At 42.0% G+C, this 71,842-nt stretch overlaps 3 protein-coding genes across 3 annotated transcripts; all 3 read right to left on the bottom strand.

Annotated features, from left to right (window-relative positions):
- Positions 1 to 6,806: 6,806 nt before the first annotated feature.
- LOC133060455 (gamma-crystallin B) lies at positions 6,807 to 8,823 on the bottom strand. The gene is made up of 3 exons (XM_061147935.1): positions 8,815 to 8,823; positions 8,477 to 8,719; positions 6,807 to 7,082 (listed from the first exon to the last, which is right to left on the bottom strand). The coding sequence occupies exons 1-3, from the start codon at positions 8,821 to 8,823 to the stop codon at positions 6,807 to 6,809; spliced, it is 528 nt and encodes a 175-aa protein (XP_061003918.1).
- A 12,074-nt stretch (positions 8,824 to 20,897) lies between these two features.
- LOC133060454 (gamma-crystallin A) lies at positions 20,898 to 22,994 on the bottom strand. The gene is made up of 3 exons (XM_061147934.1): positions 22,986 to 22,994; positions 22,623 to 22,865; positions 20,898 to 21,170 (listed from the first exon to the last, which is right to left on the bottom strand). Exons 1-3 carry the CDS (start codon positions 22,992 to 22,994, stop codon positions 20,898 to 20,900), a joined length of 525 nt encoding a protein of 174 aa, XP_061003917.1.
- Positions 22,995 to 25,040: 2,046 nt separating this feature from the next.
- C8H2orf80 (chromosome 8 C2orf80 homolog) lies at positions 25,041 to 47,028 on the bottom strand. Its single transcript, XM_061147933.1, has 8 exons — positions 46,938 to 47,028; positions 45,067 to 45,148; positions 43,174 to 43,256; positions 41,607 to 41,694; positions 41,161 to 41,232; positions 29,682 to 29,769; positions 29,269 to 29,390; positions 25,041 to 25,394 (listed from the first exon to the last, which is right to left on the bottom strand). The coding sequence occupies exons 1-8, from the start codon at positions 46,976 to 46,978 to the stop codon at positions 25,386 to 25,388; spliced, it is 585 nt and encodes a 194-aa protein (XP_061003916.1). The 5' UTR covers positions 46,979 to 47,028; the 3' UTR covers positions 25,041 to 25,385.
- Positions 47,029 to 71,842: the final 24,814 nt, after the last annotated feature.

The raw sequence follows: 71,842 nt of genomic DNA, 5'->3' as shown, positions 1-71,842 counted from the left end.
GAGAGTTCCAGAAAAACATCTATTTCTGCTTTATTGACTATGCCAAAACCGTTGACTGTGTGGATCACAATAAACTGTGGAAAATTCTTCAAGAGATAGGAATACCAGACCACCTGACCTGCCTCTTGAGAAACCTATGTGGAGGTCAGGAAGCAACAGTTAGAACTGGACATGGAACAACAGACTGGTTCCAAATAGGAAAAGGAGTACATCAAGGCTGTATATTGTCACCCTGCTTGTTTAACTTATATGCAGAGTACATCATGAGAAACGCTGGGCTGGAAGAAGCACAAGCTGGAATCAAGATTGCCGGGAGAAATATCAATGACCTCAGCTATGCAGATGACACCACCCTTACAGCAGAAAGTGAAGAAGAAGTAAAGAGCCTCTTGATGAAAGTGAAAGAGGAGACTGAAAAAGTTGGCTTAAAGCTCAACATTCAGAAAACTAAAATCATGGCATCCGGTCCTGTTACTTCATGGGAAATAGATGGGGAAATAGTGGAAACAGTGTCAGACTTTATGCTTTGGGCTCCAAAATCACTGCAGATGGTGATTGCAGCCATGAAATTAAAAGACGCTTACTCCTTGGAAGGAAAGTTATGACCAACCTAGATAGCATATTAAAAAGCAGAGACATTAAATTGCCAACAAAGGTCCGTCTGGTCAAGGCTATGGTTTTTCCAGTGGTCATGAATGGATGTGAGAGTTGGACTATAAAGAAAGCTGGGCTCTGAAGAATTGATGCTTTTGAACTGTGGTGTTGGAGAAGATCCCTTGGACTGCAAGGAGATCCAACCAGTCCACCCTAAAGGAGATCAGTCCTGGGTGTTCATTGGAAGGACTGATGCTAAAGCTGAAACTCCAATACTTTGGCCACCTCATGCGAAGAGCTGACTCACTGGAAAAGACCCTGATGCTGGGAGGGATTGGGGGCAGTAGGAGAAGGGGACGACAGAGGATGAGATGGCTGGATGGCATCAGCTATTCGATGGACATGAGTTTGAGTAAACTCCGAGAGTTTGTGATGGACAGGGAGGCCTGGAGTGCTGCGATTCATGGGGTCGCAAAGAGTCGGACACGACTGAGCAACTGAACTGCACTGAACTGAACTGAGTGTTCCCTTTGCCTCCATCTCAGGAAGGGAAGCAACTTACAGACTTGATCAATGAGAACCAAGGTCTCTAAGTTTTTTCTTGTTTTTTCTTTTTTTGAGCAGAGAAAGGTTTATTGCAGGGCCATGCAGGGAGACAAGTGACTCATGCCCCCACCAAGCCCCAAAGTCCCTGAAGGGTTTCAGTGAAGCATTTTTATTTTATTTTTTTATAGAGCCATTTCCATTTATTATACCTCATTTGATTATTACATTTATTCACACAGCACTCAATTAACATTTGATTGCACTCAGACAATGGGTACGCAGCTGGTCACAGGTATTTTACATTCTAGTAAGGAAGAGAAACACTAAGGAAGTAAAAGAGAACATTTCAGATAGTATTGAGGAACACTAAACAAGTAAAAGATAAAATTTCAGGTAAATCACTTCAGATGGAGCGAGTTGGGTGTAATCCACTTCAGATGGAGCGAGAGTTGTAATCAACAGATAGAATGGTCATATGGCATCTCCAGAGAAGTTGATATTTGTACGGAGACCTATTGTCCAAAAGAAGCCAGCCCGTGGAGATCATGTAGAAGTCATTATAAGCCAAAAGGAACTTCATATGCAAAGGTCCTGAGGTAGGAATTAGCACTGTCTCTAATTTTATGTGCTTTCAGTTCCAGTGTTTCAGGGTAACTTCCATATGTGAAGTTTGTGATTTTATTTCCATTAAACAAATAACATAAAGCTCAGCACTCCAAGAAGCTTTTGGTTTTCTAATTCATGTTTATTGTATTATTATTGGCAAACAGAGGATCCTGGCTAATATCTCCAGGAAGTCAACAAAAGTCTTAAGAGTTTAAAGAGTCAGACACGACTGAGTGACTGAACTGAACTGAACTGAAGTCCAGTCCACAATTGGCCTTACCACGCACCTGCTTTCTTCCTAGTAATTAATGTGGCATTTGTATCGTATACATGCTTGGTTAAATGAGAAGATGTTATAAGAACTGGAATTTAGGAACAATTAATATCAAATAATACAGCAACCTCCAGGGAAGGAAACTTTATAAAAAGCCTAACCTTGTGCCCCAGTTTGCCTGAAACAGTCCTTGTTAATGCCTCTTGCCCCAGTGCAATCCTTAATAAGAAACAATTTCACCCTCAAAAATGACAGGTTAAGTAACAAATTCTGTGCTTGCTCTGGTAATAAGCCACTAGGGCAGTGGATATGGAGCCCTTGAAGGTGTGGGATGGGAGGACTCTCTATAAAAAGTGAACAATCATGTGGGTATATCTAAGAACAGAGAAGGAGAGGAGCAGGGATGGGAAAGACCAGGCCACCCAAAAACAGGTTGGAGCTTGCAGACCAGAGCAGGACCTCTTAATATTAAACTTGATATTGCTGTGTTGTTATGATTTAAACTTGCATCTCACCCTCACAACCTCTATAACAAAGCTGGCTGCACCATTATTGCTTTATGTGAGAAATGGTTCAGGAGTTAAAGGAAAAGGCAGTATGTCACCAGTTTAGGTCAGGGTGAATCCACTCACTGACAAGGCAGGAGTTCAGAGCTGAGGGTAACTCAGTTCAGTTCAGTCACTCAGTAGTGTCCGACTCTTTGCGACCCCATGAACCGCAGCACGCCAGGCCTCCCCGTCCATCACCAACTCCTGGAGTTTACCCAAACTCATTTCCATTGAGTCGGTGATGCCATCGAACCATCTCATCCTCTGTCATCCCCTTCTCCGCCTGCCTTCAATCTTTCCCAGCATCAGGGTCTTTTCAAATGAGTCAGCTCTTCCCATGAGGTGGCCAAAGTATTGGAGTTTCAGCTTCAACATCAGTCTTTCCAATGAACATCCAGGACTGATCTCCTTTAGGATGGACTGGTAGGATCTCCTTGGAGTCCAGGGACTCTCAAGAGTCTTCTCCAACACCACAGTTCAAAAGCATCAATTCTTTGGAGACCAGCTTTCTATATAGTCCAACTCTCACATCCATACATGACCACTGGAAAAACCATAGCCTTGACTAGATGGACCTTTATTGACAAAGTGATGTCTCTGCTTTTTAATATGCTGTCTAGATTGGCCATAACTTTCCTTCCAAGGAGTAAGCGTCTTTTAATTTCATGGTTGCAATCACAATCTGCAGTGATTTTGGAGCCCAAAGCATAAAGTCTGACACTGTTTCCACTATTTCCCCATCTACTTCCCATGAAGTAACAGGACCGGATGCCATGATTTTAGTTTTCTGAATGTTGAGCTTTAAGCCAACTTTTTCACTCTTCTCTTTCACTTTCATCAAGAGGCCCTTTAGTTCTTCTTCACTTTCTGCTGTAAGGGTGGTGTCATCTGCATAGCTGAGGTCATTGGTATTTCTCCCGGCAATCTTGATTCCAGCTTGTGCTTCTTCCAGCCCAGCGTTTCTCATGATGTACTCTGCATAAAAGTTAAACAAGCAGGGTGACAATATACAGTGTTGATGTACTCCTTTTCCTATTTGGGACCAGTCTGTTGTCCCATGCCCAGTTCTAACTGTTGCTTCCTGACCTCCACATAGGTTTCTCAAGAGGCAGGTCAGGTGGTCTGGTATTCCTATCTCTTGAAGAATTTTCCACAGTTTATTGTGATCCACACAGTCAACGGCTTTGGCATAGTCAATAAAGCAGAAATAGATGTTTTTCTGGAACTCTCTTGCTTTTTTGATGATCCAGCAGATGTTGGCAATTTGATCTCTGGTTCCTCTGCTTTTTCTAAAACCAGCTTGAACATCATGGTTCACGTATTGCTGAAGCCTGGCTTGGAGAATTTTGAGCATTACTTTACTAGCGTGTGAGATGAGTGCAATTGTGTGGTGGTTTGAGCAGTTTTTGGCATTGCCTTCCTTTGGGATTGGAATGAAAACTGACCTTTTCCAGTCCTGTAGCCACCGCTGAGTTTTCCAAATTTGCTGGCATATTGAGTGCAGTACTTTCACAGCATCATCTTTTAGGATTTGAAATAGCTCAATTGGAATTCCATCACCTCCACTAGCTTTGTTCGTTGTGATGCTTCCTCAGGCCCACTTGACTTCACATTACAGCGTGTCTGGCTCTAGGTGAGTGATCACACCATCGTGATTATCTGGGTCATGAAGATCTTTTTTGTACAGTCCTTCCGTATATTCTTGCCACCTCTTCTTAATATCTTCTGCTTCTGTTAGGTCCATACAATTTCTATCCTTTATTGAGCCCATCTTTGCATGAAATGTTCCCTTGGTATCTCTAATTTTCTTGAAGAGATCGCTAGTCTTTCCCATTCTATTGTTTTCCTCTATTTCTTTGCATTGATTGCTGAGGAAGGCTTTCTTATCTCTCCTTGCTATTCTTTGGAACTCTGCATTCAAGTGGGTGTATCTTTCCTTTTCTCCTTTGCTTTTGGCTTCTCTTCTTTTCACAGCTATTGTAAGGCCTCCTCAGACAGCCATTTTGCTCTTTTGCATTTCTTTTTCTTGGGGATGGTCTTGCTCCCTGTCTCATGTACAATGTCACGAACCTCCGTCCGTAATTCATCAGGCTCTCTGTCTATCAGATCTAGTCCCTTAAGTCTATTTCTCACTTCCATTGTATAATCATAAGGGATTTGATTTAGGTCATACCTGAATGGTCTACTGATTTTCCCAACTTTCTTCAATTTAAGTCTGAATTTGTCAATAAGGAGTTCATGATCTGAGCCACAGTCAGCTCCCTAACTGGGGAAACCGTAAACAACTCATTCCCTCTCCAGAATGACAAGATACGCTGGGTATATATGTGTGTTGGAAGAAGTGGTACATACCCGCTGTGAGATGAGATTGAGCCGTTTATTAGAATCTCAAAGGATGGGATACTTCAGATGAATTTTGACTTGAAGCTGACAGTTTCATTGAGGAACTTTATTTATTTATTTTTAATATTTACTTATTAACTGCATCAGGCCTTAGTTGTGGTGTACAGGTTTAGCTGTCTCACAGCATGTGGGATCCTAGTTCCCTGACCGGGGATCAAACCCACGTCCCCTGCATTGCAGGGTGGATTCTTAACCACTGGACCACTAAGGAAGTCCTGAGGAACTTTAAAAGAGTCCTGAGACCTGTGTTTAATTATCATAGGATGTTGTTTACTCAATATCCTCTTTACTAGGACCCACAAGAAAATCTTCTTTTAGGTTTCATTATTGGGCATGGTTAGGCTAGTTTTGAATAATTAATTTATTTGCTTTATAGACTCAGTCAGTCATGGAGGTGATCTTACTTCCCTCTGCATCTTGGTTGCTGGGTCCAAATCTGGCTCTATCTTCAGCCAGCAAAGTGCCTTATCATACCCAGTTTGGGCTTAAGCTTCACTCTTAGCTCCATCTCTCTTTCTCTCTCTTATTTTTCTTATGGCCCAATTTCCTCATTCATCTATTTTTACTTTCTTTAATGTATTATGTTTTAATTTTTTATTAGTGAGATTAATTCATTTTTTAGTAAATTTATTTATTTTTTAATTAAAAAATAATTGCTTTACAGAATGTTGTTTTTTGTCAAACATAAACATGAATCAGCTGTAAGTACATATATGTCCCCTCCAATTAATCATACTTCTGCAGAAAATTTCAAGTTTCTATTTTTTTCATCTTTTCTTTCTTTCTTTCTTTTTAGCTTTACTGAGTGGCATGTGAGATCTTAGTTCACCCACCAGAGATTGAACCCATGACCCTGGCAGTGGAAACATAGAGTCCCAACCACTGGACTGCCAGGGAAGTTCCCAGTGCTTTATTTTTGATTTAATATTATTTTTCATATGTCATAATACTTTACTCCTATTAAAGTGATAGGAGGCAGAATTTTCCTATGTGTTGGTGTTTTTGGTAAAAATCCTGAAAAATTTCTGCAAAGCACATACTGCAAAGAGACAGTGAGTTCTAGTTCCATGAAAATCTCATGGAGGTATGAGATGTTGGACATGGAATTGGGAGAAATGGTTGGAAGCTGTTAGAAAGATAAGGAGGGCATTAGGTAAAATGACCTGTTTGTTTGTTTGTTTGTTTATGGAGCTAAAGTAGGAGTCAAGATGCTAAGGATGATCTTGATTAGGTAAAATGGATTAAATAGGGAAGATGGTGGGATAAGCTGGAGGGATAACTTGAGGTGTTTCAACAAGTACTTATTAATATTATTATAATTATAAATATATCCTTGTAAGATTAACCACAAGTGGGTTGACCCAGTTGAGTTGAACTTTGAGCCTGCAGGGTCTAGATATAGGGCTTCCCTGGTGGCTCAGATGGTAAAGAATCTGCCTGCAATGCGGAAGGCCCGGATTCAATCCCTGGGTTGGGAAGATCCCCTGAAGAAGGGAAAGGCAACCCACTCCAGTATTCTTGCCTGGGGAATCCCATGGACAGAGGAGCCTGGTTGGCTACAGTCCATGGGGTTACAAAGAGTTGGACATGACTTAGCGACTACACTTTCACATGGTCTAGACTTTAAAAGAATGCTGGCAGTAATATCCTCTACTTAATTCCCCTTACGAGATGTTGTTCCCCATCTTGAAAACATGTCATCATGTCTGGCCAAATGCCATTATTGCTTATGAAGACCCCATACGTGAAAAGAAAGGCAGGACTCTACTCGTGCCAGAAACACAAGCTAAATCTTTTATTAGATTCTAAAGGAGAAAAGTGGAGAATTTAAAACTTCAATAAAAATCTATCACCCGTCTTAAAGAACCAACTTTGGCATTCATTGCCCCCCAGTCAAGATATCTCCTGTACTCCCCTGGCCTCAGCAGGTACTGCCTTCCCCTGTAGTTTGGCATCTCGTAGAGGACCCAGGAACCCTCCAGCACGTTGAGGGAGTGAATCTCATTGAGATGGAAGCGGTCTTGAAGAGAGGGACAATCGTCTGTGATCTCTGACATCTGTCCTCTGAAGTCATCTCTCTCATAGATTCTCATTCTGAAAGTGCCGGTGTGCTGAGCGACAGACAGAACAGAAAAAGGAAATGGATACAAATAGAGAGAAATTAAAGTTCTAGCCGCTGCACTCCCTGGTCACACCTGCCCCAAAGCTCTCTTAGTCCAAGTCTACATAGCCCTTAAGTTGCTATGTACCACGCTCTCTCCTTGAGAAGTAAGGTTGGTCTAAAAGAAGATTGATTATTTTAGGACTTCTTATCAGAGAAAGTTCCTCTCCAAGTAGAAAAGTGAGCATTATTGGAAAGTGAAGCCTCATTTGATCTATTACTCTTGTTAAAAAGGAACCAAAATTTAGCTATTTTCTGTAAGGCCAATGTTTTGGTTTTCATGTTTACTTTGGAACAAAGGATTATGAAGCTCTTGTTAAAAAAAAAAAAAAAAAGATGGCACATTTTCTCTACCTCTGTCTTTGTAACCTCATTTTCAGTTCAAATTTCAACCTATGTGACAATCAAGCTTCCTTTCTGACCTCCTACCCTCCCCTTCCTCACTCCCCCAGCAGCAGGAATCATCTTCATGAAACTTGGATGTTTCATGAAGTTTGGGTGACACTTATCCCACCCCCGACCCCCCAACTCCCACACATTCTTCTAAGAACTCTGCAATCACTCTCTGGGAAATACTGGATCTCAAACTTTAGTTTGGATGAGGCCTTTCCTCTGATTCCTATCCCTAAGCAAGCTAATAGGTACCAATTACAAAATTAGAATAGAAATCAGAGGGCCTGTCTTCTCTAGGAGGATAATCGAATAGAAAAGTAAGTCAAAGCAAGCAAAGGTATTTTTATCAATTAAACAGACCCAGATTGTATTTATAAATTTGGATATACTGGGTCTCTGAGTTGACACGGCTTGTAATGACCACTTAAAAAAAATCTTATACCTTGGAGTACGAGTTTGGGGTTAGCAGATGCAAATTTTTGTATATAGAATGGAGGCCCTACTATACAGCACAGGGAACTATATTCAATATCCTGTGATAAACCAAAATGGTAAAGAATATAAAAATGTATGTATAACTGAATCTTTGCTGTACTGCAGAAATTAACACATTTTAAATCACCTATACTTAAATTAAAAAAAAGAAACATCTTGAACAGAGGATAACTTTAGTCTCTTCTATGACATGCTTTCTCTTAATGCGTCTTTTTATCTTTGACTACACTTAAAACATAAAACACTGGGAATCTGTGATTTAAAAAAAAAAAACAAAACACCACAAAGTTCATGAAGAATGGCTTCCCATCTGAGACATCCCTCTAGAATGGACTGCATGCCCTGGGCTCACTCCCACTTCCTGCTGTCTAGTCAGAACGGTTTGGTTGAAGAATGCTATTTCTTAATGGCTTTGATTTCCAAAGAAACGGAAGACAAAGACGGAACCAGGCTCACTGGCGGGATGAGGCGGCAGGAGCGGACCGAGTCGCTGAGGCCCATCCACTGCTGGTAGTCGGGGTAGTCTCCGCGCCGCAGGAAGTACTGGTGGCCCTGGTAGTTGGGGCGCTCATACAGCATCCAGCAGCCGCTGTCCACGCGGACGGAGTTGCAGCGGCTGAAGTAGGGCTGCAGGTTGGGGCAGTCGCTGCTGCACTCGTAGCAGTGACCCTGGAAGCCCCGGTCCTCGTAGAAGGTGATCTGCAAAATGAAGATGTGGGAGCATGAAGCGATTTGCAGCCCCGCTGGAGATGCCGCGACGGGGCAAAGGTGGCGCAAAGGTTCCCCGCACTTACCTTTCCCATGCTGGCGATAAGGGAGCAGGTGGTGTTCGCTGGGCGCTGTGTGGGACTAGGGGGAGGGCCGCTGTATATATAGCAGCCCTGAATGCTGCCTCCGCAGGAAATCACACAAAAGGGGCCTATTTCGGTGAGTAAGGGGATTTGCAAGCTCTCCGCTCCCCCTCCCCCTGGTCATTGGGGTTAGCTGAATGTTTACTCTCATTCTTTCTGGTACGTTCGGGTTTTTCTAATTCACAAAAGCTGTTGTTGCCACCAAAATGAAAAGTCTTTCCTCTTTAGAAGGACGAGCAAAATTCTATCCCCATGCTTTTAGTTTATAGCCTACTCTGCTTAACTGACTCCTTAAAGGTAATTAAACACTGTGTTCTGCTTAGGGACTGGTGTTTAAAAAAATTTCTTGAAAATGAGAACTTTAATATCTTAAGGAAGAGGGAATCAAATGAAGTTTTTTTGAAAATGCTTTGAAGAGCATAAAGTTAGTTCAAATTCAAGATTCTGTGATTATCAATGTTGTTGTTTGGGGGCCTATCTCGAGTGAAATTGACACTTGGCTGAAAATTTGTGGGCTCCCTGAGGCTGGGAATGATCCTTGTTCTTTTCTGTCCCTGGGCCCTAGAGCAGGGGATGGGCACAGAGTAGGCCCTCAGTCCTTGGCTTTGACCTGAATGAAAGCAGATGGTTGTGGCCTTCCTCTCTTCATGTCTCCCTGGGAGCCTGCACCCTTCCTTCTGCTGGTGCTGCCCAGAGATTGCTCGCTTTTTGGGGGGTCCCTGGCCTCCTTCAAATGTCCTAAGATCTGTCTTTCCTCTTCACCTTGGTAAACTCCTGCTTCCTTGAGAAGGGTGATTTGAGTTAGTATAAGGATTAATGTAGGGGCTTCCCTGGTGGTTCAGTGGTGAGGAATCTGCCTGTAGTGCAGGAAGTGTGGGTTTGATCCCTGGGTCAAGAAGATCCCCTGGAGAAGGAAATGGCAACCCGCTCCAGTATTCTTGCCTGGGAAATCCCATGGACAGAAAAGCCTGGTGGGCTACAGTCCCTGGGGTCGCAAAAAAGTCAGACATAACCTTTTGACTGAAAAACAGCAAGGAGTAATGTAGAAAACCTCAAGGTGCCATATCCCCTACTTTCTCAGACTTTTGAGATGCTAGACGCCACCCAGGCTAGACAACAGAGCACCTTCATAGTATGGACTTCACAGTGTGGTACGGGGACCCCTAAAGTCCCCAAGACACTTCCAAGGGGTTCATATGGTCAGAACAGTTTTCATAACGATGTGTGTATGTGAGCTCAGTCGCTTCAGTCATGTCAGACTCTTTGCAACCCTAGGGACTGTAGTCCACCAGGCTCCTCTGTCTGTGGGATTTTCCAGGCGAGAATCCTGGAGTGGATTAATCTTCCAGGGAATCTTCCTGGCCCAGGGCCTGAACCCGTGTCTCCTGTAGCTCCTGCATTGCAGGTGGATTTTTTTTTTTTTTTTTACTGCTGAGACACTGGGGAAGCCCCCAAGATGTTATTTGCCCTTTTCACTCTTCTTCCTTTACAAGTGTGCAGTGGAGTTTTTCCAGAGGCTGTATGACATGAAAGAGATTTGGCAAAATGGAAAGCAATTTCAGTCTTTTCATTACTTGTTTTTTGCTTTGGAAAACATGGTTATTATTTATAACATGTTATTTATGTTAACATGTAATAGATTTACTACCTAAAGGTCTTCCTATAAAAAGAGAAACCCACCATGGATAGGGGGTCCCTCTATTGGAATAGAACCACACAGTATCCAGCAGATACTGGCCCTGGCATGACCCTCTATGGAATGACAGAGATTAGGTGGTTACCATTTCCCCAGTGGCTCAGCTGGTAAAGAATCTGGCTGCAATGCAGCAGACATAGGAGACCTGGGTTCTATCCCTAGGTCAGAAAGATCCCCTGGAGAAGGAAATGGCAACCCACTCCAGTATTTCTTGTCTGAAAAATCCCATGGACAGAGGAGACTGGTGGGCTCCAGTCCACCCCAAAGAGTCGGAGATAACTGAGCATGCACACGTGCACTGCAGTCTTAGAAGCTATACACAAATCAGTGACTCAGGGATTAAAGAACCCTTTACAGTCAGCTAATGCTGAGATCCTAGAGCCAGGTTGAAGAAATGAGTCTGGCAACAATGTCAATTGAAAAAGAGTGGCTCAGAGCTAAAGAATTCGCCTGCCAATGCAGGAGACATGGGTTCGATCCCTGGGTCTGAAAGATCTCTCGGAGAAGGAAATGGCAACCCACTCCAGTATTTTTGCCTGGGAAATCCCATGGATGAAGGGGCCTGGTGGGAAGTACATGGGGTTGCAAAGAGTTGAGCACAACTTAGCAACTAGAACAACTATAATTTACCAGAATTCCTGTTAAAGCCAAAGATTCTCAAGGTTGATAGGGACAGAGCTTTACAAATTTAAAAAAAAAAAAAAAGGATGACATTAAACCTACTATGTCAAGTGTATAAGATATATATATCTAGAAAGATAACTTCTAAAACAAGCCATGTTTTATGCAGAAACAGTTTATAGGCCTTCAAGGCTGACAAGCCTGAGCTCAGGTCCCAGTTCCTCTACCTCCTAGCTGTGTGTATTTTTTTATTTTATTTTTTTTTGCTTTTTAAAAAAAATTAATTTGTTTATTTTAATTGGAGGCTAATTACTTTACAATATTGTGGTGGTTTTTGCCATACATTTACATGAATCAGTCATAGGTATACATGTGTCCCTCATCCTGAAACCCCCCCACCCCCGCCCCATCTCCCTTCCCATCCCATCCCTTAGGGTCATCCAAGTGCACCAGCCCCGAGCACTTGTCTCATGCATCCAACCTGGACTGGCGATCTCTTTCACATATGATAATATACATGTTTCAATGCTATTCTCTCAAATCATCCCACCCTTGCCTTCTCCCACAGAGCCCAAAAGACTGTTCTTTACATCTGTGTCTCTTTTGCTGTCTCGCATATAGGGTCATCATTACCATCTTTCTAAATTCCATATATATGTGTTAGTATACTGTATAGGTGTTTTTCTTTCTGATTTATTTCACTCTGTATAATAGGCTCCAGTTTCATCCACATCATTAGAACTGATTCAAATGCATTCTTTTTCATGGCTGAGTAATATTCCGTTGTGTATATGTACCATGGCTTTCTTATCCATTCATCTGCCGATGGACATCTAGGTTGCTTCCATGTTCTGCCTATTGTAAACAGTGCTGTGATGAACACTGAGGTTGTGTGTACCTTTTTAGATTTGGTTCTCACAGTGATCGGCATGTGATTAGACTTGGTCATTCGGGAACCTTGGCCTGGACTGGGTGTTCAGAGAACCTCCTCTGGCTTCCCCATAGGACAGGAATGTGTGGTGGCAATGGGGACATGCCCACACTTCTTAGAGACCACATTCCTTGTACTTGGAGCTCCAGAATTTCCTCTATTTACATTCTTGCTTCCAAAACCTAGAAGAGAATCTTTACCCACCCACCCAAGGACACTGTTCATAAAAGGGAGCCTGTTTGGGGGATGTGATCGGGGGTGGGGGAGGTGGAACATGTGGATGGAGCTTGGGCATGTGAAGGAGTGAGAAGGGAGGAGGGTGGGCCGTGGAGTGGTGATGGGGCTCTGTTTATGCTCTTGTCCCAGATCCCCCCTCTTGATAATAATTGTGCTCTGTTAGCTACATGATGCACTCTAAGATTTCTGGTATGATGTCTGGAACATGCACAACACTCTTCATAAGGCAGGCTTTCATTATTAGCTATTACTGTTTCATCATCATGAGCCAAATAAGTGATGCTGGAAGATCAGTCATACCCACTCCAGTGAGAGCAGGCCCGGCTTCCTTCAGCAGGGTCGTGTCAATGATGTGCCAGTGAGCTCAAGAGGTTTCATCTGGGAGACATGCCAGTGGCTACCAGAGAAAGAAGTCTGCAAGTGCTTCAAGAAAACCCAGCTGACAAACTAAAACATTTGTATGAGACTGGGTGGCAGGGAGGGTAACGCACTATTTCCACTGAGACTTCTCACAGGCCTCAGGTAACTTTTGTTGTTACTCAGTTGCTCAGTCGTGTCCAGCTCTTTTGCGACCCCAGTGACTGCAGCCCACCAGACTCCTTTGTCCATGGGATTTCCCAGGCAAGAATGCTGGAAGGGGTTGCCATTTCACTCTCCAGGGGATCTTCTCCACCCAGGGATCGAACCTGAGTCTCCTGCTTGGCAGGTGGATTCTTTACTCCTGAGCCACCTGGGAAGCCTCCAGGTAACTTTGGCCTGTGCTTCGTTGCCCAGTCGTGTCTGACTCTCCGGGACACCATGGACTATAGCCTGCCAGGCTCCTCTGTCCAGAGGGATTCTCCAGGCCAGTATACTGGAGCGGTTGCCATGCCCTCCTGCAGGGGATCTTCCCAACCCAGGGATTGAACCCAGGTCCCCCACATTGCAGGCAGATTCTTTACCATCTGAGCCACCAGGAAAGCCCAAGAATTCTGGAGTGGATAGCCTATCCCTTCACCAGGGGATCTTCCCAACCCAGGGATTGAACTCAGGTCTCCTGCATTGCAGGCAGATTGTTTACCTTCAGAACCACCAGGGAAGCACCAGGGAAGGTAACTTCAATGGCTCTTAAATGAACAATTTCATTTTTGGGAGAAAAAAAACAGGGTTATGTTAGATCCATTCATGTGTTTTGACATTTGAGTCTATGTATTTTGATATATAAGTTTGTTCAACTATGATATCCTAAAGAACTTTAAAGAGTTTTATAAATGGTTTTTCTGATTTAAATGACACCTGTGTTTTTAAAAATGAGTTTTGCAGTTCTTTTTAAAGAAAAGAAAAAAACACCTTACATACAGCTGTGAACTTGGTATTCAAATATTTGTGCTAAAAGTCTCATCGACTCAGTCCCTCCCTTAATCTCCCATATATTTTAGACTAGGGTGTTGGCTGATCCTACAAAGAGATGTAACAAAGCATGTCTTGCCACATCCAGGACCGAATGTCTCATTCCATTGACCCATCCATCTTCTAAAGTGCAAGGAAGAGGCGGGGAATCTATTATTTTTCTTCACAAAAAAATGTTGCTTTTCACCTTTTCTTTCATTTTTGTTCTCTTTCTCAGGCTGTCTCCCCTGTCTCTTTCCATTAGCTGTTAGAGGTAAGCTCTGAAACCTTCATAGGGTGGTGCTCTAACTCTGACCCTCCCCTCACGAAGGTCTCCCTGTTGTCAGCCTACACCAGCCTGCCGATCTCTGGGCCATTTTTTTTTACCTCCCTGCAAATTTTCCCAGGTAACCAAGAACCAGCCAGGACTGGAGGCTGTCAGAACCAGGTAGAGGACTGAGTGTGAGAGACTGCCGTCTATGTCTCTGAACATCCGCATTGGTGACCTTGTGTGAGAGAGTCATTGCTTTCCAAAATAAACTGGAATCGTTTGCAATAAAGTCAGAATCCCTTGCTGTTTTTCACACTTCCAGGGCTCTATTTATGCATATCAGTTCAGTTCAGTCGCTCAGTCATGTCTGACTCTTTGCGTCCCCATGGACTGCAGCACACCAGGCCTCCCTATCCATCACCTACTCCCGGAGCGTCCTCAAACTCATGTGCATTGAGTCGGTGACGCCATCCAACCAGCTCATCTTCTGTCATCCCCTTCTCCTCCTGCCTTCAATCTTTCCCAACATCAGAGTCTTTTCCAATCAGCTCTTTGCGTCATGTGACCAAAGTATTGAAGCTTCAGCTTCAGCATCAGTCCTTCCAATGAATATTCAGGACTGATTTCCTTTAGGATTAACTGGTTGGACCTCCTTGCAGTCCAAGGAACTCTCAAGAGTCTTCTCCAACACCACAGTTCAAAAGCATCAATTCTTCGGTGGTCAGCTTTCTTTATCGTCCAACTCTCACATCCATACATTACTACTATTTATCCATATAATTAATTAGTAATTAATCATGAGGATTAGAGAAGCATGACATGGTCCTTATCCTTATGTCTTGTTGAAGACACTAAACCAAGACAAGAAGACATTATGTGAGAAAGGCAGTGCTTCAGTGCTAAGTTGGGTGGTCATGAAGTGGATATAGATGTTCAGAGAAGGAAAAGACAAGTAAAAACTGGTTGTATGTGGAGCCATCCTGGAAAGAGGGACCTAGACTGCCTTGAAGATTAGGTGGGATTTGATAAGCTTCCAAGAAGGGACGGCATTCTAGTATCGGGAACAGATTCCTTCCATTGGCCCAGATCATCAGACATGTTAAATTTAGATGAAAAGATGGGGGGGGGGGGGGGGAACCTACCTTCTGCACTTCCAAGTTTTAAAACAAATTTCAGTGTGAATTGTGTCTATTCTTACTATTTCTTTACTTAGCCCAAAAATAGTTCAATAAAATAATGAGAGTGAGGATACTTCTTTTGATTTGTTCTTTGCATATCAACTTTCCTTTTCCAAACCACTTCAAAGACCTCCAGAACACTTTAAGAGAAAGGATACAGTTATAATGTAGTGAAGACTAAAAAGTTAACCAAAAAAACTTCATTGGTGATACAGAAATGAGAAAAGGAGGAAAATTCTACTTTTAGCCAAATCAGGCCTAAATCACCTGCTAGATCTGAAATGCACATGCACAGTAGCACATACACCCTTAAATCTTGTCACAGGTGATGACGCCCTTGGCTTCTGCAGTCTACCAACCGCACTGAGGTGGGTTTAGAACGGGGGCCAGTCAAGGAACTCACAGTAACGTGTTCTTGGGAGGATTTCCCTGACTGTTGGCCTGTTCCACTGCAGATTCCCTCCTGTGAGTGCAGCTACGACCCCTCACTCATACCTGCGGTCTTGCTTCAGTATTAAGCATTGGTGCTTCAGTTTCAGCATTAGTCCTTCCGATGACCATTCAGGGCTGATTTCCTTTAGGATTGATTTGTTTGATCTCCTTGCTGTTCCAAAAATTACACAAGCAATAAATGCAGGAGTATGAATGGGTAGATGAAGTCACTGCTTCCTGAACGTGTTCTTCAGAAATAGTGACTATTCAAGAATTTCATGTGTTTGTAAGTACTGTGAAAGAAAAAAATGCTTTAGAAGAAGCAATGTGAAAGCAAGGCCTGGGCTAGACAAGGAGGTGGTCACTGGTAGTTTCGTTTGCAAGGGCTTGCTCCTCCACCAACCAATGATGCAGGCCCTGAAAGAGCCACTCACCCCCTCCCTGACTCAGTCCAGGTCCCTGATGCTCTAAAATCAGAAGCTGACTATACAAGTAAAAGGGCTTGTGTGCAGTCTCTGACTCAATCTTTCCCGTGACGTTGGAATCAGTGGGTAAGGCTGAGTCTCTCAGCAATCTCCTGAACCAATGTAGTTGTTGGTTCTCTGTATCCGAGAATTCTACATCCATGAATTCAAGCAACCACAGAAAGTAACCGGAAAAAAAAAATTCCAGAAAGTTTCAAAAACCAAAACTTGAATTTGCCAGGCTGGAAACTACTTACATATCGTTTACATACTAATACTGTGTAAATACAATGTAAATGATATGTAAATTTTCAAACTTCCTTGATGGCCTCTTGGGTAAAGAATCTGCCTGCAATGCTGGAGACACAGATGTGGGTTTGATTCCTGGGTTGGGAAGATACCCTGGAGAAGAAAATGGCAACCCACTCCAGTATTCTTGCCTGGGAAATCCCATGGTCAGAGGAGCCTTGTGGGCTACAGTCCAAAGGGTTGCAGAGTCAGACACAAATGACAACTAAGCACAACCCAGAGCATTTACATTGTGGTAGGTATTATCAGTAACCTAGAGATGACCTGAAGTATAGGGGAGAATTGCATAGTTATCTGCAAATACTGCACCATTTTATGTAAGGGACTTGAGCATCCACAGATTTTGATACCTGTGGGGATTCTGGAACCAATCCCCCTTGGATACCGAACGACGGCTGTACTGTATTTCTAGGTGTTTTATTTGATCCCTAAAATGTCTTAATATAATTGTTTGCCTCAGGATTCTGTTAGTGATGCCTGCCACCAGTTTTGCAAGAGGTCTGGATGAACTTTACAGTGTCGCATGACACAGGCTGGAAGTTGTGTTGTGTCAAAGCTGATTGGAGCCAGCCTGTAACCACCTATGTATGTGTGCTTAGTCGCTCAGTCGTGTCTGACTCTCTTCAACCCCATGGACTGTAGCCCTCCAGGCTCCTCTGTTCAAGGGATTTTGCAGGCAAGGATCTGGAGAGGGTTACCATTTCCTCATTCAGGGGATCTTTCCAACCCAGGGATCAAACCTGCGTTTCCTGCATTTGCAGGAGTATTCTTTACCACTGACCCATCCAGGAAGCAAGATGGCAGTAATCAACGACTATGAAAAGTACATTGAGGATGTTCACATTTTCTTGAATTTTTAAAAAAAAATAGCTAATTTACTTTCCCCTCCCCCCTTTTTAATGAAATCCATATATATATATATAGAGAGAGAGAGAGAGAGAAAGAGAGAGAGAGAGAGCACAATGAGGTAAAACTGATGGAGTGATGACTACTATTTATTGAGCTTCTTTATAAGAAGCATCCCATTTATTCCTCACAAGAACATACAAGTGGGAAAACTAAGGCTTATGAGGATTAATAACTTGCTCAAGGTCACACAGCCACTAGGTGGTCAAGCCAGAAACCAAGTCCATGGACCTTAAGGCCTACGTTGGTAACCATTAAGATATTCTACCTAGAAACCTAACAGTGTCTTAAAGAATCAGAATTGAAGGAAGCAGGGAACTCCTCTTGACCGATACGCTTAATTTTATAGAGGAAGAAACTCGTGGCATTCCAAGGTTTGTTAGATAAAATGCTAGTTTCTAAAGCCTTAAATTCACTAGGTTAAAACAAAACAAAGCCTCCAAGTTAAAATCATCTTCAGTGAGACATGTCACCTGGGTTTTCCTTTAAAAAAAAAACAGAGCTCGTAATTCACTGGTCACTCAACAGAGGACAACACAAAGTTTAAGTGTGGTTTAACTAAGCCAGCAGCAAAACCACAAATCTCCTGCATATTTGGTATTGGTAAGAGCCACAGCAGTTTAATAATATGTGTATTTTCGTACTTATAATTCATAGCATATGTTCCTTCAGCAAGAAGGAATCTTATTTTAAAAGATTCTTTATTACTTAAGGTTCTGTTCAGGGCTTTATTATTTTTAAACAGCTTCATCGAGATATAATTCACATTAATATTTGCCCATTTAAAGTGTATTATTCAGTGGTTTAGTATATTCACAGTTATGTGCAACTGTCACCCTAGTCAATTTTAGAAAATGCTCATTCCACAGTGAAAAGTCCTGAACCCTTTAGTTATAATTCCTTTATCAACCTATCCCCCAGTCCTAAACAACCATGGATATACTTACTGTCTCTAGATTTGCCTATTCTGGGTGTTTCATATAAATGAATCCTATAATATATCGTCTTATGTGACCAGCTTTTTTCACTTGACATATTTTCAAGGTTCATCCATGATGTAATATGTATCCGGACTTCATTCCTTTTTACAGCCAAAGAACATCCCATTGTTTGGACAAATCACATTTCATTTATGCAATCATCCACTGATAAACATTTGGGTTGTTTTCACCTCTGGCTATTGTGAATAGTGCTGCCGTGAACATTCATGAATACGTTTTTGTTGGAACATTTCTTTTCAATTCTTTTGAGTATATGTGTCAGAGTGGAATTGCTGAGTCATATGATAACTCAGTTTAACTATTTGAGGAACTACCAAACTGTTTTCCCATAGTGGCTGCATCTTTTTACATTACTTTACGTTACTTACAAGTATTTACATTAATTTACATTACAGAGATTTATGAAAGTTCTAATCTCTCCGCAACCTTACTAGCACTTGTTATTTTCTGTTTTATTTTTCTCTAAAATTAATATAACCACCTTTGTGGGTTGTTGTTGTTGTTGTTGTTCAGCCACCCAGTCGAGTCCAGCTCTTTGTGACCCCATGGACTGCAGCTCCCCAGGCCTCCCTGTCCATCACCATTTCCCAGAATTTGTCCAAGTTCATGTTCATTGCATCCGCGATGCTGTCCAGCCATCCTAGTGGGTATTAAGTGCTATCTCATGTGGTTTTTATTTGAATTTCCCTAATGACTAATAATGGGCATCTGTGGTGGCTCAGTGGTACAGAACTCCCTGCCAACGAAAGAGATGCGAGTTTGATCCCTGGGTCGGGAAGATCCCCTGGAGAAGGAAATGGCAACCCATTCCAGTATTCTTGCCTGGGAAATCCCCTGGATAGAGGAGCCCAGAGGACTATAGTCCATGGGGTCACAAAAGAGTTGGATACAACTTAGAGAGTAAACAACAACCAACAACAACAACGACTAATAATGCTGAGCATCTTTTCAGTAGCTTCTTGACCATTTATATATCTTCTTCATACGAAATATAATATTCAAGTACTTTGCCCATTTTTAATTGGCTTGTCTTTTGATCTTTTGTTGTTGTTTTAAGAGGTTTTTTTTTTTTTTTTTTAAATATTCTGAATACTAGACTTTTACCAGATAAAAAGTTTGTAAACATTTGGTAAATATTTTCCCTCACTCAAGAGTCTGTCTTTTCACTTTCTTTTTAAAAAAATTTTGATTGGAGGATAATTGCTTTACAATGTTGGGTTGATTTCTGCCATACATCAGCATGAATCAGCCATAGGTATACATGTATTTTTCACTTTCTTGATGGCATTCTTTGATTCACTCATGCATGCTAAGTCACTTCAGTTGTGTCTGACTCTTGGTGACCCCATGGACTATAGCCCACCAGGCTCCTCTATCCATGGGATTCTCCAGGCATGAATACTGGAGTGGGTTGCCATGCCCTCCTCCAGGGGATCTTCCCAACCCAGGGACTGAACCTGTGTCTCTTATGTATCCTGCATTGGCAGGTGGTTCATTACCACTAGCACCACCTGGGAAGCATAAAATATTTTAGTTTTGATGACGTCCCATTTATTATTTTTATTGTTGTTGCTTGTGCTTTTGGTGTCATCTTTAAGATGTCATTGCCTAATAAAAGATCATGAAGATGTATGTTTCTATTCTCTTCCAAGGGTTTCATAGTTTGAGTTCTTTGATTTATTTTGAATTAATTTTTATATGTGGTATGAAATGGGGGTCTAACTTTATTATTTTGCATTTGGATATCCAGTAGTCCTAGCACTATTTGTTGAAAAGCCATTCTTTCCCCATTGAGGGGTCTTAGCACCCTTGTCAAAAATCAGTTGAACATAAACATACGGGATTATTTCTGGACTCCCAAGTCTATTCCTGTCATCGCCATGTCTACTTTATGCCAGTATCCCACTAAGCTGTTTACTGTTGCTTTGTGGTAAGCTTTGAAATTGCGAAGGATGAGTCCTCCTAGCTTGCTTTTCTTTTTTCAAGATTGTTTTGGCTGTTCTGGGTCCCTTGCAAACTCCATATGGATTTTTAAATGAGCTTTTCAATTTCTATGAAGAATTTAACTGGGACAGAGCACTATTTTTGCTCATGTAAATTTATAAAAACAATTAGCATTCTGGGTGAGCAACTCTAGGGGAAGGAGGTCCCAGAGGTGTGCAGGATAGCACATTGTCTTGCTTCACTCTGCATAGCTGAGTATTCCATAACTGAATTTTGATAAAAGTTCACATTGTGGTCCAGAATAATGTAGTCCTCTCCAGCGGTCTTTTTGTGTCCCAGCCACATTTGGTTCCGTATCTTCTCTTGTGTATGGATTTAATAGTTCTCATTATGTTTCTTTTCTCTTTCCCTCATACTGTGGGTTGTAGAGGCAGAGACAGTGTTTCTGCCTCCTTCCCATGATGTGAATGGGGACTTCAAAAATACTGCTGCCATCCAGGAAGTCAGCAGACATTCAAAACACTTGATTTCAGGGCCAGGTAAGTTGCCAAGGGTCACCATTTATTAAAATTCAGTTATTCTTTAAGATGAACAAGCATTACTTATGTGCCCGTAACACGATTTGTCTATATAGGGCATTTCTATGTGGATCCTAAGGAAAGCACAGCCTAGTACAAATCGATGGCCCGTCTCAGAGAGCCCACTCGGGCATCCACGGCCCCCCAGTCGTGGTAGCGCCTGTAGTCCCCCGGCCGCAGCAGGTACTGCCGCCCCCGGTAGTTGGGCATCTCGTAGAGGACCCAGCAGCCCTCCAGCACGTGGAGGGAGTGGAGCTCACTGAGCCGGAAGCGGTCGTGGATGCAGGAGCAGTCTTCCGTGAGCTCGGACACCAGGCCTCCGTAGTCATCTCTCTCGTACAGCCTTATCCTGTGAGAGCTGGTCTGTTGTGACAATAAACCAAAGATGAAAAATAAGTTGTGGGCATCCTTGATGTCAGTAAAAGTGACTCAGTCATCCTGCAGCTTCATGAAGCATGGTTTTCAAACCCTCCTGTCACACATGTATCCTCTCCTCACATGGTTGGTTTAATAAATTGTTGTTGTTGTTTAGTCACTAAGTCATGTCTGACTCTTTGCAACCCCATGGACTGAAGTCTGCCAGGCTCCTCTGTCCATGGGATTTTCCAGGCCAGAATACTGGAGTGGGTTGCCATTTCCTTCTTCAGGGAGGATATTAAAATAAAACTTACCTGACCAGTGATCTGTCTTATGGAAGAAATAAACATTGAAATAAAGTCAACAAAAGGGATTCCTTGAAAGCAAAACAAAAAACAACTATTGTAACTATATTTAGTTGAGTCTTCAGAGATGATTTAACTCCCTTTTCCATTATGACTGTGTATCCCTGAATCCTATCAAGCATGTTTTTAAGTCACTTTTGCACTCACCATTGACAACAATTCACATTTACTCTTAGTCCACATGTCTGACATTTTGCCAAGTCACTTGTACCAGTTGAGTTTCTGCCCTCAAAGAAGTTCTTATCTTGTACCTCTTTTTGCATCTGCAAAGTCCTCTAGCCAAATTTTGGTTTCACTTCCTGAATCTGTTTTCCACGACACATAATTTGGTGATTCAGAAAGTCCAAATACAAACTACACATGATTAATAGACATTAAGCAGGACTTTGGTGAGGACTGCTGCTGCTGCTGCTAAGTCGCTTCAGTCCTGTCCGACTCTGTGCGACCCCAGAGACGGCAGCCCTGCCGTCCCTGGGATTCTCCAGGCAAGAACACTGGAGTGGGTTGCCATTTCCTTCTCCTACATCCCATGAAATCTTAATGAACGATTTTTCTGACCCTTGTAAGAAATTAGTTGATAATATCTGCTAAATACAGGGAGCCACTTGCAAGCAGACATACATTGTTCCAGTTTCTAAATCTGTATGTCATAGAAAAGGTATTGAAAATAATCGCCAATACTGCTAGAATATGTTATATCTATGTTGTTCTCCCCTAGTCGGTCAGTATTTTTATCGTTAAGAAATAATGATATACTGATAGATTTTTTTCTTTACTGAACACATGATTTTTATTTAAAAATTAGGGATCAGCTAGATGCTACCAGATTTAGTTTTAGAAGCTATATCATTGTGATTTCTTATGCCTAAAAAGCAATTTACCCATTTTTAATGCTAAATGAGTTTAAATGTTTCCGTATGAGAACATAGTAAAAAGGCAATCTATTTTTTTTTTCTTTTCAATGCTGGAGAGTTGGGCTTTGTTATTTCACTGTGAACACTAGTCCTGAGTTGAAACAAACTGACTTTTTATAGGAATTCATGGCCCTGGATCAGTGATGCTGTCACACCGGTTGGGTTGAAGCAAGACTCACGTAAGGAATAGCGCGGCAGGAGCAGATGGAGTCGCTGAGGCCCATCCACTGCTGGTAGTCGGGGTAGTCTCCGCGCCGCAGGAAGTACTGGTGGCCCTGGTAGTTGGGGCGCTCATACAGCATCCAGCAGCCGCTGTCCACGCGGACAGAGTTGCAGCGGCTGAAGTAGGGCTGCAGGTTGGGGTGGTCACTGCTGCACTCATAGCGGCGACCCTGGAAGCCCCGGTCCTCGTAGAAGGTGATCTGCGTGCATGTGGAACATAAGGTGACAGCAGGAAGTCAGCTGGGAGATACATCCCCCCTCCACACACACACACACCGTCAACATGCAGCAGGCCTGGTGTGGCACCTCAGTTGGCTCACCTTCCCCATGGTTGTTGATGGCGGGTGATCAGCGTCCAGCCTGACGGGGACAAACGTGGCAGCTGGTATATATAGCAGGACGGCTGCTGCATTGGCAAGAACAACACAAAAGGGGCCTGGGGTGGCGTGTGAGGGGATTTCTGTGTCCTCTCTCTCCCTTGTTTTTTCATTTGGGATCATGGGGCAGGGGGCTCTCATTCTCTCTGGCCTTTTCAGGTTGTCCTCACTCGTGCCAGTGAAAGGAATTGAAGTCAGCAGAGCCATTATGACCTTGGAGACAAAGGATGCACTTCTCAGCCTATGCAGGGCTCTGGAGATACATTACGTGCCCGGTGTTGTGTGCAGTTTGCCTATGGAAACTGCTGAGATGAGGCTGGTGGTTCCCCCTGGGGTGACGCGTGACAATCCTATGAGTTCCAGAAGGATTTGACGTGCTAAGGGCAACCAAAATAAAATCCTCTCACTGAAAAGCAATTACATTTCCTAACTTGTGTGCTAAGTTGCTTCAGTCGTGTCCGACTCTTAGTGGCCCCGTGGACTGTAACCCGCCAGGTTCCTCTGGCCATGGGGTGCTCCAGGCAAGAACACTGGAGTGGGTTGCCATGCCCTCTTCCAGTGTATCTTCCAGACCTAGAGACTGAACCCCCCTCTCTACTGCTAACACAACCTGGGAAGCCCACATTTCCTAAATCACCTTGTCAGTATTATGTGGTTTCGATAAAAACATTTTGCATATGTTTATGTAGGGAAGAAACAATTAGTGCATGTAGAAGCCTAAGTGTCAATCATAGATATCAACGAATGGCAAGGTTATAGGTCTTAATTTTACGTTTTTATTTCTCCTTTTTTTGTTTTCGGTTTCTTTAACTTTCTATTATGTACATATATATGACTTTAATGAGGTGAAAAAATAAAATCAACCTGTAAATGTTTAACTTTGAGGTGCTAGTGAAAGGCAGCAAATTTTGTCAATAGCCACATTTTGTCCTGAGTTTTAACATCTCCCTTTGGGCTTGAATGACAGAGGTCTCCCGAGACTCTCAGACGCTCCAAGAGCAGGAATGTATCCAGGATCCTCTCATTCCCTTCTCCCCTCAACCCATCTTCTAGGGTTGCTTTTTGTTTTCAAAACTAGCAGCATGGTTTGCCTGAGTTTCCCCTCCCTGAAGCACTACTGTTTCATAGGAAGGCCCCAGGCAACTGTTTGAGAAACTTTCTCCCTTGCTGCCAACCTATTGCTTTAGAAATACTCTTCAGATATGCAGGGGCAGAATATGACTCAATCCCCCACGCTTTGTCATCCCATACGTATGCAGGAAGATGAAGTCAAACATGGGTCCTGGTTCTCGACCTGTGGAGGGAATCTAAAAGGACATCCAACTACAGCTGGCAATATGTCCACAATGCCATCTGTGAAAGTCTTCGGGCAGCATGTAAAGCAAAGTTGCAGATGTTAAGAGGAGAGGCATCAATAGCTACAAAGAAAAATGTTCCCTTGCATGTGGGAGAGCTAGACAAACCCTCGCCCCCCCCCAAAAAAAAAGCTGGGCAGGGACTTGTGAAATTCAACAGTATACACAAGGACCAGAGGATAGACCTAATGCAGCAGGTCTACTGGTCAACCTTAGTTACAGCCGTAATTGAACCAGTGTGGAAAAGGCTGCCTTGGTCTTTCCAGCCACAATGCCACATTGAAATACACCACCACTTTGAACAAAAGTCAACAAACCACATGCCAGTTTTGGCACATGTAAAATAAAACTGTTCTGTGTTAACAAAACCTTAAGATGGTATAACTTACACTCAGGTTCATTTGGTCAAATTGCTACTACATGTATTTATAAACTCAATTTATAATCGGCATTTTGAAAAGGTGTTGAAAGACTAGAACCTTTTCTTTTTTAGTAGTCCTTGTGTTCTATTGAAAGAAAGCCTGTATTCATTTTTCTTTTAAGGCTTTATTGAAATGAGTTTAAATGTTTCCATGTGAGTACATAGTAAACGCAATTGATGAAGGTTAATTTTATTTTGGATTGAAACTTTGGAAAACTGCCTCCTACTCCACTATTCTGCAATGTTCAGTGCTAAACATTTGTAAAATGTGCTGCAAAGTCAGCCTACTCTAACACAGAAATAGTATATATTCTCAAAATTCTCCAGCCAACCATCTTCCAGTCACAATGAAGTAGCATAAGATACATACTTGCTATTAACCACAATATGGCCAAACAACATGATTCTAAGAGAAGAAAGCTCAACATCCAAAATAACGCTTCAATGCACTTCGCATCAAAAGCTAATTGCAAAGAAAAATATGCTGGCAAGAGTTGCAATTTTAAGATGATGGTTCCCTTCTTCCAGAGACTTTATTATGAACTCCCCTGGTGCAATTCCAAGTTTCTAAGTGACCTGCAGAATAAAAAGATGATTATGGTATCAAACATCAGTTTAAAATGGACACAAACATTAGCTTTCAGTCTATAGGGAGTTAAAGTCAAATATCAGATACCAAGTTACTGACAAAGATGAGCTAAAATAAAAGTGAGCACAAAAGAATTTCCATGGAATTCTCAGACATTTGGAAATTGACTTATATTTCTCAGTTAAATATAATACATGATCCCACACAGGGAAATTATTGGGTTAATAATACACTTTATAGTGTATTTCCTTAGAATAAAATTAGTCTCTTAAATAACCACAGGATGCTTATTTGTGAATGTTTTCTATTTTTTTGCCCTTGTTCTTTGTTCTTATTTGTCTTTCACTCTTTTTCTACCTTTCCTAGAATGTGGCGTTGCTCATATCCATTTTAACTAATAAATGAGCTATTAGATTACCAAGCAGCACAAGAGAAATTTTGGAAACTGTTTTCCAGAATACCTGGATTTTAAAAAAATAATTCTTCTTTTCCCCTTATTTATTAAAGAAATTCAGTGACTGGAAATAAATAGAAAATTCTGACTAAGGCATTAATATCTCGCAGTTTAAAAATGTTCATCACCTAAAAGACATGATACAGTATCCACAAGGCATAAAAGAAAAGACTAAGAAGATTAAACACATAAATAAAAAATGTCTTCAAACAATAAGCTAAAAAGCATTTTAATACATTTGAGAACATTTTTAAGTTAATTTATTTTTATTTATTTTGGCTGCGCTGGGTCTTCATTGCTGCGTGAGGGTTTCCTCCAGTGCCCGTGAGAGGATGCTACCCTGTCGTTGTGGCATTCAGGCTTCTCATCGCAGTGGCTTCTCTTATTTTTAGGCACAGACTCCAGGCACATGGGCTCAGCAGTTGAAGTTCTTGGGCGCTAGAGCACTGGTTCAGTATGTGGTGCATGGGCTTAGTTGCCCAGAAGCATGTGGCATCTTCCTGGACGAGGGATTGAACCCGTGTACTCTGCATTGGCAGGTGGATTCTTAACCACTGCACCGCCAGGGAAGTCCTTTCATACACTTAATACACTATTTATTTGATTGACTTGTTTCTAATCAGTTAGGTGTGCATGTATTATTAATGTATATATTGATGTGTACATGTACAGCAAATATTTGGATTGAAAATCATTAACAGTTGTTACTTCTGAGGAGTAGGACAAGGGTGTGGGAAAGAGGGGATTCTTTTACTTTTTGCTATGTAATTTGAAACTTTTACTGTAAGTACTACTATTTTAATTGAAAAATTAATTTGGAAAGTCATTACCCAAGAGTTGGAAAAGATGCCTGAAGTACACAAATATCAACAATAAAGCAAGAAAGCCCTCACAAATGTGGTTTCTGCTGCTTGAAGAAGGGAATTGTAGGATGGATTCATCTCAGGATCTGGCCTTACTGCAAGATGGACACTTATTCTGTTGACATGCCTGGGTTTACAAGCATCAGTTAGCCTATAGGAGAAGCTGGTCCCCAGAAATGATCCTCTCAATCAGTATGGACAGGGCACAGTGATTTTAGCACACTCACCTAAGGACCACTCACTCACTGCTGATTCACTAATCAACAATAACTACTGAATATCTACTACCTGGAAAGCACTTTACATCCATGTGAGAAATAAAAAGGGAATAAAAGATCTGCTTCCATCAAGAAGCCAACAGTCTTCAATGGCTATGAAAGAAAACATACAGGAAATGAAATTATATTTTCAAAATAACATACCAATGAGTAATCTTAAGAACTAGATTTTCTGGACATAGGGTGCATAGATGAGCCTCAGAGGGCAATGGATCACTGTTTCAAAGATATGTTTTTTTTCATGATTAAGCTTAAAGTCTTGATTACCAGTGTGTGTGTGTGTGTGTGTGTGTATGTGTGTGTGTGATGTTGTTTCTGAAGTTGTTACTGTTTTCTTATTTTCTGTGTTCTGTTTTACTTCCTAAAGTTCGCTAGGGCTTCCCTTAAGGCTCAGACAGTAAAGAATTCGCCTGATATGCTGGAGACCCAGGTTCAGTCCCTGGGTCAGGAAGATCCCCTGGAGGAGGGCATGGCAACCCACTCCAGTATTCTTGCCTAGAGAATCCCCATGGACAGAGGAGCCTGAAGGTCTACAGTCCATGGGGTCACAAAGAGTTGGACACAACTGAGCGACTAAGCAAGCAAAGTTTGCTATTCCCAAACTCATATTTTTAAAATTGTTACCTACTTCAAAAGGTAGATCTACTTCAAAAAGATCTTCAGTAACAAAGATATCATTCTAGAAAAGCTATACCTTCAAGTCTCATTATTGTTATTTGTTTAGTCGCTAAGTCATGTCCAACTCTTTCACAAACCAATGGACTGTAGCCTGCCAAGTTCCTCTGTCCATGGGATTTTCCAGGCAAGAATCAAGCCATTTGCTCCTCTGGGGGATCTTCCTGACCCAGGGATTGAACCTGCATTACAGGCAGATTCTTTACCATCAAGCCACCGGGGAAGCCCAAATCTCATTATAGCAAATGTCTTTAAAGGAAAACTCAATATTTTGTAAATATTTCCTATTAACATGGTTGGTCTGCTACTAGAATAACACATATTAAAGGCCTGATATGACCAAAGATTTCAGGCAGTTCTTAAAGCTGTGGTTTACTATGATAAGATTATATTTCTAATCAGTCAATAGTTGGCCTCAGAAAACCTGAACAAATCCTGAGCCCTGTGTGACTCAGCCTACTGAGAGACTCACATTTAATGCATAGTATAGCAACCAAGTTACATAAAAAGGAATTTCAATTTTCACTTGTGATTCTTGAATGCTTAGTCACTCAGTCATGTCTGACTCTTTGCAACCCTTTGGACTGCAGCCCACCAGGCTCCTCTATCCATGAGATTTTTCAGACAAGAACACTGGAGTGCGTCGCCACTTCCTCCTCCAGGGGATCATTCCCAGCTCAGGGACTGAACCCACATTTCCTGTGTCTCTTGGGTTGCAGGCGGATTTTTTACCTGCTGAGCCATTAGGGAAGCCCCTGTATTTCCTGAAGCAAGATCAATTCAGAACCCAGAGATTCTGTTTTCAAAATTCCTCTTTCCCTTTCCTACCTTACAACCTTCAGTTGATCCAGAGTCTCTCATTCAACAAAATCCTAAAATATCCCAGCCACCCCCTCCCCCAAGCCTAAGCTACTTTTCTGATTCTCTCCCTGCTTTTAATATATTGACCACCTTGGTCTCTCTGACTTTAAAATTTTCTTTTTCACTTTGTACATTATAATTGAGAACACAGTGTTGGAATGTCAAAGAACCCTTCTTGCTTTCTCCTTCCCTTCCAGCCTTGTCCATCTCTGACCATTATCTGAAGTCTGCAACATAAATGTCCAAGGAATCAGATAGCAGGGCAGAAACAGCAGAGATACAAAGCAGGCAAAGATAAAATTCTTATTAGTAAGAAAGGGACCAAGAATAGGAATATTTGACACAGATATGAACACAGATTCTCTCCTCAACACATTTACTTGAATCAACAGAATACTAGTTGGTTAACTGTGGTTAGTATTTCTTAAATGATGAAAAGATGATAATGGTCAATATTTAGGAGTTACTCTGTTTTAATCCCTTAAGACCCATAATATCAGTTAATTATTCAGCGACCTTAAGAGGTAAGTACCATTGTTCTTCCCATTTTGCAGAGAAGGACACTTAAGGTCCAGACAAGTTAAGCAACTTGCCTGAAGTCACATAGCTGGTAAATAATGGGCTTTAGTTTCAAAGCCAGAACATCTAACACCCAAAGGCTAGACTTTTAACCATAAGTACTCCCAAACACCTGGTATCAGTTTGGTTCAATTTGCATGTTTAGACCTACTTTGTTCTTTGACTGTGTGTCCAAAGATAAATTTTTTGATGATTTCCATTCCATGGCATTTGCTTTCCTTGTAGAACTGCTGGTGGCATTTTTGCTCATTGCTGCCCTTCTTAGCTTGACACCTAGGGATGCATGTAGTAGTCATACCTGTGTTAAAGTATTTTTAAAAATAAGTCCACCCTCAGTTCTGGATTCTTCCCTGCTAGAGTCCTCTGCTTCCACCACCAAAAGGTCTGATAAATGACTTCCCTGATTTCAATGATGGAGGGAAATCAAGTCATAAACATTCCTGATTCTTTTAAATTCCCCCAGACAGAAAGATGTTATTACCATAACAACTTTGACCTCACGTTGTACGTGCATCTCTGAGTATTACTTAAATTTCTCTAAGAGACAGAAGTAAACAGGCTTACTCTGCTTGCGGGCATATTCTGCGGCTTTGGGAGCTGTTAACATGGCCAAAGGGTGCAACGAGAGGCGGAAGGGTGGAGCTCGGGGAACCTGAAAGGAAAACAGACCTACTGTTAAAAGCTGCACCCACTTCGTGCTGTAAGCAGCTGCTGGTTTTGGCACTTGTCTCAAGACTTGGCCTGTCTCCCCAACCCATCTTCCTGACGCGTGACTAGCCGTTAAGGATCATCTTTCATGGGTCATGTGCCTTCCCATGCTGCCTTTGATGGCCATTCTTTGCCCAGAATGGTCTTTCACACAACTGCACTCTTCAGGTGGTTCTCTCTACCTGGAATAGCCTTTTCCTCCTCTTCTGCCTCAAGGCACCTACTTTTCCTTTAAAATGTGGCTCAAATATCACCTTTTCTGAGAAACTGGTCCAGTTGTCACCCCAGCTTCCTGCTTCCTTGCTGGCACCCTCCCAACGCCTCCTAAGGCCAAATTATGGACTCACTCATCTGTGAATGCAAAGCACATGAACGCATAGAACACCCCCAGTGGTGATAGTTAATAACCCACTGTCTGTTGCACCACGTTGGAAACTCAAGGTTAGGACTGTCCCTTCAGTCTTTCATTCACGCAACAAGTTTCTAGCGAGCACTACAGTAGTCAGGCCCTGTTTTAGGAAGCTGTGGTTGGTAAGACAGACAAGGTTCCTGCCTTTCCAGGGCTGAGTGAGGAGAAAAGAACAATGAACTATTAGATAACCAGGATCATCATACATTGTGACAAATTTAATCAACTAAACAAGAGCTTGTGCTAACAAGTCACTGGGCAACCATCACTTCAGACAGAAAGGACAGAAAACATGGATTATACAATAAATGTTCTCTTTATAGACAGAACGGTTTATAGTCTCCTCAGCTGGGCACTTCTAGATTTGATCTCAGTCTTTTTTTTTTTTTTTTTAATGTGGACCATTTTTGAAGTCCTTATTGAATTTTTTACAATATTGTTTCTGTTTTATGGTTTGGTTTCTTGGACACGAGGATTGTAGGATCTTAGCCCCCCAACCAAGGCTAGAACCCGAACCCTCTGCATTGGAAGGAGATGACTACTAGCGAAGTTCCTGACCTCAGGCTTTTACTGAAATGGTAAACGTATTTATTGAGAGTTTGTGTCCTATCCAGCCTTGTAAAGAATTAAATATAAGCATGAATGATGGCTTCTAACCTCAAAAGCAAGAATACTGGAATGGGTTGCCCTGTTGTCCTTCAGGGGATCTTCCCAACCCAGGGATTGAACCCAGGTCTCCTTCATTGCAGGTGAATTCTTTACCATCTGAGCCACCAGGGAAGTCCATGAATATGGGAGTAGGTAGCCTATCCCTTCTCCAGGGGATCTTCCCCACTGGGGAAGATCAAATCAAACCGGGGTCTCCTGTATTACAGACAGATTCTTTACCAGCTGAGTTGGCTCAGATGGTAAACAAGTTGCCTGCAATGTGGGAGACCTGGGTTCTATCCCTGGTTCAAGAAGATCCCCTGGAGAAGGAAAAAGCAACCCACTCTAGTATTCTTGCCTGGATAATCCCATGGACAGAGGAGTCTGGCAGGCTGCAGTCCATGGGGTCACGAAGAGTCAGACACGATTGATCAACCAAACCAGGCACGACACACACAAAACCTCAAGAAGCACATAATCTATTCCGAAAGATGACCGAGAACAAAGAAAGGAATTAAAAGGAGGCTTTGTATCTGTGTGGAGCAAGGGTAGGTGTGATAACAGCCCTGCAGGATGATACATGCCTTGTGTAAGAAAGAAAACTGGCTTGCACAGCGTCTTGATGCATTTCTGCACAAAGAAAAGTCAAGACAGATTCTTCCAGGGAATTCTTTGTTGTCCAGTGGTTAGAACTTGGCACTTTCATGCTATGACCTACATTCCAGAGAACTAAGATCCCACAAGCACAGTGATGCAGCCAAAAAATAAAAAGACAGGCCTTTCATGCTTTAGTTTCCCTGTCCACTGGGGAAGAGAGAAACCGAGTATTTTAAAGGTCATATCCAGTTCACGTATTCTATGACTCCTGATAATTGATGACTCATGCAAGCAGTTAATGTAGCTCCCTCTGTGGTTTATAAGAAAAATTATTTTACAAGGAGGATGACATTGAAGTCCTAAACCTAGAGTCAATCATATGCTCTTTTTTTTTTTTCCCCCTTCAAAGATTGATACCTTCTTTGTACTACTCAGCTAGGGAGTAACAGAGTTGGGACTGGACACAGTCTGTTGGTCTCTGAAGAGCTTTCTTTGAGTTTTAGATGCAAGTTTGAATGGACAGGAGTGACGGGTACCCAGACACTGGGGTGTGGCTTCATGAAGAGAGGAGGAAAGAAGAGATTCTGACATTCTCCAGTTACCTGTCTGTCTTTTCCCTCTTTCTGTCCAATGTTCCACTCTCTTTATCTCCTTTTCCTTTTTCCCTCTTTTTCTGCCAAATGGAACTGAAGAATATTTGTATTGCTTGCTTTGTCAAAGGAAGGTTTATGCTCCTTTTCCTTCAGTTTGAAAATGTGTAGAATCTCTACGCATTTATCTGAAGCTAACTGTAAATCACTCCAGTATTCTTCATCCATGGAAAATACCATGAATGGAGGATCCTGGTGGGCTACAGCTGATGGGGTTGCAAAGAGCCAGACACAACTGAGCGACTAACACCTTCACCACCTTCACTTTCAACTGCAAATAATTCTCACATGTGAAGTTCTTAATTTTTTTTTTTTCCTATGGGTCCAAGTTTCTCAGCAGAAAAACGGCTCCCTGTCAGCAAAAAAAAAAAAAAAAATTCCCTCTCCCGAGTAGAACTTGAAGTTTGTAATGTATTAACAGAATTGAACAGTTCTGAGTCCTTGATGGCTTTCTGTCACCAGGTGGCAGCAGATAGTCCTGAAAAAAGCTATCAAGCCCACACAGTACCCATGTGGTGCATGCTAAGTCACTTCAGCCGTGTACCACTCTATGTGACCCCATGGACTGCAGCCAGCCAGGCTCCTCTCTCCATGGGATTCTCCAGGCAAGAATACTGGAGTGAGTTGCCATGCTGTTCTCCAGGGGATCTTCCCAGCCCAGGGTTTGAAACCGTGTTTCTTAAGTCTCCTGCATTGGCAGGAGGGTTCGTTACCACTAGCGCCACCTGGGAAGTCCCAAGTGGCCAATTCAAGTGGCCAAAACCTCTACATAATCTGATTAGTATTCAACAGGGCTTTAAGCTTTTGCTTGGGAAGGATTTTAGCTGTTGCTTAGGAGACAATGTATCTGGAGGAATCAAAGGTTATTCATACACATGCAGCCGTTAAAGAACATTTATCAACATTTTTTTTTTAACCACCCCACCTTGAAGTTAAATCCAGTTTTTAAAAATTATGTTAAACTCTCAAGGACTGTTTTAAAGTCTCTCTCACAATTTAATCTTTGAAATACTATGTTTTCATTAAGAGGACCTGCTAACTCTTTGTTTAAGATGTAGAGGAGGTGCCGGCAGAGAGCTAATGTGCAGCCGCAAGGGAAAGGCCTGAGCTGGCGTCCTTCAGGCAGGGAGGACCTTGTGAGGTCCACAGGGGTAGAGGACCCTCAGAGGCTTGTATCTGTAGCTGAAATCATATCATACCCTTTGTGATAATTTATCTAAAGTAGGCAAAATGTATGTCTTAATAAGGGGCTTCCCTGGTGGCTCAGTGGTAAAGAATTTGCTTGCCAATGTAGGAAATGAGGGTTTGATTCCTGGGTCAGGCAGATTGCCTAGAAAAGGAAATGGCAACCCACTCCAATCATCTTGCCTGGGAAATCCCATGGACAGAGGAGCCTGGAAGGCTACAGTCCATGGAGTCACAGAGACAGAGAGTCAGATACATGACTAAACAACAACATGTCCTAATAATACAGTGGATGCTTGATGAGCTCTTTGATTTTTGAATGTTTAGAGAAGTGGTCCTAAACTAGCTGTGATTTTTGCCTCTTAGGGGACACATGGCAACACTGAAAGACATTTTTAGGTGTCACATCAAGGGGCAGGGGTGGAAAGCTATTGGCATCTAATGGGTATGAAACAGGAGGGAAGGGGGCAGGGCACAACTTTTGAAAGAATGACATAGCCTGAGGACACAGCATAAACTGTTGAGAATCAAATGGGTCCAAGATAGCAAACAAGTCAACTTCGACTAAACCTTCAATCAGCAAGCTAAATAACATACCCAGGGGTGCCATGCAGTTCCAGTTCAGTTCAGTTCAGTCACTCAGTCGTGTCCGACCCTTTGTGACCTCATGGATTGCAGCATGCCAGGCCTCCCTGTCCATCACCAACTCCTGGAGCTTATCCAAACTTATGTCCATTGAGTCGGTTATGCCATCCAACCATCTTATCCTCTGTTCTCTCCTTTTCCTCCTGCCTTCAACCATTCCCAGCTTCAGGGTGTTTTCAAATGAGTCAGTTCTTCACATCAGATGGCCAAAGGATTGGAGTTTCAGCTTCAACATCAGTCCTTCCAATGAATATTCAGGACTGATTTCCTTTGGATGGTCTAGTAGGATCTCCTTGCTGTGCAAGGGACTCTCAAGAGTCTTCTCCAATACCACAGTTCAAAAGCATCAATACTTTGGTGCTCAGCTTTCTTTATAGTTCAACTCTCACATGACCACTGGAAAAACCAAAGCTTTGACTAGGCAGACCTTTGTTGGCAAAGTAATGAATGTCTCTGCTTTTTAATATTCTGTCTAGGTTGGTTATGACTTTCCTTTCAAGGAGCAAGTGTCTTTTAATTTCATGGCAGCAATTACCATCTGCAGTGATTTTGGAGCCCCCCAAAATAAAGTCTGACACTGTTTGCATTGTTTCCCCATCTATTTGACATGAAGTGATGGGACCAGATGCCATGATCTTAGTTTTCTGAATGTTGAGCTTTAAGCCAACTTTTTCATCCTCCTCTTTCACTTTCATCAAGAGGCTCGTTAGTTCTTCTTCACTTTCTGCCATAAGGGTGGTGTCATCTGCATATCTGATGTTATTGATATTTCTCCCGGCAATCTTGATTCCAGCTTGTGCTTTGTCCGGTCCAGAATTTCTCATGATGTACTCTGTCAACAAAGGTCTGTCTAGTCAAGGCTATGGTTTTTCCAGTAGTCATGTATGGATATAAGAGTTGGACTATAAAGAAAGCTGACCCCTGAAGAATTGATGCTTTTGAACTGTGGTGTTGAAGAAGACTCTTGAGAGTCCTTGGACTGCAAGGAGATCCAACCAGTCCATCCTAAAGGAGATCAGTCCTGAATATTCATTGGAAGGACTGATGCTGAAGCTGAAACTCCAATACTTTGGCCACTTGATGCGAAGAGTTGACTCATTTGAAAAGACCCTGATGATGGGAAAGATTGAAGGCAGGAGGAGAAAGGGATGACAGAGGATGAGATGGTTGGATGGCATCACTGACTCAATGGACATGGGTTTGGGTAGACTCTGGCAGTTGTTGATGGACAGGGAGGCCTGGCGTGCTACGGTTCATGGGGTCACAAAGAGTTGGACACGACTGAGCAACTGAACTGAACTCTGCATATGAGTTAAATAAGCAGGGTGACAATATACAGCCTTGACAAACTCCTTTCCTGATTTGGAACCAGTCTGTTGTTCCATGTCCAGTTCTAACTGTTGCTTCTTGACCTTCATGTAGATTTCTCAGGAGGCAGGTCAGGTGGTCTGGTATTCCCATCTCTTTCAGAAATTTTCCATAGTTTGGTGTGATCCACACAGTCAGAGGCTTTGGAATAGTCAATAAAGCAGAGGTAGACGTTTTTCTAGAACTCTCTTGCTTTTTTTGGTGATCCAACGGATGTTGGCAATTTGCTCTCTGGTTCCTCTGCCTTTTCTAAATCCAGCTTGAACATTTGGAAGTTCATGGTTCACATACTGTTGAAGCCTGGCTTGGAGAATTTTGAGCATTACTTTGCTAGCATGTGAAATAAGTGTAATTGTGTCATAGTTTGAAGATTCTTTGGCATTGCCTTTCTTTGGGATCGGAATGAAAACTGACTTTTTCCAGTCCTGTGGCCGCTGTTGAGTTTCCAAATTTGCTGCGATGTTGAGTGCAGCACTTTCACAGCATCATCTTTTAGGATTTGAAATAGTTCAACTGGAATTCCATCACCTCCACTAGATTTGTTCCTAATGATGCTTCCTAAGGCCCACTTGACTTTGCATTTCAGGATGTCTGGCTCTAGGTGAGTGGTCACACCATCATGATTATATACAGTTCCAAGGAGCCATCAAAAGACCAAAATGTGGGCTGTGGCCCAATTCCTGGAACTCTCCACCGCTTCCCCAAAATATTTGGAGTAATCCTCCCACTCATTAGCTTATGAAATTACCAACCCGTAAAAACTAATCACGCCACATTTCAAGGCAGCTGTACTTACCCTCTGTGATGGCCCACATTCTGTCTGTGGAGTGTGTTTCTCTCTAAGTAAATCTACTTCTTACCATTGCTTTGTCTCTCACTGGATTCTTTCTGATGAGACATCAAAAACCGGAGCTTCATTAGGTCCTGACACCAGGTACTGTGGGTTTTGACTGGGTTCAAGTTCCAGTCATATGGGTTAGTGTCCCAAACTGGGTTTTGGCCTGATTCTAGTCCCAGCCATGTGGGTTAGAGTCCCAAGCAGGGTTTTGGCCAGATTCTAGTCCCAGCACATGGGTTCAAGTCCCAATATGAGGCAAACACTTTCAGGTTGAAGGCAGGAATTCTGCTAAACAGCTCACAATGCACTAAACAGCCCCAACTCCACCCCCTACATACAAATTATCTGGTTCAAAATGTTGAGAAACCCTGATTTAGAGGAATATAGAGGGAATCAGACACACCCCCAACTCCCGAGTACCAGAACCTTAACCATGGCTATTGTTTTGAGGTTACCAGGTGCCAACCATTAAGGGCTTTACTGATATAACTCACCTCATTTCCCATAGCAATCCCAGCTTTTGGGTCCTGCTTCTACAAATGAAATTGAGGCTGTTAGAGTTTAGAGAACTTGCCCAGGATTATTCTGTTTGAACTAGTAGAGCTGGGATTTGATCCCAGGCTACCTGACTTTAGAATCCTCGTGCTTAACTCTTACACATAACAGCCTTTCATGTACAGGACACTCATAACCTGTAACAATAAACAAACTCAGGTCTTTGAAGGAAAGCCCCTGAAATTCAGTACCCCTAAAACTAAGTTCCTCTGTTGAGTTTATGATTAACCAGTCTATCCAAAACATTATTCCCCAGCTGGTCCAACACCTGTTCCACTCAAGGTTGAGGAGTATCAAAAAAAAAAAGAGGGGGTGGGGATTGACACCAAACAGGATCCTATGGAGCCTGAGACCAGGCACCAAATCCTTTCCATGTTCCTCGTTTCTTGTTTGTAGAAAAAAAAAGCATCAGCCTCCTAGACCTTCCTCAAGTTCCAAAGAGCAGATTCAAACAGTTACTAATTAGGGGAGTGACTTAGGCAGAAAGAAACAGTAGGGCGGCAATGAGGACTGGGCCTGGTTCCTCCTCAGGGGACCCGCATAACAATCTGATACAAATCTCTGAGTTCTTCTGCAGAAATGAAGACCACCACCCAGGTGGAAGATAATAGTTGTAGGCTGAACACAAGCACAGGGACCCCAGACTGACTGGAGCCGGAAGGCTGATGACTGAAATTCCCAGAACAGCATCAGTTACCTCACCACCAACCAATCAGAGGCGGGTTACACACCCTGGAGCCTGACCCTCCAACTTTTGCCTATAAAAGCTTCTTCCCTGAAACCCATGGGGAGTTTGGGTCTTTAAGCATAAACTGCCATGTTCTCCTTGCTCAGCCCTGTGATAAACCTATCTCTGCTCCAAACTCTGGTGTTTTGGCTGTTTGACCTCACTTGGTATCGGGCACGTGCACTTGAGTTTGACAAAACCTGCTTTCTGAGGATATGATTTATTTTCCTTCAGAGTTGGTCATTATGTAGTCTATGTTGTCAACTACAAATTGGCACTTGCCAAGGGCATGCCATCTGCCTCTGCGGAGATTGAGCCCTATGTTGCTACAGCTGTTGAACTTCAACACACCCTGAAGGGAGTTCAAGGGTGGAGAGTGAAGCACTCTGTGCTTCAGAGAAACTGGTGGTACAGGTCTTTAGATAGATATTTTCAGGAACTGATTTCCTGATCCCGATCCTGACATCTTTTCATATCTAGAAAAGCACTAAATCTTTTCATGGAGACATCAGCTCCTCTTGACTAGCAGAAACCTTTCATAAAGTAAACATTTGATTGCATTGAACTCCCCCTTCACCAAAATCTTATATATTGACCTTCCTCCACCACCTCTTTGGAGCAGTCTCTCAGAGCTATCTGAGGTGATGTCTCCTGGGCTGCAATCTTCATTTGCCCCCAATAAAACTTAACTCACAATTCTTACATTGTGCATCTTTTTAGTGGACAAACAGAACTGGACATGGAACAACTGACTGATTCAAAATTGGGAAAGGAGTATGTCAAGGCTGTATACTGTCACCCGGCTTATTTAACATATATGCAGAGTTGTTATTCAGTCACCCAGTCGTGTCTGACTCTTTGCGACCCCATAGACTGCAGCACTCAAGGCCTCCCCGTCCCTCACCATCTCCTGGAGTTTGCCCAAGTTCATGTGCATTGCACTGGTGATGCCATCCAGCCATTTCATCCTCTGACGTCCTCTTCTTCTGGACTCAATCTTTCCCAGCATTGGGTCTTTTCCAATGAGTCAGCTGTTTGCATCAGATAACTAAAATACTGGAGCTTCAGCTTCAGCATCAGTCCTTCCAGTGAGAATTCAGGGCTGATTTCCTTTAGGATTGACTAGTTTGATCTCCTTGCTGTCCAAGGGACTCTTGGGAGTCTTCTCCAGTACCACAATTTGAAGGAATCAATTCTTTGGTGCTCTGCTTTCTTTACCATCCAGCTCTCACAACCATACGTGACCACTGGTAAGACCATAGCCTTGACTTCACAGACTTGTCAACAGAGTGATGTCTCTGCCTTTCAGCACACTGTCTGGGTTTGTCATAGCTTTGCTGCCAAGAAGCAATTGTCTTCTGATTTCATGGCTGCAGTCACCATCCCCAGTGATTTTAGAGCCCAGGAAGAGGAAATCTGTCACTGCTTCCACCTTTCCCCCTTCTGTTCGCCATGCAGTAATGGGGCCGGATGCCGTGATCTTAGTTTTTTTAATATTTAGTTTTAAACTGGCTTTTTCACTCTTCTCCTTCACCCTCATCAAGAGGTTCTTTAGTTCCTCTTCACTTTCTGCCATTAGAGTAGTATCATCTACATATCTGAGGTTATTGATGTTTCTCCCACCTATCTTGATTCCAGCTTGTAATTCATCCAGCCTGACATGTTTGCAGAGTACATCATGCGAAATGCCGGGCTGGATGAACCACAAGCTGGAATCAAGATTGCTGGGAGAAATCAACAACCTCAGATATGCAGAGGGTACCACTTCGGCTTCCATATATATATATATATATATATATATATATATATATATATATACACACACACACATGCATTTATATTCTTTTTAGGTTCTTTTCTATTATAGGTTACTACAAGATATTGAATATAGTTCCCTGTGCTATATAGTAGGCCCTTGTTAGTTATCTATTTTATATATATTAATGTGTATATTTTAACCCCAAACTCCTAATTTATCCTTCCCTACTCCCTTCCATTTTGGCCCCTTTAATGAATCTGGTTTATCCAAGCTACTTGGACACCCGTGTTTGCAAACCTGCTTGATGGATAACCCTGCTAAGACTGGAGGGCTTCACGGTGCCCTTCCTTCCAGGATGTGATTTTCCATATTTGTCCTCTGGTCACTTGAGTTGAGACCAAGCAACTAGGTCTGCCTATTGCCTGCCTTTGTCCTCTGCTAGGCAAAGAAGATGAAGGGAAGAAAACATAGTGTCTGAAAAAGAGGGACTTGGGCTCAGATATTTATGTGTATGTGCTGAGGGGTGTAGTTTGAAGGGAAAGCCTAAAAGGTGGAAATCCTAGAAGGGAGAAATCTGCAGGAAAAAAGTCAAACAGGATTAAAGCAGCATGGTTGGCTTGACTATCTAAGAAAACAAAAAAGTAGTCTTTCTTCAAAAGCCAAGAAGAGTTTGGTGTCTGAGGAGCATTAGTCCTGGGGTGCCTTATACCTCAACCAAGGAAGCATGTCAGCTGCAATATGAGATATGAGATCTATGAGAAACTGATTTTTTTGGACTCACCCACCCTTATATCCCTGCACCTACAACTATAATAAGTGAATGAATGAATGGAAGAGTTGAAACCAGGGAGATCAGAGAGGAGGTACTGATTTCCTCCATAATCCAGGGAATTTGAGTCTCAAGACCAAGCCAGCTTACATACGGACTAAGGTGAGAGGACCACTGGATTCAGTTACGACACTTCTGAGTAAATGCTGGAGTCCTAAGGTGGCCCTGGTAGACTCCTGACTTTATATGACCCCACCGTTTGCAGTATGGTCTGCAGGTAGGACAGCAAGGCAGGCGGTGCTCCTACAGCCGTAGCCCTGCTCCTGCCCTGGCCTCCCTTCCGAACCCTGGTGGGGACAAAGGGAAGTGACAGTGCAGAAGGCCTTGTGTGGGTTCTCCCGGCTTCCCTCCCTGACTTCCTCCCACTCCACGCCTCTGCCCAACCCTGCCCACCCCATCTGCCCTTTCTTCTTCTTCTCTTTTCTAGAGGTTATCCAAAGGCAAAGGGATCAGCAGTTCACCTCTAAATAGAAGCCCATATTTCAAAAGTTTAGTAAATGTTTGTATATTCATACATAGCAAAACCTGAACTAATAGTAAAGATAATTCAGAATACCCTGGGCTATTTGTTTTCTTTTTTTCAAGATTAGCATATGGAAACCCAAAGAGGGGAAGGGACACAGTCAGAACTCACCCTGGACTCCCTGATCTTTAGTACTTCAGCTGGACTGAATTCCAAGCAGTCTTGTGGAAAGGAGAAATGTGGCAGCAGTAAACTAGATAATTTCTCATGAGAATGAACATTGTAGATCTTGTCCTTGTTCTAGAAGTTATGGTACATCATACAAGAGGAGCACTTGGATTTACCAGACCCATATTATGAAAAGTGTAAGTGAGAGAGAACTTTTGTTAATGCGAAACAGAGACAGCATCTAGACTTTAAGGTGCTCAAGTGGCTGCCTCTGTGTATGAATTAATAAAATGCATTTGCTATTATGAGTATAGTGCTTTATGTAGTGAAAGCGCCTTAGATTTATTACTCAAGTAAAGTATAACTGCATCTGATTTTATATATTTTGATATGAAGCTGTTATTTCATGCCTGAAAATACAACATTATCAATTTATAAAATAAAGAAATTCTCTCTAACATTCCGTTATGTTGATAGTCTCAGGTCATCCTTACCTTGGCAGCACCAGAACTGGAAGAAGAGCCAGCCCCATAAATGTTAAAGACTTCCTCAATTGGAATACTGTTCTGTTAAACAACAAAATAATAACAAAAATGTATGATCATATCATGACTTTTCTTTTATTATAAAACAAAACTATTACAGCTCCTGCACATTCCTGGAGAGCATGGGCACCAGATAAATACCTTCAAAATAAATGGATAAGTCAGAGTATCCTAACATCAATTATTTGTGTGTTATTTTTTCCCTTACTTATTTTTTTTACAATACAATATAGAAGTCAGTCTTTTTATTAACCTTTAAAAATGAAAAATTTAATTTCAATAAATTTTAAATATTTAGAAACATTGGTTGAAAAATAAAATAAGTATTCTTTAATATAAAATGAATATTGCAAATACAAAATCTTCATAGATGCAAATAATGTTCTTTTCCTTACCATTAAGATTCCAGCATAAGATGATAAAATCATTGCTTCTCGTTCTTTGTGGTTTGGATATATGGGTCTACCCCGAAATGACATTTTCCTAAGGGGGGAATATGAATAAGAATGGAGGGTTTATTCTTGTTCTTTTTAACAAGAATTTTTGACAAGGTTGTGATGATAATCATAAGTAATAAATAATAGCTCCTTACTATGCATTTATTCACAAAACTGATAGGTATCAAACCCCAGAGGACGGGCCACCATGGTGGACAATTGTGGTTTTACCAACCCATATCCTTTTCTCTTCTTGTGGCAACTGCTTGGGGGTAACTTCCTTCCTCCTGTTTAAGCCTATAAAGCTCCCCCCTGTATAAGCTTCTAGGGGAGTGATGACGCCCCTAGATTCCAAGGATGGAAAACACACTGTGGACTAATTTAGCCAGCATGTTCTCTCCCTCTTTCCACCCCCAGATAAGTCAGAGCACACAGTGCCACTGAGATACAGTTCTGTGCTTTTTAAAAATCCATTCTCCCCTGGCCTGACTGTTGTGATAAAGTAGGCTAAAACTAGAAATTGTGTCCACCCAGAGGAAATAGCCAAAAGATAGATCCTGATGACCTGGTTTGAGTTTTGAATTAAGCCATGCCTGATGCCACTCTACCCATGGACTTTGCAGATACAGAGGCAATAAATCTCTCCTCCCTTTCTTCTTCTTCTTCTTTTTCTTTTTCCTGCTTAAGTCCATTCAAACTGGATTTTCTGCTTATTGCAACTAGATACTGATCCAACCATTCAGCACCAGGTGTGTGTTATAAAGCAACAGAGCAGAAAAAAACAACTGGCCTCGTGAACCAGGGATTCAATCCTGGCGTCATTGGTTTCATGTTCTTTCTAGCTGAATGAGTCTGCCTGGCACATATAGATGTGCTTAGTCGCTCAGTCGTGTCCAACTCTCTATGACCCCATGGACCATGGCCTGTCAGGCTCCTCTGTGCAGGCTTTTCCAAGCAAGAATGATGGAGTGGGTGTCCACTCCAAGGGAGCTTCCTGACCCAGGGATCAAACCCACATCTCTTAGGCCTCCTGTATTGACAGGCTGGTTCTTTACCACTATCGCCGCCTGGGAAGCCCCACATATGGGAGAAAATGCCAATAGTGCTGGCAAGCATTCAAACAGTGGTGATTCAAACTGCTTAACTCAGGTACACATCTGGCTAAATGCTTGAGAAGTTATGTTTGATGGTCCTTGGGAAAAGATTGCAGCTTTACCCACAAAACTGATCATTTTTTAAAAAATCAGGACATGTACACAATAAAGCAGAGTTATATTTCTAAGACAAAACATCTTATGCAAGAAAGATCTGTATCTGACAGAAACCAATTCACAGGGATGCAAAATATGTAAGCATGGATAAGACTTCGTCAGACTGATGACTGTGAGATTTTTTCAGGTTTCTAGCTGGAGACGAATACTCCATAGTATTTCAAATCAGAATGCCTTGTGATAAACTTCCTCTGTCATTACTCATTGTTTAAAAACAAAAAAAACCTGCCAGGAACAAGGACAATTCAACTTACACTTTCTCCCACTCCAGCCAAGTTAAGTCTTCTGAGTGATCCAGCCATTGCAAAGCGACGTTGATAGCCAAGTCATAGTGTGCCTGGAAGCCAGGAGCACAGAGAACAAAGGATCAGGCTGAGACAGTGACTGAAGCTCACCCTGGCGATGACAATGGCACTGCTAAGCCTGTTCTACCCTTTAGTCACGCCCACAACAGTGAGCATCACCAGCTGGGTCCAGTAACCTGATGCTCAGATAGAGATAACTAGTGTTCTTCCGGCATTACATTTAACCCCCCACTAGACCAATGTGTGTGCGTTGGGTGGGTGAGTGGGGGTGCCAGAAATGATAGATAGATTCATGAAATACTAAATTGGGACTCAGGGAATCTGGGTTCAAATCTAGGTTACTGCTAACAACTCATGGTACTATATCCTTGGGTGAGCAATTGCTGTTCTCTGGGCCTCAACTTCCCTAAATTTTAAAATAGAAAAAGGGGAAGGTAGAGGAAGAGGGACATAGAGAACAATTTCTAATTTGGTGCAACATCAGAAATATGCTCCTAGGGTCACACATCACAGAAATGTGTCCACCTGATGAGTTGGGGGAATCCCTAGAGACTCAGAGAAGTGGCTTCGGCAGAGCTGAGCTTGAAGGATGAGGAGAATTTCCATAGGTGAAGGACCTCCCACGCCGAGGGTCCAGTGGAAGCAAGGAACTGGAGGTAGACTTGGGTAAGTGACTTGTCTTCTATGTGGTAAAAAGCTAAGGACCAATTCAGTGTTCATTCTTATCATATTGACCACCCTTTCCTGGTCATTTCTAAGTGTATTCACCATTTATCTGTCAAATCATTCCTTCTCAGTTTGAAGAAGGAAGGTCAGTTTTGTTTTTGTGTTTGTGGATGAATTCCAAGGTTCTACGTAATGGTAACATTCTCTACAAGATGTAACAATGAAATTATTTCTTTCAGGCACTGAACCAAACTGAAAAGAGAAAGAAAAAGAGAGAAAGGGAAGGAAGGAGGGAGGAAGGGAAGGAATGGAGGAAAAAAAGAAAGGCAGTAATCACTTGCTGAAACCTAATCAGTAGATTGATGCCTGGATGGGTAGTGCCGCCATCACCTGTTTGCTCATTAGGAATGCACGTCTCCAGCCTCACTCCAGACCTGAATCAAAACGGTCTTGTAATAAGACCTCATTAAAGTTTGACCAGCACTTATCTAATCGATTTAATTTCTCTATTTAATACATGCATAGAGAAGTAGTATAGAACATGAAGCCTTCCTTAACTGCTCATTCAGCACCGGGGAAATCAGACAGGGATGGGCGGGAGGAAGGGGAGACACGTGGTCCTGTCTTCCTCCTTAGCGCAAGAACAGTAAATGGGTAGCATAAAAAGGCTGAGGGCTTACTAATCTCTCTTGAATTAGATCTCTTCACAGCTTCTTTAATTTATGTGAAGTAACTTTGATTACATAACATGAGTCTGAGTTTCAACAGGTATCATAACAGGAATTTAGGATTATTCAATTACTTGGTTTTCTCCATGAATGGTAAAAAATTATTGCATTTGAGAACTATACAATAGTAGTTTAATCTCATCAAAAGGTGTTTAACATCATGGCTGTCATACTTTTCATCATGTACTCATTTTGCTTTTTCATCTTCTCTCTCCTAAAAGTAAATAAATAATGAAAGTCTCGTGACGTTTTATTGTCATTCTTCTTGCTTTCAGTTTAATGGGTTGAAAAGACCACGTGGACAATCCTAGGATGACAGATGAGAAAGAGGACATTCTGGGAGAAGGGGATCAAGATTAGCCTCATTTATGACAAACATTAGATCCTGTTCCTCCCTGTAACACACATACAACGCAGATGTGATTCACGGCAGCATGCCTTTCTTTACCATATCATCTAGAAAGGTGAGTTGCCTTCTTCCTTTTGGGTCAAATTCATTTTCCCGAAGTCTGATGCCAATATAATCTCCCCTTAAAAGCAAGAGAGCAGGATTGAACTAGCAGGAATGACACAGAAGCACAGTCTGCCAAAGATTCCTCCCCATTTCCTCCCTCCTCCACCAAATACAAGAGAAGTCACCAATGGCTCTGGTAGCTGAATCAATATTCATTTTGATTTAAACAGCCATTCTGCAACCCTGCAGATTTAAAGTATCCAACCATAATGAACAAATAAAACTCACATAGAACTGAATTTCTAGGAAAGCAGGGAGTATGATAAACCCCAACAGGCAGAACAGATGCTACAAAACTGAAAGGATTGAGACCCCCTCTTTGAAGATTCCCCTGCTGCCCTTGACTCCCCCTTTGAAGATTCCCCTGCTGCCCCTGCAAAATTCAGGCAGAATGTCTAAAGTTGATAACTTCCAGATATATGACATGCCGTACAGATGTGTTAGTTAGCTTGAAGGCTTTTTTCCCCTGTTAAAATGAAAATACCATTAGGAGGGTTAGACATAAAAACGTATTAGTGATTCCACTTTAGTGTATATTTATCAGGTTCTTCCCTAACGGACTTTTAATAAGGGGAGAGTAGAATAAGGGCCCTTGGAGGTGAATAGAAAGAGGTGCTACTCTAGGAAAGTTGGGAGGAGAGACTGGATATAGGAAAAAGGACTCTGGGGTCTCCAAGGTCAATCTCACAGTGTTACATAAGGAGAGTTCTGTTGGTCAAGGTCTTTACCAAACACTTTGGGCAAGTTCCTGTGCTGGATATAAATTTGCTTTTGGATTCTAAAGCTCTTTTGTGTCATTAAGCTATTCTAGATGGATAAAAATTATTGAAGTTTTGCTTTGTAATTTCAAGACACTTTATTTGAAGTAGCCTAAATAGATTCTTTTGGATAAAATTAAACTGTATATATATGTATGTATATGCATACATATATATATGTATATACATGTTTATATTTATATTAGTTCTGAAATTCCAGTTCTTTGGATGAGATATGTAGAGGAACTGGCATTCCTAATTATGGTTTGTTCTTTATTATGTTGACCTCCAAACACACATGTAAAATGCATGAATTCATATTGCAGCATTTCTTAAGCACTTGTTAAAAGATAATTATCTTAGTAGGCAGAGAAAAGATATTTAATGGGGACTATACTGAGGTTTTTAATAAAAGTGTATTACTGTTATGCCTATAATCATGAAATAGAACCAACAATAACCTTTTTTCCCCTTTTTATATGGTCTTTGATTTTCACCAACCTCTTAACAAAGTATCAAGTCAATGAAAAGCTACCACAGGAGAAAAAAATTTCCATGGGAAAACTTAATGTTTTCTTTATGTGTTTAAAATGAAGTTTGGATGGCAAAAGATAGAGATAAATTATTTAACCGATAAGATTCACAATAGAAGAAGCAGAGGCTGCAATATAAATGCTGCATCCTTGGGTACATATTTTTAAGGAATCTCACTCATATCTTTTACTAGTCGAACCCTTTCAAAGGCATACCCTGCCCAGCGCAGACTGGAGCTCTCAGCTCAGATCCTAGGCTCTAGAGTAGGGATGTCTCAGTTGTGTATGCTGCTGGCAAAAACATCCTCTCTAGAGATTTAGCATCCTGCTTTGCACCACATGTGAGGCCTTTGGGGCAGGAAACAGAGGCCAGATCATCTGGCTGTCTCCTACACCATGGGAACAAATTCTTCCTTAGGCTTTTAACCCCTCTGCCAATATCCAGACCATCTATGACGTACAACCCGCCAAATGCTCAGTGCAATAAATGTAAGCTATTTTCCATCAGACTTACAGGAGCTTTTTCATTTCCTTCTTTAGGAGCCTTCTTTCCATGATTAAAGGCTTATCCAGCTGAGCAGGTAACTGCAGCTACACTGCACCTTTATCCTTTGGAAAGACCCAGCCTCTCTGAGCCTTGAAGCTACAGCAGCAAATCAGAGAGAATTTGAGTAAAGGATGCTATCACTCCTAATACCAGTCATGGAGTCCTAGGCTTTGGAAGGGATCTGAGAGCAGGCCTCTCATCCAGCAGGTTCCAGGTCAGAAAGCTGCCTGCCAGCCAGAGCACTGTGCCTTGAGTTTGTCTGACATTTCTTATTCCTTCCAAATTTTTTGTCAATATTCATCATTTATTTATTCTTGCAATAAACTCACAAGTAAAACAGACACGGCTCATATAATCGTGGATGAGACTATATAGACAGAAGCATCCAAACACAGATGGTTTGTGATCTGAATGTGTTTGAGTTCTGTGTGCATTCAACATCGTGACTCTCTGTGAATCCACCTGATTCATGGCTCGTGATGGCATTTTCTATAGAACCTGTGTACAACTTTCTATGGCCAGCAGGTCCTTGTAGAAACACATGGTGATGACAAAGGTGAGGTCATATCTTCAATTCTCACCCCTGCTTTGAACCAGAAATTGAAGCCCAGGTGATAGAGTCAAATGGGGCCTGACATCACAAAAAGGAGTTAGTTTTCTTTACAAATTATCACCATTGAATGGGGTGACAGAGATAGGTATATAAATGGGATATCAACTTTATCTGCAGTGTTTTATTTCTTTAAAAAAAATTTAAAGCAAATTGTGATGGTTAATTTTATATGTCAACTTGGCTGGGCCACTCTGCCCATATATGCGGTCAAACATTATTTTGATTGTTTTTTTTTTTTTTTTTTTTTGCACAGGTGGTTTCTGAAGGAGATTAACGTTTAAATTAGTGGACTTTGAGTAAAGCAGATGACTCTCCTTATGTGGGTGGGCCTCATCCAATCAGCTGAAGGCCTTAAAAGAACAAAGGCTGATCTTTCTGAGCAGGAAGGAATTCTGCCAGCAGACTACCTTCAGACTTGAACTGCAGCTCTTCGTTAAGTCTCCATCCTGCCTGCTGACCCCATCAGACTTTTGGACTGGTCAAGCCACCAAGATCACGTGAGCCAGTTCAATAAACTAATTTTCTCCCTATATTGTTTCTGTTTCTCTGGAGAACCCTGCCTAGTACACATCTAAGAAAATTGTTAACATTTGTTGACTCTGGAATTTTAGGCCTATGAATATTCATTATATTACCTTCTCTACTTTTGAAATTATGCACATGTTTTTAAGTCACTACTCCAAAATGGTTGGGGAAAAAAAGCTTTAAAAAGTTCTAAAATTGTAGCATATAAACATTAAGCTTTATTTGATTAAGCTCTCCAACAATAATTGGATGCCACTGATTTAAATAAATTATTCACCTGTGCTTAGTCACTCAGTTATGTCCGACTCTTTGCGACCCCAAGGACTATAGCCTGCCAGGCTTCTTCCTCTGTCTGTGGGTGTTCTCCAGGCAAGAATATGGGAGTGGGTTGCCATGCCCTCCTCCAGGGGATCTTCCCATCCCAGGGATCAAACCCAGGTCTCCCACATTGCAGGCAGATTCTTTACCGTCTGAGCCACCTGGGAAGCCCAAATTCTTCACCAAATCAATTAAATTATTTTGGACCATACTTGCTGTGGCTTCATCTGCTAAAGCGTTGGATGGGGTGTAGAAAAGGGAATAAAGCTGGAGCATTCCATAGGAACTGAAGTAAAGATAAAGACAGGACTGTTGTGCCCTACAGGAAAGTCAACTGGGAGAGGACACTGCAAGCCAGAAAGGTTTTCGGTGGCTTAGACAAGGGAAAGCGCTGGGCCTGGAGAGACCAGATGCCAGAATGTGAAGTCGGCCCCACTGCTGACTGCTGTGGCCATGGCCGAGCCTCTTGGCTCAGCTGCACCCCAGTCTCAGGTGTTGTCTGAACTGTGATGAGGCTGGTTAACATCATCCAGAGCACCTTTCACCTAACATCCCACAACTCCATAAAGGCTAGCATTTATGCAAGACTGTGTTATCATGCTTCCAATTCAATAATTAGAAAAACGGTTGTTGATAAACATTTGCCCTACCTCAATTCCTTGACTGGAGTGGGGCTTAGAAGCCTTTTTAAAAAGCAAAAGATTTAGCCTTTGCTTTAACCTATTCTTGTTTTGTAATTCTGAGCTAGTCCTTTGAATTTCGGACACATCAATTATAAAATGTGAGTCTCTTGGTTGTTGGGACAACTTTCTCTTAGACCCATTTTCCTTCCCCCTTATCATTCAGTGTGGCATAATAGGCAGATTTTTTTTTTCCCCTTTTTTTGGCCACGCTGCTTGGCCTGTGAGATCTTGGTTTGGTAACCAGGGAATGAACCCATTCTCTTAGCAGTGAAAGTGTGATGTCTTAACCACTGGACCTACAGAAAATTCCTGTAAAAGATTTTTAAAATATTAGCAACTTCCATTCCACAAGGCCAGAGTTCGGCAGACCCTGTGAAGCCACCTTAGACGAGTGAATTTGCTTCTCTGTGTTTTCATGTCTCCTTCTCTGTAAAACAAGCATTGAATGATTGGAGGGGTTTCTGCCAGCTGTCCAGTTCAGTGACTTACATGCATTGTGCCCGGTTGAAAGAGGAGCATTTGCACAGACTCTGTTCAGCTTAAATTTGAATTCAGCCAGTCACCCCTCTTTTTGGTCTATAGAGTTTTAATGAAACAAGATTCTGGCTGGAAATACACAAAAAAGAGCTGCTAAAAAGGTGTCAGCCATCTCTTGCATTAGCTGTTTCATAGAAACCACCTTCTGCCAGAAATCACAGCCCCCATTTTCCATAGGAATAGTGCACCCTTTAAGAATATCTACACCCTCCAGCAGGTCCCCACTCTGTACTCCACATCTATGGTACAGGCCTTTCAGACTGAGTTCTATTAAGAAATTCCCCTTTCAGAATCTCTCACCAGCCAGGGTGATCCCAGCGCTTTTGTTCTCTCTGTGCTTCTGGAGGCGTGCTTGAGGATCCACTGGGCTGGTGTTCACAGACATTCAGAAAAATAGATGCTTTTTTTTGGGGAGTGGGGGGGCGGTTGCTAGGAAACGGTGACTGAATGAAAACAGTTTGCTTTTTAAATACACCTACACACCCTGAAGGGAAAAAAGAAATCTTACGTTTGGGACAGGAATTTGATCCTGACCTAGAGTTTACGGATCTTTTTACCTAAGCAGGCTTTCGTTTCCCTTCTAAATGATTCATGGAAAGGTGAGAGCCTGCAAGCCTTCCACCTCCCACAAGAGTTTTTGTATAGCTCAGTGGGAGACCCTGGAGTCAACTGACCAAGCAAGGATTTCTAGGGAGCCAGTGAACCTCTGGCTCCCCACACACGCAGGCTGATTCTACTTGGTGTCCATAGACATGGGGGCAGGGAAATCCTGAAGAAGCATCACCATTTCTCTCCTGCTAAGTAGTCTCCCTGCTCACACATTTGCTCCTCATCTCGAACACTTCCTCCCTTGCTTAAAGCGTGCTGACAATCTCCCATTGCTCTGAGAAGATCTAAACTCCTAACCATGACCTGTGAGTGAGTGAGTGTCCTCAGGACCTTGGACAGGTGCTGACTTTGTCACTCTGGCCCATCTAGATCTGGGTGTCTGTTAACTTTATCACTTAACTCTCATCTCCTCTCCTCTTTGTCATTCAACTTCTCTTACTTACCTGGGATCTCAGGTGTTCTATGAGTGACACTGACACTCTAGATTTGGATTTTTATAGATTAGTTGTTTGCTCCATATTGAATTTTTTTCAATTTTTATTGGGTATAGTTGATTTACAATGCTGTGTTAGTTTCAGGTGTATAGCACAGTGAATCAGACACATATAAAAATATCTCTTAGATTCTTTCCCCATATAGGTCATTACAGAGTATTGAATAGCATTCCCTGTGCTATACGGTACGTCCTTATTAGTTATCTATTTTATATACAGTACTGTGTATACTCCATATTGAATTTATATTTATATTGTATTCAGAATATTCCAGGTTTTGTGAGCTTGAAGTTTATACAAATTGGGGACTATCTTGAAGACAAAGAATGCAAAAATATGAATACAAGATTGAATGTTTATTTAGAACTGTTAATCACCAAAAGTTACATATTGTAAAGAACTAATACTGCAAACATTAAAAATAAAGAAAAAAATCTCAATATTAATATTATCTTTACAAACTCTTGACATACCTAAACTTTTTTTCTTACATACTCTTTGATTACCTCTTGATGTAACAAAGATATTTTTAATAATTATTTTCTATAGAGAGTTTGGAAAGAAAATTGTCTTTCCTCTAGTGGGGCCGTTTACAATTTATTTTAAATTATCAATAAAATTTTAGAATAAGCTAAGAATTATTTTCCAGCTTATTGACAATATTTGGGTATCATCTCTTTTATTGGGTTTTCCACAATTGCCTGATCAAGAGATACTCCTTTCCCAGGGCAACTCTTGGAAAACTTTAGCCTTGACCTCCCTAAGCTTCTTCATCCCTGCCCTCCCCCTCCCCTCAACCCCACCTCCGCATCCACCTCCATCCTCATCCCCACACAAGCTGCGATTGCTGAAGCTGGTCCAACTCAACCAAGGACTCATTGACCCCAGTGCTCCCCTCCGCAGCTTTGTCCTTGGAGATAGAGAGAAGGTTCAGGTGCTTAACGACCCGTCACAAGCTGCTCCTTGCCAAGACCAGACATCGATGGAGGCGATGCTGGTAGTTCGCCTGTCCTTCTGCAGTGCCAGGACCACTCTCTGGACGTGGAGAGTGACCTCTGGCTGGAGCCATGCACCTCCTCCTTGCCTCCTCTGTGGAAGACACATTCAGCCTTGGAAGAACCCAGGGAAGTGACAGACCCGAGAAAACCCACCTCTTCTTAAACTTCTTATTCTCAAGACATTAAAATCAAAGCAAAACCACTTTTATACCTCAGTGAGGAAATTCTGTTCTCACAGCATATCCTTGAGGCAGGTGTGAAAATAATACCCACGTTTTATACATAAGGAAACCAAGGGATGGAAAGGGATTTTGCTGGGGAAAATCATTTTATCAGGTCTGACTTCCCAAGCACTGCATCTTCACCAAGCATTTTAATGTCTTCTTTAAACTTTCTAAAATTCTTGAAATAGTCATAATAGCTGCAAATGATATATTGACTTGATACTGTGGAAGTGAAATTACATTTTCACAGAATGTTGGTATGAATTTTTATCTTCATAAAATTTATATTTAAATTGCTGAATAAATACTACATAGTATGATAATGGAATAATAACTATGTGATTTGGGGTAAGTTAACTTCCTCACTTTATTTCTCCTTTAAAGTGCAGTGAGGGATTCTATAATTTCCATAGATAAAATGTTCATGTATAAACATATATCTATATTGATATGGGACATGAAAAGTCTTTCACAGATGGTGGTTATTAATACCATAGTGTTTTGAGTCTTAATTGTATCTATTCATTCTTTGCTCTTTAAAAGTACTCATGGTGGGTTTACGTTGAATTTCATTATTTCAATGGTAAGCTCCATAAATGTAAACATTGTGCTTTCTTGTGCTTCTCAAGTAAGATGCATAATAATGCTTTGTGTTTGTCATGCATTCACTAAATATTATCTGGCATGGGAAATTTTTTATGTTCTGAAGGTAATGAGAATTCTGAACACATTTACAGATAAAATCTCTGCTCTCATGTGTAGGAATGTTCTTGCCCTTATTGGTTGAACAATTAGGGATCAATGGTAGTGTTTTTCACATTTGAACTTTGTAGGGGAGAAAAACCTTGTGTACGTGTAGACAGTGTATGATAAGCCAGTATATGTAAGCACAGGTCTCAAGTTTTACATGAAAAAAAGAAAAAAGAGTTTTAGTAATCCTCTCTGTGAACACAGACTAGACTTTGAAGGGTAACAAAGCTATAACTGTGCTGCCCCTAGGATTTTGACAAGTCTGAGTGTATCTGGGCAAGTCTGGAGAACCAGGGATTTCAGAGTTAGACCAAGGTTCTATTTGCATCAGTGGTTCTCAACGTTGGCTGTGCTTTAGAATCATCTGAGGTTCTTCTAAAATTCCCCAGAATGTTTAACTCAGAATCTCTGAGAGTAGAACTCACTTATCCATATTCTTTACATTTTTCCAGGGGTTCCAATATGCAGATGAGATTAGGACCCACTGACACGTGAAAGACCAGGGGACATCCTAGGTAATAATCCATTATTGCAGTTACACTAACCTTTAATTTGAGGGAAAGTTTACTTTCCAAAAAAGCACGAGGAAGAGATGGACCACTTCTTCCCTTTGGTGTTTGCACCCTAGATATGATGCACCACATCAGTAAAATTGTTACTAATCTGAAAATGAAGCTACTAAAGGGATACATGAAAGTGAAAGTCACTCAGTCATGTCTGACTTTTTGCAACCCCATGGACTATACAGTCCATCGAATTCTCTAGGCCAGAATACTGGAGTGGGTAGCCTTTCCCATCTCCAGATCTTCCAAACCCAGGGATTGAACCCAGGTTTCCCGCATTGCAGGCAGATTCTTTACCAGCTGAGCCACAAGGGAAGCCCAAGAATACTAGAGTGGGTAGCCTATCCCTTCTCTAGCATATCGTCCCTACCCAGGAATCGAACTGGGGTCTCCTGCATTGCAGGCAGATTCTTTACCAACTGAGCTATCAGGGAAAAGGGCAGAGTTAAAAAACAAACAAAAAAACCTTTTGATGTGTGTTTTTATTTATTTATTTAAAGATTTTTCTTATTTTTAATACATGCAACAGTGGAGTTGTAGGAATGAGGAAGGGAAAAAGTCATTCTGCCTTTCAAGAAAAAATCTGGTTAATATTTTAATGCTGTTTTTGCTAGCAATTTTTTGTCACACATGCTTTTTTACATAGTTAAATTCATAAGTTCAGTTCAGTTCAGTTCAGTCACTCAGTCATGTCCAACTGTTTGCGACCCCATTGACTGCAGCATGCTAGGCTTCCCTGTCCATCACCAGCTCCCAGAGCCTACTCAAACTCATGTGCATTGCATTGATGATGCCATCCAACCATCTCATTCTCTGTCATCCCCTTCTCCTCCTGCCTTCAATCTTTCCCAGCATCAGGGTCTTTTCAGTGAGTTGGTTCTTTGCATCGGGTGGCCAAAGTATTGGAGTTTCAGCTTCAGCATCAGTCCTTCCAATGAATATTCAGGGCTGATTTCCTTTACAATAGACTGGTTGGATCTCCTTGCAGTCCAAGGGACTTTCAAGAGTCTTCTCCAACACCACAGTTCAAAAGCATCAATCTTCAGCACTCAGCTTTCTTTATAGTCCAACTCTCACATCCATACATGACCACTGGAAAAACCATAACCTTGACTAGACGGACCTTTGTTGGTAAAGTAATGTCTCTGCTTTTTAATATGCTGTCTAGGTTGATCATAACTTTTCTTCCAAGGAGTAAGTGTCTTTTTATTTCATGGCTGAGTCACCATATGCAGTGATTTTAGAGCCCGGCGGCGCGCCCCCCCCGCCCTGCCATGTATGTTTTTATATTTTAAAGTTCTTATTTTTTAATAATATTAAAAATTTTTTTAATTTATTATTTTCAACTGTTCTGGGTCTTTGTTGCTGCTCAGGGCTTTCTTTAGTTGTGGTGAGCTGGGGCTAATCATTGTTGCTGTGTGCAGGCTTCTCATGTGGTCACTTCTCTTGTTGCAGAGCACAGGCTCTAGAGCATGCAGCCTTCAGTAGTTGTAGCGCACAAGCTTAGTTGCCCCTCAGACCAGGAACTAACTTCATGTCTCCTACGTTGGCAGGTGGATTCTTAATTCTTAACCACTGGACCACCAGAGAAGTCCTGGAAGTTCTTATCTGGAAGATAATTCTTATTTTCAAAGTTAGTTTTAGTTGGAGATTCAGAGTAATTTTATCCAAAGGCATTGTAAATCTAGCCTCAAACTCATGCCAGGATCCTCAGTAGAAAGGACTGCAAGAGAAGTGTGAATAGAGGACTGTCTTGGTGGTCCTGTGGTTAAGAATCCACCTGCCAATGCAGGGAACACGGGTTCAGTCCGTGGTCTGGGATGATGCCACATGCTGTGGAGCAACTAAGAGAATGTACTGCAACTAGTGAGCACACATACTGCAACTACTGAAGCCCACAGCATGTAGAGAGCCTGTGTTCTGCAACAAAAGAAGCCACTGAAATGAGAAGCCCTTGCAATGCAATGAAGGGTAGTCCCTGATCATCACAACTAGAGAAAGCCCATGTGCATTATCAAAGACCCAGTGGAACCAAAAACAAAGTACTAGAAAATTTTTTAAAAAGAATGAACAAAAATTAAAAGCATATTTCCCCTCTGATCACCATGGGATTTTGGGAGCACAGGTTGGCAGAAGCAATGGTATCACAGCTTCTGCCATGATGAGAGAGAGTAGCATCAGCCACGGCAGCAAAACAGGAAGATACCTTTAATGTCAGATATTAACAACTTGAGCATTAGGCATCAATAACTTTGATGTACATGTTTATAGGGAAGGAAAAAAAAAACTTCCTCTATCCTCTTAAGTTATGCACTTGAATCCTGCAATTTAAACTGATGAAAGATTAACAGGAGAAAAGGCACATCAGTTTTTCTTGGTGTTGATATTTTTATGTGCACAGTGATTCCCAGAAAAGAAGCAATAACCCAAAGAACTGATTAGGCTTGGAGACTTTAAAAAAAAAAAAAAAAAAACATTTTAACAAAGGGTAATAAATTATGGACAAAAAAAAGAGGTTTGGAGTTCTCAGGGATGGTAAATTGTAGGAAAGTGATTTAAAAATATATGAGGATAGATAACAGTTGTTTAGTAAGGTTTGTTTATACAGATGCATCTTGGGCACCCTCTCCATCTTGGGTAATAACACTTGTTCTCCTTTTCCTGTTATAAGAGGAGGACACCTTTCAGGAGAGAGGGAGGGACATTGTCACATGAGAAATTTATGCCCCACTTTTAGGGGCAGGGCAGAGAACTCTTCCTGTGTCTGATTTTTCTCAGCAGCCTTCAAGTCAAAGTAACCCGCATGCCAAGGGATTGGTATAGTATATTCTGATCCCCTACACCTTAACAGGCACTATGAGAATAGCAGTGATATTCCCTTTGGTGGTACCAGCTGTCATCTTCCCTAGGGGCAGAGTTACCGTTTTAGGCTTAGAGAGCAAGAAGAGACATTATTATAGGAAATGTGGCGGCACTTAGAAATGTAACCTGAGCCAGTTTATGAAAAAAGACAATTTATTGAAAGGTGGCTAAAAATTTCTCACAGAATCCAGTGGCAACGACAGAGCTGGCTGGGTGAAGCTGGGTCTGAAATTTTAATACAGAAGTGTTTCTCATCCTTCCCACACTTCTCTGGCTGTCTGTTTCATTCACTTCTCTGTGTGTGTGTATCCACACCTGCTTTCTCTTTCCCAACCCCCAAGGCAGAAAATAGCTGCCTCTGGCAGATTTCAAGTTTACAGGCTTCATCCAGCAACACAGAGAAATGTTGCTCTCTCGTTCACTCTTCTTGGCTTGATTCTAATTCCAAAAGCTCTAGGGAAGAAATTGCTTGGTGAATTCACTTGGGTCTGCCACTGGCCCCATCAATTGCAACAAGGAGCAGGGTCTCATGCTAGGAACAGTGGGCGCCTCTGCAGCCATACAAGTACAAAGGGGAAGGTCAACCCCTAAACAGGGGCAGCTCCTGGGAATTAATGCACACCACCACCCCAACTTCCAAGGAGCAGCTAAGCTACAATGATTTTTAACCCAGAGACTGGACTTCCCTAGTGGCTCAGATGGTAAAGCATCTGCCTACAATGTGGGAGACCCAGGTTCATTCCCTGGGTCAGGAAGATCTCCGGGAGAAGGAAATGGCAACCCACTCCAGTATTCTTGCCTGGAAAATCCCATGGACGGAGAAGCCTGGTAGGCTACAGTCCATGGGGTTGCAAAGAGTCAGACACGACTGAGCTACTTCACACTCACACTGAATTTCCAGAACACATGTGAGGCTTCTACTAGCAACTCCCAAAACCACTCCAGAGAGCTTCACTCATGACAAACCACTCCAGCAAATACCAATCTGTAAAAGATGTTTACTCTAGGGAGGAGCTCTCAGAACAAAGAATGTGTGCTGAGGGCAAAGGTAAATTCCTCCCTTTCTTAGCATGCTCTGAGATAAAGCCTCTAGAATTTCTGATTAGAAGAATCTGACTCACTGTCAAGAGCATGCAGGTGGGTGTTAGGAAACAGGCTGACATTGAAATATCTTAATTAATGATGACTTTTTTCAAAGCTTATACTAAGTTCTTGAACATGGGATTCTCCTTTTATTTTTAAAGTAAAACTTCTTGGACAAGAGAGCAATGGTAACTTATGAAGCATGATTTTTTTTTTTTCAGTCCTTCTGATTGGATTACTGGATTATTTTTTAAATTGTTGCTTTTACTGTTGTTTCAAGGAAGATATTTGCAAGGTCATCATTTAAAGATAACTTATCTCCTTGGATTTGTTGAGAAATAAGAGGTCTGGATTAGCCCAACCCCTATTGTGCTTCCAAAGCTTGGCTTGGAAAAAAGTTAAGGTGGAAGTAGTAGCTGTTGTTTCTTCACTGTTTGCTTCTTAAAGGCAAAGCCTCCATCCAATCAGCCTTTGTGTCATTTGTGAGGACAATCACAGAGTAGAACAGACATCTGTAGACAACACCTCAACACCTCTCAGACTGAGGCTGAGAAGGATTTTCATCTCTAAAAGTCTTATAATAAGAGAAGCTATGGTTTTTCCCAAAATTGTTCTGGATTGGCGGCTGCATGGTGCTGGAACAACTATGAGGAGATACCCCACATCCAAGGGCAAAGGAGAAGGCCCAGCAAGACAGTGGAGGGGCAAAATTGTGTTTAGAATCAAACCCCATAGCCTCCAGAGACGCTCAGAGGGCTCAAACAAACTTTGGGTGAACCAGGACCCAGAGACCCCACAGAGACTGAGACAGAACTGTGTTTGAGGGTCTTCTGTGGAGGGACGGGTCAGCAGTGGACTACTGCAGGAGTGGGGGCTCTGGGTGCAGCAGACCTGGGTATGGCATAAGCCCTCTTGGAGGAGGTCGCCATTAACCTCACCATAGAGCCACCAGAATTTACACCCAACTGGAGAAAGCCAGGAGAGATAAGAAAGCCTTCCTCAGTGATCAATGCAAAGAAATAGAGGAAAACAACAGAATGGGAAAGACTAGAGATCTCTTCAAGAAAATTAGAGATACCAAGGGAACATTTCATGCAAAGATGGGCTCAATAAAGGACAGAAATGGTATGGACCTAACAGAAGCAGAAGATATTAAGAAGAGGTGGCAAGAATACACAGAAAGACTGTACAAAAAAGATCTTCATGACCCAGATAATCACGATGGTGTGATCACTCACCTAGAGCCAGACATCCTGCAATGTGAAGTCAGGTGGGCCTTAGGAAGCATCACCATGAACAAAGCTAGTGGCGATGATGGAATTCCAGTTGAGCTATTTCAAATCCTGAAAGATGATGCTGTGAAAGTGCTGCACTCAATATGCCAGCCAATTTGGAAAACTTGGCAGTGGCCACAGGACTGGAAAAGGTCAGTTTTCATTCCAATCCCAAAGAAAGGCAATCCCAAAGAATGTTCAAACTGTCGCACAATTGCACTCATCTCACACGCTAGTAAAGCAATGCTCCAAATTCTCCAAGCCAGGCTTCAGCAATATGTGAACTGTGAACTTCCAGATGTTCCAACTGGTTTTAGAAAAGGCAGAGGAACCAGAGATCAAATTGCCAATGTCTGTTGGATCATCGAAAAAGCAAGAGAGTTCTAGAAAAACATCTATTTCTGCTTTATTGACTGTAAAGAAAGCTGAGCGCCAAAAAATTGATGCTTTTGAACTGTGGTGTTGGAGAAGACTCTTGAGAGTCCCTTGGACTGCAAGGAGATCCAACCAGTCCATCCTAAAGGAGATCAGTCCTGGATGTTCATTGGAAGGACTGATGCTGAAGCTGAAACTCCAATACTTTGGCCATCTCATGCGAAGAGTTGACTCATTGGAAAAGACCCTGATGCTGGGAGGGATGGGGGCAGGAGGAGAAGGAAACGATAGAGGATGAGATGGCTGGATGGCATCACCGACTCCATGGGGATGAGTTTGAGTAAACTCCGGGAGATGGTGATGGATAGGGAGGCCTGTCATGCTATGATTCATGGGGTCGCAAAGAGTCAGACACAACTGAGTGACTGAACTGAACTGAACTAAACTGACTATGCCAAAGCCTTTGACTGTGTGGATCACAATAAACTGTGGAAAATTCTGAAAGAGATGGGAATACTAGATCACTTGACCTGCCTCCTGAGAAATCTGTATGCAGGTCAAGAAGCAACAGTTAGAAATGGACATGGAACAACACACTGGTTCCAAATCAGGAAAGGAGTATGTCAAGGCTGTATATTGTCACCCTGCTTATTTAACTTATATGCAGAGTACATCAGGAGAAACACTGGGCTGGAGGAAGCACACGCTGGAATCAAGATTGCCGGGAGAAATATCAATAACCTCAGATAGGCAGATGACACCACCCTTATGGCAGAAAGTGAAGAGGAACTAAAGAGCCTCTTGATGAAAGTGAAAGAGGAGAGTGAAAAAGTTGGCTTAAAGCTCAACATTCAGAAAACTAAGATCATGGCATCTGGTCCCATCACTTCATGGCAAATAGATTGGGAAACAATGCAAACAGTGAGAGACTTTATTTGTTTGGGCTCCAGAATCACTGCAGATGGTGATTGCAGCCATGAAATTAAAAGACGCTTACTCCTTGGAAGGAAAGTTAAGATCAACTTAGACAATATATTTGAAAGTAGAGACATTGCTTTGCCAACAAAGGTCTGTCTAGTCAAAGCTTTAGTTTTTCCTGTAGTCATCTATGGATGTGAGAGTTGGACTATAAAGAAAGCTGAGCACTGAAGAATTGATGCTTTTGAACTGTGGTGTTGGAGAAGACTCTTGAGAGTCCCTTGGACTGCAAGCAGATCCAACCAGTCCACCCTAAAGGAAATCAGTCCTGAATATTCATTGGAAGGATTGATGCTGAAGCTGAAACTCCAATACTTTGGCCACCTGATTCAAAGGACTGCCTCATTGGAAAAGATACCCTTATGCTGGGAAAGATTGAAGGCAGTAGGAGAAGGGGACAAAAGAGGATGAGATGGTTCGATGGCATCACCGACTCAATGGACATGCATTTGAGCAAGCTCTGGGAGTTGGTGATGGACAGGGAAACCTAGCGTGCTGCAGAGTCAGACATGACTGAGCGACTGAACTGAACTGAATAAGAGAAATGAAAAGAAAGTCAAAGTAGGGTTATAAAAAATGTAGTATATTTTAACTGTTAAAATTTAATACTGAAAATATTTAAATTATGATGGACTATAAATGTGCTGTTTACAAGCTAATGATAGGAAGATAAAAGATACGGCTCCATGATGACCTAGAAAGAAGAGGCAAAAGTTGAAATAAGATTTAAAGTTGACAGATAAAGATTTTTTCGTTGTTCCTTTCAACAATGAAGGTAGATACAATTAGAAATGATGTCATGAGTGGGATAAAGTTGTGGGGGTGCTAAAGAGACCCCCTGCCCTGATCCTCCATCCTCATCTCCCCTCTAAGATAGGCCCTGCTTATTAGCTACAGGAGCTATTAAGAGGCCTTAAAGTGGGAATTGTAATGTTAAAAATAGTACACATTATGTGTAAACATGGGTATATTTGTCTCCAGTACAACATGTAAAATGAGACTGGTTCTTTCCCTGTGCTACTATCTCCAACGTAAAAATGGCTCTTCTCTCTGTACCAGCTGGTTGGGCTGCAGTAGCAGGTCCACACCACAGCCTATGACCTGGCTGTGTTGACAACATCAGGGGATTGGGGCTGGAATCACAGAACCAAAAGCTGTAAGAACTAGAAGGAATTTGGGGATATTTAGTAAAGCCTTCTCTGGGTCAGGGGGATAAGAAATGTCCCTTAAACCACAGACAGAGCTGAGGCCAGAAGCCAGGTCTCCCAAATGAGTCCAAGTGACTTTGTTTTTACAAATAAACTTTCACAATCTCAGTGTGAAGCAGATGCTCAAGGTTGTCCAAATCAGTTCTTTATTCATCTCCCTTTCTTGTTGAAATAAATTGTGGCTAGCTTTGCCATTTGTCTTTGGGTATCTGACACCAGGATGAATTATGCATTGCTGAAGAGAAGTGAAACATCTTTGTTAGTCATGTGAAACCTTATTTCATTCTGTACCCTTAAATTCTCAAAAGCCTCGAGCAGGTGCATGTCAGCTCTACTCATGTAAGAATGAATCTTGACACTATTACGTGGAATGAAAAGAAGAACACATATGATCTGATCCACATATATAATGGTCAAAAACAGGGAAAACTAATCCAAGCTATCAGAAGTCAAGGTGCTGTGCTGTGCTGTTCTCTTTGTGACCCAATGGACTGCAGCCCACCAGGCTCCTCTGTCCATGGGATTCTCTAGGCAAGAATACTGAAGGGGGTTGCTATTTCCTCCTCCAGGGGATCTTCCTGACCCAAGATTGAACCCATGTCTCCTGCATTGGCAGGTGAATTCTTTACCACAGAGACACCTGAGACACCCTAGAAGTCAGGGTGAAGTGAAGTGAAGTGAAAGTCTCTCAGTCGTGTCTGACTATTTGCAACCCCATGGACTAGCCCATGGAATTCTCCAGGCCAGAATACTGAAGGGGGTAGCCTTCCCTTTCTGCAGGGGATCTTCCCAACCTAGGGATTGAACCCAGGTCTCTTGGACTGCAGGCGAATTCTTTACCAACTGAGCTATCAGGGAAGCCCAGAAGTCAGCGTTAGTTCAGTTCAGTTCAGTCGCTCAGTCGTGTTTGAGTCTTTGTGACCCCACGAATCACAGCACGCCAGGCCTCCCTGTCCATCACCAACTCCCAGAGTTTACTCAAACTCATGTCCATTGACTCAGTGATGCCATCTAGCCATCTTATCCTCTGTCGTCCCCTTCTCCTCCTGCCCCCAATCCCTCCCAGGATCAGGGTCTTTTCCAATGAGTCAACTCTTTGCATGAGATAGCCAAAGTATTGGAGTTTCAGCTTCAGCATCAGTCCTTCCAATGAACACCCCGGACTGATCTCCTTGAGGATGGACTGGTTGGATCTCCTTGCAGTCCAAGGGACTCTCAAGAGTCTTCTCCAACACCACAGATCAAAAGCATCAATTTTTCGGCACTCAGCTCTCTTCACAGTCCAACTCTCACATCCATACATGACCACTGGAAAAACCATAGCCTTGACTAGACAGACCTTTGTTGGCAATGTAATGTCTCTGCTTTTTAATATGCTGTCTAGGTTGGTCATAACTTTTCTTCCAAGGAGTAAGCATCTTTTAATTTCATGGTTGCAATCACAATCTGCCGTGATTTTGTAGTGCTTACCAAATCTTTGTGGCCAGGGGAAGAAGTGGGTGCTTTTGGGGTCTTGGTAATGTTCTTGGTCTTCATCTGAGGCTGGCACAGGACTATGTTCAACTTACAAAGCATCACTGAGTTGTGTACTTAGAGCATGTGCTCTTTTCTGCATAGTTACTATTGGGTTGGCCAAAAGGTTCATTCGAGTTTTTCCATAAGATGGTATGGAAAAACTCAAATTTTTTGGCCAACTCAATATTTTTCAATAAAAAGTATCACAAAGAAAAGAGGCATAGTGGTAGTACTGGATCCATCTTGAGTGTGCCTGGAATGAGCAAAAATTAGAAACATAGCATTTTATAACTGTTCTTCTGTATACCTCATCTCAGCTGGAAACATGAAGTGTGTCCCTGAACCTTACTGTTCAAGAATGAAATGATTCAGTGTTTACTTCTTTGGTGACCTGTCAGAAAGAGTCCACTCCATAGTGCAGTTGGAGACAGGCAATTTTCATTGCTCTTGGCTGTCTCAAAACGCTTTCGTGTGTCACTTGTGGGCATTCATCTAACCAGCTGTTCCCTGATGGTCTGCAACAGGAGAAGAGGGGAAAAGCCAGGAACAGGGGGTCATAAGTAGAATCTGTACAGTGAAACTCTCACATGTCCACTCCACTGGGGTAGAGGGTACCTGGTTGGTGCTTGATGACAACTGTCAGAACATCTGCTCTGACTCTGTCTCTGATTTAAGTTCTTTTTCTTCTCTTAACAATCAATCATAATTCAGTCATTTTCCTGAAAAGCATCACTCACCTTGGATTGCAACAGAAAATAATTATATTTCTCTGACTTGATTGTTGGTCCAATGTCTTTGCTCATACACCCACTTTTTCGTTTTTACAGAACTCCTTCTATGCATTTTTATGCATGTTGGAAGAATACGTCTCCCACTATACTCATAGCCCCTCCATTAGAAAAATGACCTTGGCCTTCAAACCTAACTTTACCAACACTCACTCCTCCCCTGGGGTAAAGGAATGAATTATATGTCTGGTAAACTGGGAGTCGTTTCTGCCTTGCTTCTCCCCATGGTGGTGGTGGTGGGGGGAACCTGCGGTTGCAGAGTAGTGCTGTGGCTGGATGGGAAAGTCGGCCTCATTGAGAGGGAAGCAGTAGCAAAGCTGCTTGGCCAGAAATCCAAGCCATCCTTCGGTATCTGCTTTCTCCTTGCCTGATTTCTGTGTTTATCTCTCAATGGTTCCAAATTTAGGCAGGGAGGAAAAAGTAGATTTTAATTATTAACACCACCACCACCACCACCCCCCACCCCGCCAAATTTCAACTCTTTACAGTCAGTGTAGAGAAGGGCTTCAGAGAAGGATCTCTGGGTTCAAACCCTGCTCTGGCCACTTACAGCTGTGTGACCTAAGTTGCTTAACCTCTCTACACCTCACTCATCCACCAGTGATACAAGGATCTTAAGAGTATCTACCTCATGAAGCTGTTAAGAGAATTAAATGGATCATTCATATGTACAACTTAGAAAATTACCTGGTATAACAAGACTACTCATTACATGTTAGCTGTTAATTATATTTTAATCAAAATAATATCATCCTAGTCTGTAAATCTACCCCCTGCCACATAAAAGGATCTGAGCAATAAAATAAATGAGATTGACCTCAGTGTTCTAAAAAAATTTAGACCACCCCAATTTTGATAAACTAAACCATCTCACATTATATTAAATATAAAAAATTGTATTATCAAAAACAAGATTTTCACAACTCTCCATGAGATAAAATTGCAATTTAATATAGAATTCGCTGCATCCCAACAACAGATTTCCCCTCTGCCTATATGCTGGTACTTTCTCCCTCCCCTTCACCATCACCCTTGAGAATCTCTGATCTTATTAACAGAGATGGAACTCTGGGAGCAGACTACACCTCCTTCACCAGCTCATGGAATAGTTGCTTCATCTCAGAATCTTGGCTGGCTCCCTTTTCTTTTTTTTTCCTCACTCAGATCACTCAGTTATCAGTCACTGCCGTCTCCTCTTCCTGCTCAGAATCTGGTTTTATTTTTATTTTTATTATTATTATTTTTTTAATAATTCCACTGTAATTTTTATTTTTTTTCTTTCTTTCTTTTTTTTATTAGTTGGAGGCTAATTACTTCAGAATCTGGTTTTAAATGTTGACTGTATGCAGGCCAGATAGAACATTTCAAAAAAAAGATTTCAGAAATGAAGTGAGACTTCCTTCTGAAGTGGGCTTGGTTCCTAATTGTAACCTGGATCTCTAGGGGGCACAGTGGTAAAGAATCTGCCTCCAGTGCAGTAGATGTGGGTTTGATCCCTGGATCGGGAAGATCCCCTGGAGAAGGAAATGGCAACCCACTCCAGTATTCTTGCCTGGAAAATTCCATGCACAGAGGAGCCTGGTGGGCTACAGTCCCTGGGGTCGCAAAAAGTCAGACATGACTGAGCGGCTGAGCATGCACAGGTTTCCTCAGCCACGTGGGGCTGGGGGCAGGGCTTATAATAGAGTTTAACAACAGTAAACAGTATGAATACACCGGTTCTCTACAGAGTCGAGGAGGTTTCCGTTTCCCACAGACGCCTCCCTAGAAGCTCACCAAGTTCCAGGGGCCCCCGGAGCTCTCTTGTCTGTGTTTTCCTCCCGCTTCTGCATTTGGCCTCATGCTCCCCTGTCCTGCACGCGTTCTCACTTTCGCTCTCCCAGCCTGGCGGCTCGAGCCTCAAGCTACTCTCCGCTTCCCAGGACTGAACACCCGCCCCCTTCCGGGGGCCAGCTTCATCCTGCAGTCACCTCTCTCCGCTGCGAAGAAACTCCACCCCACACATGCCCGGGTTCAATCCTCTTTATAGCTTACAACGCGTTGCTGTTGGAGGCTCTTGGTGACTCACAGAATCTGCTGCTTTTAATTTTGGTTGTTGGTTGGTGTTTTAAACAGCATTTTCACTTTAAGTCTTTGCTATAAATCCCTGAGTCTGGGGGCAATCTGAGCATTCTTGTGATCATACCTGTGTTCTCACAAATGACCTGTCTCCTCTTTTTGGATGGTTCTGCAGAATCACTGAGCAAAAAAAAAAAAAAAAAAAAGCATTTGTATACATAGGTAAATACAGAAACACTTGTGGCATTTATTTTTCTTAACGTAATCAGATTATTGTGATATTTTGTGCAGTTCTCCCACCCCTCTAAAAGTATGTCTTAGAAAGCTCTCTTTGTTGGAATACATAAACATATCTCATTCTTTTTAACTGCTGTGTATATTCCATAGTAAGACTATACCGTCATACATTCAACTGTTCCTCTATTGAGAAACACGGAGGATGTTTCTGTTTGCTATAATAAGCAATTCCAAAGTGATATTTTTTCTAAAAAATATATATATTTAACTTTGTGAATGACATTCACTTAAGATATATATTTCATAGTGGAATTGTTGAATTTAAACACTGATAGAAGCTGTTAGACTGACTTCTCCATTTACTTTCCCCCAACAGTGAGTCGAGTTAGAGCCTATCAACTGAGTCTCCCAGTATGATTTGGGGATCACCAGGATTTTGCATAAGCAAACAAAGAGAGATTTTGGCAGATCTTCCAGAGTACAGTGAACACCTTGGAAAGCAATCCTTCATTTCCAGGGTTGCAGAGTCTGCTCCAGAAGATGATGGAGGCCAGGCTTTGCACACTTGTGGTTTCTGAGGTAGACATCTCCTTTCACGTCTGTGAGGCTTCCTTCATAATGCTACATTTCATTAATAAAACTTTCAAAGCACATTTTGTCATCTCAGCAGCAGTTTGTGTTCTCAGTGTGGTTACAGCTGTCAGTAAGGCAGTTGTAATGATCCGGCCTAGATGGTACAGAAACCACCCTTTCCCTTCTCCTTAATAACTCAGGGGGGAGACACTGAAGCCAATTTTTAACCCTAGAAATCATTCTCTTGGACTTTTCCAGATCTTCCCTAGAAACAGAGAACTGCTAAATTCTTAGCTTTTCTCCAGTGAATAGCTTCATTATTGTTCAGTGTTTAAGGAATAACATGGACAGCTGGTGTTCTGCGCTGCTAGCGCCCGCTCACCATCCTATGCTCCCATGTCCCTGCAACAGCCCGAGCTCTCAGCTTTGCAGGGCACTCCACTTCTCTGTTGAGCTGGGCAATTAAAGTGCCATGTGCTCAGTTGTGTCTGACTCTCTGCAACCCCAGGGACTGTAGCCCGCCAGGGTCTTCTGTCCATGTGATTTCCCAGGCAAAAACGCTGGAGCAGGCTGCCATTTTCTTCTCCAGGGGATTTTCCTGACCCAGGGATCGAACCTGTGTTTCCTGTGTCTCCTGCATTGGCAGGCAAATTCTTCACCGCCAAGCCACCAGGAAGCCCAAGTTCTGATATATAGCAAAGTGATTACATAACGCACATATATACATTCTGTCTCACATCCTTTTCCATTATGGTTTATCACAGGATATTGAATATTGCTCCCTGTGCTATACGGTAGGACCTTGTTGTTTAGCCATTCTATCTAGTATAATAGCTTGCACCTGCTAACCCCAAACTCCCAATCCATCTCTCCCCATCCCTTCACCCCCTAGCAACCACAAGTCTGTTCTGTATGTCTGTGAGTCTGTTTTGTAGATAAGTTCATTTTTGTCATATTTTAGATTCCATATATAAGTGATATTATATGGTATTTGTCTTTTGCTGACTTACTTCGCTTAGTAGGATAATCTCTAAGTCCATCCATGTTGCTACAAATGAAAATTCTTTAGTCTTATGGCTCCTTATTACTAAATTATCTGTAGTGGGTGAAAAAAGCTGTGGAAAATTAACACATGTTCTCCATATTACATGACGAGCGTGGTAATCGGAGAAGGCAACGGCACCCCACTCCAGTACTCTTGCCTGGAAAATCCCATGGACGGCGAAGCCTGGCAGGCTGCAGCCCATGGGGTTGCGAAGAGTTGGACACAACTGAGTGACTGCACTTTCACTTTTCACTTTCCTTCACTGGAGAAGGAAATGGCAACCCACTCCAGTGTTCTTGCCTGGAGAATCCCAGGGACGGGGGAGCCTGGTGGGCTGCCGTCTATGGGGTCACACAGAGTCGGACATGACTGAAGCGCCTTAGCAGCAGCATGGTAATGGGGAGGGAGAAGATGGCTATAAAAATATTTGGAGTTTAGACATATTTTAGATTCAAAAGTACAAAATATGAAGCAGCAAACATAACAATTAATATGATTAACAAGAGGACATCATCTTGTTGAGCTCTTGCTAGTTGCAGTAATTGCTTATTTTTAATCCCCATGACAAATCTGTGAAGAAATGTCATTTCTTCATCCTAAGATGTGGAGACTGAGGCTCAAAGAAGCAAAATGACATGCCCAGAATCTCATGATTAATAAGCAGTTGTGCAGGATTCAAATCTATATGTTTTGTTTCAAAATCTTTGCAGTTCTCATGATAGTGCTAAGTGCAGTAAATAAGTCTTTTATTATAAGTATGTCCCAAATATTTCACAGGGGAATGCTCATACTGAAATTTAACTAGACAGTATATATTTTTATTTACTAAATCTGGCAATATAAGACTCCCTAAGCAATTAGGACCAAGAGCAGGGGTAGAGGACAGAAAAAGATAAAATCTCTCTTTCTCCTGTCCATTGGTCCCTTTGTTACTTCTGTGCCCTCTTTATATCTCTTGTCCTGCTTCTCCCAGGATAGCATTACCCACATCTGGTGATATTCTCACCTACACCCTAGATTTTGGTAATAATTTCTAGAGAGAATATTTTCAATGACCTATGTCCTAAGTCAGTGGGTCAACTTTGGACACCAAAGTTAAAGATTGCCAGTCTTGTTTCAGATAATGCAATTTGGGGAGGCAACTATGTCCGATCCTGATTAGATTCAGAATTTGTTCTATGGGAGCTGTAAATCAACCAAAACTTGCTACCTCATAACAGGCACTGTTTGATTCTTGGCAGGAAGTCAAAGATACCATCCTATTCTTGAGGATAAGTTAAAGGCACTAACAGACAGAGAAATATATTTGGAAATGATGCTTTTACAAAATTTGAGGACATCTACGGACACACAGCTGAACACCACCAATGTCAAGACTGGGACATTTTAAAATGGCGGCTCTGGATGTATAGAAATGGTGATGCCATAGGCTCATGCAGTCAGGCCAGGAATGTAATATGTGTGTCAAACACAGCTGTTATTGAAGCTGTTCCTGTTTGGTGTTCACCTCGGCATGAAAGAAACCTTTGTGATTGCCTGACTTCTGGCTGCTTTATCCTGGTAGCAGCTGAGGTGCAGGAGGGCTCAGAGACGCTGTGTCCACTCAGAGTACCTTGGGGATGACTGGAAGGCTGCTGTAGCCTTGTCTTGCTCCGTGGAGCGGAAGGCTGGGTGGCCAACACCCCTGCCAATACTGAGCGTGTTCCTCAGCATGGGATTCGGTAAAGTAAATGAACTAAGTAAATTTCTGGACACAGACTCTAGTTTTTGAGTGATGATAGTTGCTTCAATCCATCTTTCTATTTACGAAGTACTACCCCAGTCTATTCATGCTTCCTCAAGTTGTGTCAGAATTCAGGATACATTCTAAAGGCATGTTCTCTGCTGAGAAATGCTCTGAAAGTGTGGTTCTATGACGAACATCATTCAGAAAGATGACAAATACTGTACTATAAACTCTTTGTCTGAAAATCTGGAATAAATGAACCCACTATTATAATCAGTATAATGTAGTATTTAATAGTACACAAATGTTAATCTGGGGAGAAATTTTTAAAAAAAAAGTGAAAGGATTTTTTTCCTCTAACTTCCCTTTTCACTTCCAATCCCTTACTTTCTCTGACTTTTTGATTAAATCCAACTTTTTTGCTACCATATTTGAACAGAGCTGGGGCTTCCCTGGTGGCTCAGAGGTTAAAGAGTCTGCCTGCAACACGGGAGACCTGGGTTCGATCTCTGGGTCAGAAAGATCTCCTGGAGAAGGAAACGCAACCTACTCTAGTATTCTTGCCTGGAGAATCCCATGGACAGAGGCGCCTGGTGGGCTATAGTCCACGGGGTCACAAAGAGTCGGACACGACTGAGCGACTTCACTTTCACTTTAGTCTCATTCCTGCCAAAGTTCTAACTTAAAGTGAAAAGCTGGCAGCTTCTGCAGATTGTTTGTTTTTTTTTCAATTGTAGGTATTGCCTCCATGACTTTTGGCTTTTAATTTTGTTTCTTTTCAGCTGTGCTGGGTCTTTGCTGCTGCACAAGGGCTTTCTCTAGCTGTGGCAAGCGCGTGCTGATCTCCACTTGCAGTGCGAGGGCTTCGCATTGTGGTGGCTTCTCTTGTTGCGGAGCATGGGCTGTAGGGTGTGTGGGCTTCAGTGGTTGCAGCTTGCAGACTCAGTAGTTGGAACTCTCAGGCTCTAGAGCACAGGCTCAATAGTTGAGGCTCATGGGCTTAGTTGCTCTGTGGCATGTGGGATCTTCCTGGACCAGGGATCAAACCTGTGTCTTTTGCATTGGCAGGCAGATCTTCACCACTGGGCCACGAGTGAAGCCCTGTAGATTGTTTTTAAGAGTACTTTTTAAAGTTTAAACTTTTTAGCATACAGTTGATTTACAATGTTGTGTTAATTTCAGATCTACAGCAAAGTGATTCAATTATACACATACATATATTCATTCTTTCCAAATTTTTTTCCCATATAGGTTATTACAGATTATTGACTAGAGTTCCCAGCATTATGCAGTAGGTCCTTGCTGATTATCTCTTTTATATATAGGAATGTATATATGTTAATCCCAAACTCCTAATATATCCTCCCTCTCCTTCCCCTTTAATAACTATAACTTTTTGTTTTTTGAAGTCTGCGAGTCTGTTTCTGTTTTGTAAATATGTTCATTTGTATCATTTTTTAAAATTTCATATGTAAATGATATCATATGATATCCTAATTTTGCCAGCCTTTCTTAATTGTCTGAAAAAATTTTAAATTAATATAATGAATGCTGTGTATTTAAACTATGGTTATAGGACTATTCTTCAATTAAATTTGTAATATTTCATCTCAATTGTTGTGCCAGGAATGCACAGGTAGTTGCTCTAAAAAGAGATCTAGAGTCAATCCCATCTTTGTCACTTACCATCTGTGGCAGGTTATCTTTTCCCAGATGGCCACAGCAGTTCTGTTCCTCATGCTCTTATAAGGGGCTATTGACTCCACTCAAGGTGGGACGGGGAGCATATTTCACCCCTTGAACCTGGATAGGTCTCTAATTATCATAGAAGTAAAATTATATGACTTCCAAGACTAGGTTTTAAAAGGTATATGTGAACTATTACACAGCAATAAAAGGAATTAACTATTGAAGCCTGCACAATTGGATGGATCTAAAGGGCATTCTGTGTAGTGAAAAAAGTCAGTCTTAGAAGAGTACATACTATACAATTCCATTTATGTAACATTCTTGAAATGATAAAACTATCGAGTTGAAGAGCAGGTGAGCTGTTGTCAAAGGACAAATAAGTGGGTGTGACTATAAAAAAACAGCACAAGTTGTTCTTGATGGACCAGTTTGGTATGTTGATTCTGCTGGCAATTATATGAATCTTAACATGGAATCAAATTACACAGAATGTATGTCCATGTGCACACACACACATGCACAAATGAGTGCACGTAAGAACTGGTGAAATGGATTAAATTCATAGTCTAGTTAATTGTATTTTTAATTTCCTGGTGATGATATTGGTCTACAGTTATAAAAGATCACTATGGGGAAGCTGAGTGATGGGTTCATGAAACTTTATTATATATTTGCAACTTCCTGTTAGTCTATAACTCAGTATAAAAAGTTTTTTGTGTTTTCTAAAGGCAATACAACTTTTATGTGTCTTCTCAGGATGTTTGTCTTTGGAGCCCAGGTTCAATGACATGGGAATGTCTAGGCCACATGAAGAGGTCATCTGTGGGGTTCTGTGTGACAGCCCCATATGGGATCCTGTCAACAGACACATGAGTGGAGAAACAGCCACACCTGCCATCTGACTGTAACCACATGGGAGACCCCAGGTGAGAATCGCTAAGAACTGCCCAGCTGAGCCCAGTCAACTTCTAGCGAAATAACAGTAAAGTAAAATTATTGTTTTAAGCCACTAAGTTTTGAAATAATTCATTAGGCAACCATAGATGACCAGAACACTATCAGTGTGATCCATGCACCTCTGTGCCCCAGGTTTTTAATTTATTTATGAAAAAATAATAGTGCCTGCATCAGTTTATTGCAAGCATGA

Source organism: Dama dama, chromosome 8 (genome assembly GCF_033118175.1).
Source record: "Dama dama isolate Ldn47 chromosome 8, ASM3311817v1, whole genome shotgun sequence".
Taxonomy (NCBI): domain Eukaryota; kingdom Metazoa; phylum Chordata; class Mammalia; order Artiodactyla; family Cervidae; genus Dama; species Dama dama.
This window is presented reverse-complemented; position numbering and strand designations above follow the sequence as displayed.

What these genes read in the sequence shown, in the direction of transcription:
- LOC133060454 (XM_061147934.1), bottom strand. An exon ending in CCTGCCGCGCTATTCCTTAC is followed by an intron (nt 21,171 to 22,622) that starts GTGAGTCTTGCT and finishes TTGTCACAACAG; the next exon opens with ACCAGCTCTCACAGGATAAG.
- C8H2orf80 (XM_061147933.1), bottom strand. Translation starts at nt 46,978, where the DNA reads ATGGAAAGAAGGCTCCTAAAGAAGGAAATGAAAAAGCTCCT. An exon ending in CTTATGCTGGAATCTTAATG is followed by an intron (nt 41,233 to 41,606) that starts GTAAGGAAAAGA and finishes GTTGTTTAACAG; the next exon opens with AACAGTATTCCAATTGAGGA. An exon ending in AGAATATGCCCGCAAGCAGA is followed by an intron (nt 29,391 to 29,681) that starts GTAAGCCTGTTT and finishes ATGCATCCCTAG; the next exon opens with GTGTCAAGCTAAGAAGGGCA.
- LOC133060455 (XM_061147935.1), bottom strand. An exon ending in CCTGCCGCCTCATCCCGCCA is followed by an intron (nt 7,083 to 8,476) that starts GTGAGCCTGGTT and finishes TCTGTCGCTCAG; the next exon opens with CACACCGGCACTTTCAGAAT.